The 72,089-nt window shown below is 42.3% G+C and overlaps 1 protein-coding gene across 1 annotated transcript; it reads right to left on the reverse strand.

The window, feature by feature from the left end:
* Nucleotides 1–12,113: 12,113 nt before the first annotated feature.
* On the reverse strand, nt 12,114–59,072 carry dab1a (DAB adaptor protein 1a; the record flags this gene model as incomplete). The annotated part of the gene is made up of 15 exons (XM_083888073.1): nt 12,114–12,158; nt 16,131–16,199; nt 17,553–17,701; nt 18,734–18,929; nt 19,493–19,899; nt 22,235–22,331; nt 22,466–22,528; nt 27,865–27,918; nt 29,249–29,311; nt 29,821–29,859; nt 30,228–30,347; nt 33,494–33,625; nt 40,570–40,668; nt 42,887–43,026; nt 59,003–59,072. The coding sequence occupies 15 exons, from the start codon at nt 59,070–59,072 to the stop codon at nt 12,114–12,116; spliced, it is 1,743 nt and encodes a 580-aa protein (XP_083744199.1).
* Between the last annotated feature and the right edge of the window lie 13,017 nt (nt 59,073–72,089).

Below are 72,089 nucleotides of genomic sequence, written 5' to 3' on the forward strand. Positions count from 1 at the left end.
TTTAAGTATTTTAACACTAGTCAGTATAGTACTTTGAAAACTGTTGCATCCATGGGAGATGTCGTCACGATTGAACAAACAAACTCACAGTTATTGCTGTTGTCTCTGGCCAGCCATTTTCCTTTGGGACAGTTGGTTGTTCGGATGATGCTGATGGCGTCGCCGCTGCTGACGGGAAGATCGTTCTTACGTCCTTTGGTCGTTACGGTGACTGTTGCCTGATACATGGCGTCTTCCTGCCCAGTGATCTGAACGAGCAGAGAAGAAAGGTTCACACATTCATATGGATAGTGTGTGTGTGTCCGTGTGTGTATGCTCTTGTCTTTCTATGTTTGTGTGGACCACTCTCTGGCAAAACACCTTTTTTGTGGGGACACTTTTCCTTGTGGGGACATTATGCCCAGTCCCGAATGTGGTCCTCACAATGTGGTAAAGACATGTATGTGTGTATGCCTGCATGTGTGTATGCTCTTGTCTTTCTATGCTTGTGTGGACCACCCCCTGGCAAAACACCTTTTTTGTGGGGACACTTTTCCTTGTGGGGACATTATGCCCGGTCCCAAATGTGGTCCCCACAATGTGGTAAAGACATATATGTGTGTATGTGTGTTTGTGTGCTCTTGTCTTTCTATGCTTGTTTGGACCACCCCCTGGCAAAACACCTTTTTTATGGGGACATTTTTTTCTTGTGGGGACATTATGTCCGGTCCCGAACAAGGTCCTCATAATGTGGTAAAGACATGCATGTGTGTGTGCCTGCATGTGTGTATGCTCTTGTCTTTCTATGCTTGTGTGGACCACTCCCTAGCTAAACATATTTTTTGTGGGGACATTTTTTCTTGTGGGGACATTATGCCCGGTCCCGAATGTGGTCCTAACAATGTGGTAAAGACATGTAGATGTGTGTGTGTGTGTGTGTGTGTTATTGTTCCGCTGCATTACAGGAGTTACGCTGTCACTCCCAGTCTCTGTGTTCAGCCACAGACTTACTGTAGGTGTTTTTTTTGTCCTTTATGAGCTCGAATAGAGAAATGTTCTTTTGTTAGAGTGAAGAACAACAAATATGTAGCACCATGTTTCCCAAAGTGTGGACACAGTGGACCTTTGAGGTATTACAGGGGAAAGAAATGACTACATTATTACAAACGAATACACATAGTTATTAAAATAATATGTCTCACTGTGACATTTGCACTTTAAAGGTATGCCAAAAGATTCTCAGTTATGGTTATCACAGTTATTTTGATTCATATTGAGATTATGTTTATATATATGACGAATATTTTTAGATCATAAAGAGACAATCTTTACATTTCAGTGTTATCTGTTTATGTCAAACGGGCCGTGGGAGTATTAAGGTCTGTGGAATAGTGCAGAGCTAAACGCACATTTGTCACAGATCTCTGGTGTTTACACAGATTCCCTTTGAGGCTGCACACGTCGCTCATTTCACCTCTTCCACAGGAGAGGAATGAATCCAGACAGGTTTGTACACCGAGACATAATTCCCCACCCTCCCCCACTGCTCGTTCACTTTCCATACCTCCCTTCTGTGTCAAAATAACAAGACTCACTTTGAATTTCTTCTTCATCTCGTTCTCCTTCTTCTCCCTCTCTTTCTGCTCTTTCTTTTCTCGCTCCTGTTTCTCTTTCAGCTCTTTCTTCTCCTTCTCCAAGCGCTGCTTCTCTCTCTTCTTCAGCTCTTTCTCATCCGGCCCCTCTGCGACGACTACCTTTTTCTCGCTCCTGCAGAAAACAGAACGGGAGATATCATCCTTTTTTTTTTTTTTGGAAAGGGGGGCTTATCGCCGCATGTTTAGGAGATTAGGAAGGGAAAACAGACGCAGATCAAAATGTGCCATTTTTAACAGCTTCTCTGTGATAACAGAGATGAAAAGAGAAGTGGGTCAACTACAACAACAACAAAAATAAGGTCTTACTTGCCGAACCTGCCCGTCTTGCTTTTCTCTTCATTCTGTAAACAACAACAAACAGAGAGATAAGGTTTTGACTCCTTCTACACACTGATATTGTCAGAATCTCAGACAGGAAAGCAACACTTGTCAAAATAAGTTCTTTATCAACAAAAAGTGTGACAGAGCTACTCACTGTTGGTGTCGCTGCCTCAGCGTACGGGTCTGTGGTGAACAAACATGCAGGTGAAGACGTCAGCAAAGCCATATGGTTACAGTGTTTGTGGACAAATTATGTATATTTTCATCTTTATATACTTTTTATTGTGATACATTTTTATTCTGCCAATGATTGAATTCTTTACCTCTGCACAGAGCATAATCGGGTATAATCAAGTATGGATTTTGATCACATTTGCTAGTGACATCGTTTATGGCTAGATTAAGAAATTATTAATGTTGGTAGTGGTCTGGACATGGATCAAGATTCAGGACAGCTGTGCACAGACACTGTGGGAAACTCTTGTTTATTATTATTTTCATTTGCAGCATTATAATCTTATTTGTTGCAGCTTGTTTCATAGTTCGTATTTTTCTATTCCTTATTTTTTGCCATTTAAATTACTTTGTGTGAGTTTAGGGTTAACTAAACTAAAGTCCTTTAAATGAGAGTTTCTCTCGTTCAAGTCTGGATGAGAGAGAGACAAGAGGAAGAGGAAGTTCTCAGAGATAAATAAGCACTGTGACACTGTGGGAAACTGAGTGCCTTCTCTCGTTTATTATTATTTCAAATTTGCAGCATTATAATTTTATTTTTCCTGCTCTAAAACATGATCAAGTCGTTTCATAGTAAGTATTCTTCTCTTCCTTATTTTTGCCATTTAAAGGACTGTGAGTGTCCTTTAGTTTTTAGAGTTTTTATTCTTTATAATTATTACTCCTCTACATGCAATATATGTATCTGTCCAAGATGTTTAAACTGAAATATTGCTGGATGTGTGTCTCACGCTACTTTTACATCAAGATTCCAGATTTATCTCTCAGTGAAATACAGTGAACATTAACATGCCACACTTTGATGACAGGTTCTATCTGATGCAGTACGACATGACTGACGTGTTATCAAAGTTGAAAAAGTCTTACTCTTCGGTGGCCCTTTACGTTTCTTGCCACTGTCAGCCTTTCCCTTCTTTTTGGTGGCAGAAACGTCCTCGTATGCGCTCTCTGCGCTCACAAAGACACCATTACTCGCTTCAGCGCCTTCAAGTCTGGACGAGAGAGAGAGAGACAAGAGGAAGTTGTCAGAGATAAATAAGCATTTTAAATGAGGTAGTCTAAAGGGTTAAATGCATGTGTCTTACCCTGCCAGTGGCTGCAGATTCATTTGGTAATCGTCTCCAGTCGTTCCGTTGCTGTAAAACTGGCCGTCGACAGAATCCGGACCAGTGTAATGCCCGTTAGCCCACTCTGATCCTGGCAGCTCTGTGGAGTGGGTTGTTGAACCCACATCGTCAAACTCTGTGGTGTCTGTCTCTGACAAGGCCACATGAACAGCAGGGATCTCTGCTAAGGAGAGAATAAAAAAACAACACAAACACAATGTCAGAGGTGGAAAATAACAACACTTACACTTCCTTATAGTACTGTAATTTAGTGGGTTTCTTTTTGTGTACTTGTACTGCAATTCTAAAACCTATAATCTCACTTTTACCTCAGTGACTGTTGATGATGATGATCGTTGGTGTAGAGAATAAAGATCAACAATCTATGTCGCCGAGATGTATTGTTTGAAAATGGAATGGCATGTCAAATGTTCCTTTTATATCAAAAACAACAACTAGTTGAAGGTTTATACTTCCTTTGCACAACACAGGAGAGACCCTCCCTCCCACTGTTGAGTCACAAGTTTACTCGATTTTACTTTTCGACCTGTCATTTCACTTGTACTTTAAGTCATTCCATTACCATTGTGTTCCACAGGAGGCGGGATGAAGTCACTTAGGTTGACAAATGGAGGTCTGTCAGGTTTCTCTGGAGCAGGACCCAGAGACTTGGGGTCTGGAAGGACCTTCTTGGGAGGCGGAGGGGGAACCACTAACATCTCAGGCACAAGGTCAGAGCCCTCCTCAGTGATGCTGTTCAACACAGGAGAGGCTTGCCCTGCAAAAACAAAAAATGACACCACGTTCCTCTGAATACATAACTCTACGTGTTACATGTACATGTCAGCTATTTGACAATGTATGAACATTTCTGGATGGAAACAAAAAATGTGAAACATGTTGTTTCTCGAACGCAAACAAGCAGAGTTTGATTTGTGAGGAAACCAAACCTGTCAAACCCACATTATTATGCATGAAAAATCAGGACAGTGTAAATAAAAGAAACATGGATGTGTACAATATATATACAGTATGTATAAATATGCGTGTGTGCAAATGTGCATTAAACGCTCCTGTAAACTAAACTGGTGTTTAAAGACCAGGCGACATTTTCCAATTTCCAGTTTAAACGTAAACAAGCACAAACACCTGCATGATGCACATTTTAATAAATCAAAAATAAACTGTGCATATATTAAAGACACCCTCACAACAACAAAAACAGACTCTTCCTAGTTCCTATTTGTCACGGTTACAGACATGAAGTGTTTTTTTTCCCTTTGCAGCTTTGTGTCGCAGTGACAGAGACGCACTCATGTCATCGCTCCTCCTCTGTCATTTCTGGCATATTTCTGCAGCTCTGCCCTGCCTACTGCAAAGTTGTTTATGGCACAAAAAGGAATGTCAGGACTGTCAGTGTGTGTGAGTGTGTGTGAGTGTGTATGCGAGTGTGTGTGTGTGCATCTTTCTTAGAAAACACCAGAGGCAAACCTGTGGTATATACCATACAAAACAAAGCAGATGCTCGGTAAAAGGCAAACCCCTGCACACAAACAAATAATGTTCCCCTGCATTATGACACGTGTTGTACCTGATGTCCCGGTGATGGGATTTTGCTCCTGCTAAGATCAACCTTAGGCCAAACAGTAAGAGAAAATAATCCCCAAAAAGACAAAGTGGGCAAAGCAGCGAGGAGGAGGAGAAGTGAGGAACTCTGCTGTGATGACTTCACACTTACTGTGGTCGATACCGTTCAGTTGACCAAGTTTCGGTGGGTGGGCATTCCCTTCATAATCAATGGGTGGGATAAATGGTTGAGAGAGGGTGGGGCTCTCAGAACGGGGGAACTCATCAGGTGGAGGGGTGATGGAGTACATGCTGGTGTGGTTTGGGCTGAGAAGAAATGAGAAAGTGTTAGAGATTAGCATTGACCTCAATAACCTCACAACGTCCTAAAATATGACTTTTGTGTTGTTCACCTGGTAGGTTTCTTGCGTGCCTTGTCCAAAGCGTCCATGATTCTCTGGTCAGCAGAAGGCCGTTTCCCTGGGTTCATGTCCTCTGCCCTCTCCAGGGCTGAGAGTAGAGAGGCTTTGGGAGCAGCTGTGCTTGGAGGAGGAGGCGCCTCTACGGCAGCGATGTTCACAGCTTCTGTAACAGTCTCAGCTAAAACCTCGGGCACAGGAGGAGATGGAGATGGAGATGGAGTGGTGGTCTTCACAGACACAGCTGGAGTGGTTTCAGTTTGACTGGCAGGTCTGGAAATGGACAGGGCAGGAGTTTCTATCTCCACTGGAGTTTCACTCTCTGGGGTTGGGTAATCAGGAATAAAAGCAGGAGGTGGGAAAAAATCAGGAGAGGCCGGGATGGTGAAGGGCGGAGGGATTTCCAGTGAAGCACTCAGGTCCTTGGGTGCAGAGGTCTCAGGATCTGGCAGGGTGTCGTCAAAGGCGGAAGGTACCGGGATGAGCGGAGCTGCTCCTGCAAAGTCGAAGCTAGGGGAGTCGAGAATGGGGTCAGGCGGAACCTCCGCTGGATTGGTTTTTGATGACCTCCTAAAACCAAGAATACTCTTCTTCTTTTGCGTTGTGGATTTCGGCGGCGCTGTCGCTGGCACGAGCTCCGCTGTGCTCTGTTTGTGCATGAGAGGGAGCAGTGGAAGCTTCTTCTGTTTCGGCTCAGATGAATCCTCCTCAAGTTTCTCCTTGCCTGCTTTTGTCTTGTCTTTACCTATCTTCAGCTTCCCGTCACTTTTGGGCTTTTTGGAGTTATTCTGGAACAGAGGCTTTTTGCTCTCCTTATCGTCCTTGAAGACGACTCTGGGGGCCAGTAGTGTTTTCGCCTCCAAGCTCTGGTTGATGGAGGTGAGCAGGGAGGGGCGGGCTCCTGCTGGGAGGTAGTGAGTGGGGCTCTGAGGAGGAGGGACCACCTTTGGTTTTTCTGGGAGAGCTGGTTTGAGCTTGGGTTGCTTTAGGAGAAGCTCTTCATCCTGGAACTTTGCTCTCAGAGCTTTAAAGTCCATCATGTCCTCCTTGTAAAAAAAGATTACACAATTCATTACAATGCAGGTTATTGTCACATTGTCAAAACTGCGTAACTCGTTTATTAAGAGGCTGACGTTTTTTTATCTAGAATCTAACAGCCCTCAGGGCCAGGAGGTAGTGGTTTGCTTTGTTTTTGTGCCACTGTCATCATCTATTAGTCTTTTAAATCAAAAAGTTGACTGACTTGATTTTAAGAGACATTTCTACACATGAAACATACAGATATTTTATAAATGTACTGAATAGTAACTAAGTCTCAGCTTTTGTCAAATTCACATAGAGTAGACAATAGAACAATGCCTTAATTGTCATTGCACAAGAAGACAGTAGCAGGTCTTATAAAGAGCTATCAGGAGACATCAGCTAGACACTAGTAAATATAAAGACTCATGAGATACAAGACACTCATATTGAACTAGTTAATTCAACAACAGATATCACAACAACTGTAAATATTAACGCAACTTCATCATCTTCATACTTTAGATTACAAGGCCACATACCTGATCCATTGTGTGCTAAAATATCCACCCAAGTGTCAATAGTCTGTTTTCGTCAAGTGAGTTAAGTCCAGACAGTTTCCCCTTCAGCCTCTCATTCTGTACGCAATTTAAACAAAAAATCACCACCAACGAGAACAATTATTATAATAATAATAATAATAATAATAATAAAAAAAGCCTGCAACGTGTTTCCTGTCTTCTCCGGTTGAAACAAGTGTGTGCCCCATGAGCACAGGAGACAGTTTTGGTGGAGGAATGAGGTTGAGTAAGAAAACACAGTCATCTTTTTGTCCGTCTCGTCAAACGAGTCTTTAACGCAACTCAGAGTCTCCTAGATCTTTTTTTTTTTTTTTCATCCTTCAAGAATGTTGCCTGGCTGGCACTGAGTGTGTGTGTGTGTGTGTGTGTGTGTGTGTGTGTGTGTGTGTGTGTGTGTGTGTGTGTGTGTGTGTGTGTGTGTGTGTGTGTGTGTGTGTGTGTGTGTGTGTGTGTGTGTGTGTGTGTGTGTGTGTGTGTGTGTGTGTGCGTGCGTGACTCACTGTCATGATACCTGGAAGCTACAGTTTGGTTTTCCTTAAAACTGCCACATTTCTTTGGCATGACAAGTTTTTTTTGAATCTTTGCAGTGAGAAGCCGTGGTCATGAATTAACACAAAACACATTCATGTACACCCCCCCCCTCCCTTTATTTCCTTACCTGTGAATCCTCTGTAAACAAAGTGGGAAATTGAAACAGAGGTGGCCAGTCAACATTCCAGGTTTGTTAGACAGAATATAAGAGTATTTAAGCCCGCATTGATAATATGACACAAATACATCAGGTATAGCCGTCATTATGAGACATTTTTGAAGGACATTCTGTCTCGTATGAACCTGCGTGGACAGATGTGTCAGTCACACACACAGTAATGGCTGCTCATCTGCTCATATGATTGCAGGCCTCTCTCTTTGCCAGATACATGGTCACAGTGGTATGCAGCAATGTGGCTCAGAGAACGCTGCAGCACAATTGGTCGATTATTTATCATGTAGGTCATGGATCAAGTCTGTGTTTGTGCACCGACACTGACAGATTAAAGATTGTGACTTAAGAAAATGCACTTTAAATGTAAATGTAAAATGGCAGGTGGAGGTTTAGCATGTCCAAGTTACACAAATACTCAATTTAAAATTAGGGCTGCAACTGTTTATTATTCATTTCTTTATTGAATATTTGCTCTGTTAAAATACTGGACCTGGTGAATCATTTTACACATAATAGAGAATGTTCTATAAAGGTTGTAGGAAGGTTATGACAAAGTAACATTCTGGGATCCGAATGTGCAACCAATGTCAACCACACGACAACCTACACTCTTAAAAATAAAAGTGCTAAGTAGAACCATATAAGGTTCTCCAGCTTGTCCTCATAGGAGAACCCTTTTTGGCTCCAGGTGGAGGCTTTTTATAAAGGTTCCACCTGGAACCCTTTTGAAAAAGATTCTACCTAAGAACAATCAAGAACCCTATAAAAATCCTTTATTCAGGAAAGGGGTTCTAAAGGGTTCTCTGGATCAAAATGGTTCTTACTGGAACCATTAGTGTTACCAAGAACCTTTTCTACGGGGAAGGGTTTTTCAGAAGCAAATGGGTCCAGGTAGAACCTCAGCCCTTGTAGAAGGACCTTTTTGGAACTCTTATTTCTAAGAGTGTAGAGAATCTCCAGGAAACGTTCCTGCAACTAAAAAGGTTAACTAGGAAACTACTATGCTGTACATGTACAGTAATGCATTATCATATTATCATATTTCATCATTATTGTTATAATTGTGTGAATTAGGTTGTCTTGTTGATCTCATACAACCTCCTGGAGAACGAATCATCTCCTCTGTGGCTCTTCCTGAGGTTCTTTTCATTTTTCTTCCCGTAAAAACTTTGTTTTGAGGGGCAGGGGGATCTAAGGACAGAGGGTAAACTGTGACTTGTAAAATCTGGGCAGTATACAGTCAATAAAACTTCAAAATGACAATATCCTCAAACGTCTTACTTTGTCCAGAAAGCAAAGGTAGTTTACTGTCATAGCAGCAGAGAAAATGTTCAATTAATTTGTATTATTATTATTTTAAAAACCTAATTAAGTAAAGTATTATAACATTTGAGACATCAGTTAAATGTATTTTGCCACCACACTTTACTTAGGGAGGAAGTGAATTTCATTTGTGCCAATCACAGTCTTAAATAAATAAAAATGTATAACCGCGGCCTGTTTTTACGAAGGTATTGCGCCTTGTTTTCTGAACAATCACACACAAATGTCATTGTTGACAGTTTTCAGAGAACATAGTCCCCTTGGAAAAGTGCTGACAGTGAGGTTTGTGTATTATTCAGTGACTGGTACACACACACACACACAAAAAAAACACATCAATGTCAGATATGATTCTTCTGTGCTTTTGCAACAGGGAAAGTTAATAATTTGCCACCACGACACACGGGAGATGGCAGCAATCTTCAAAACTAGTATCTCAAAAACGTATTAAATCAAACTACAGGGTACAGGATACGATTCTACGTAAAATGACCCTTTCTATTAGTGAATTTTTTGTTTGTCCTCTTGTTTTAATGCCTCGACTGTTCCACAGGCAGGAGTGGCGAAACTAAGGCTGACGTTCTTTCTTTTTTCCAAGTGGGTTTCTAATAAAGCTTATGACAGCTTGCATTAGAGGCTGCAAGTGTAGCACAATGTGACAGGCCATTAAAGTCATATTAAATTACAACAAAACACTGTGTGTACACTTACTAAAGACACACTGGGGGTCACCTCTGCCAGGCACACACCATTAGCTTTATTCTCCCTCTCATGTACACACACACACACACACACATTCTTGTACTTGCTGCATACTGAGGACCGGGTAAAAGTGCTGACAAAGTGAGGACCAGCATTTCAACTTTATAAATCAACACAATTACAAATATCTATTTCACGAATGACATCTATAAAGAACTACTGGGTGCAGTACCATAAGATGTCTGCAGGTGGAGCCCCAGAGCAAAACGTGTGCGAAACACCAGGGCTGTACCAAATTGAGGGCCTCTGTTAAAAACAGAGTATAGCATGTTTACAACCTAAGGAAGTGATTTCAATGAAAACAAAGTGAGGACCAAAAAAATTACAAAATGTCCTCACTTCGTAAAAATGACCTCACTTTGTTGGTCAAAAACCCTCACTGGTCCTGAGTATGCCACAAATACAAGAGCACACACACACACACACACACACACACACACACACACACACACACACACACACACAAACAGACTACAAGTCATTTGGGATGTGTTTATTTGTAACAGTAATACATGGTGGAATACGTAAATCAAGAGGGAACCAAAAAAAGAAATCATCTAAAAACCCACTGTAGAATGTCATATTCCTCAAGATAAAAATAATGTGTCAATTTACATTAAGAAACTTGTTAGCTGAGGTAAAGTTAAAATAGGTCTAGAAATGTTATGCACTCAAACAGCAATGTTTTCCCTTTTTATTTCAGCTTCTTCGCTCGTTTTCTAGTTCGTCACGTTTGTGTTAAGTTAATCAAAGTCGTAGTCCAAAAGGTTTCTCGAGTGACATGAGGGACTCTGGCCATAAAATAGGGAGTCATTGGCATCGCACTCGATGTAGCTGTAGCAGAGGACGCTGCAGTCCACACACAAATGGTTGGACAGCAGCGGTTTTGGCACCTGAACAACAGACAAACAGATGGGCAGAGCATCACGGTATATGACGATAGTGAGAGGATGGGATGGAGAGCAGGAGCTGTTTGGGCGACAGTGAAGGAGACAGAGTCAGAACGAAAAGGCTTGTGGTACAGGAAACACACAACGTGTTTGGGCAATATAAAATATTGGCACATAATAACATGGGATTGTGGGACGACTTACAGTAGGGAGTCAAACAAAGGCATGGTGCGAGGTTTAGAGCTAGATTAGTTGGCGAAGACACAAACCATATTACGTCCATGCACAAGAATAACAAACAAAGGTTTTTGAGGGAGAATCAAAATGAAGTGGAGGAGGACAGGAGAAAGAAATACATATGTTGGTATTGCTTGGGTTAATGTCAAGAGATTGCATAACTGAAGCCTTCCTATTTTATGGCGCAGAAGTCCAGCGGACAAAATGGTTGTTGTTGTTATTTACAAAATGAGTTTGGCAAACCAACGATCAGATGCCTTAAAGCCAAGGTGACTCTATAACTCCTATAGAGCTGACTCCAGCGGCTTGATTGACTTATAAAATAAAAATTACATTTTTTTCAATTTGTTCTTTTTTTTTCTTTTTAAATCGGTATTGTACAAAAGCTATAGAGAATGAACAGTTCGATCACAGGATCTGCTTGACTTGCAACGCTTTGCCTCTCTGGGTCCGTTTCTCTGGCTTCTGAAGGAGTCTGTCTGCGAGGTGAGGCAAATCACTGTGTGTGTGTGTGTGTGTGTGTGTGTCTCTGAGTGTGTGTGTGTGTAGTAGTAGTAGTGGGTGTGTGAGTAGCTCCCCGGGAGTCTGTCGTCTGCATAGTGATCCAGCAGACACTCACGAGAAGGGTGGAAAAAGTTGTCTGAACCCACAGCCAATCAGAAGCAGCGATCCCAGTGATGGGGCCATCCCCGAGAGGCCCGTTAAAGAGTCTGGCTCCTCCTCCTCCTGTGGGACGTCCTGGCTACAGATGGAGTTTCTGTCCGTTAAAAGGAAAAGATGAACACTCTAATCCCAATGGGCGTGCATGTGTGTAGGTGGGTGTCGGAGATAGAGAGGCACTGCTTGATTCAGTCCCTCCTTGGCAGCACAGACTCTGGCCGGACGCAGGAGGCAGAGGGAGATGTGTGAGAGAGGAGACAAGAAGACAGACAGGAGGAGGAAGGAGGGAGGATGGAAGGAGTGGTGGGAGAGACAGAGAGAGATAGAAAGGGAGGGTCAGGTTTTAGTCTATAAGGCTGGCTGTGAGTCACCACAGGGAGGAGAGAGGAGGAGGAGGAGGAGGAGGACAATGGCATTGGGAGGGAGAACAGGACTGATTGACGTCCCTCCTCCTGCCTGGAGTGACTGACTTAGACGCTCCTCTCCCCCTCAGGAGGAGAGGAGGAGGAGACAGAGGACAGGTGTGGAGGCTCCTCCCAGGGAGTTGTTAGCCAGAGGAGGAGAAGACGGACACACACACACACACGCACACACACACACATGGGGTTTTCCTCCTGTTCTCTCAGTGGGAGTCAGGTCTGTCTTCTTGTGTCTCTATTTCTTCCCTTTGTTGATCTGGGCGTAGAGAGGGTCTTTCCCCTTCTGTGCAGAGAGAGAGAGAGGTAAAAAAACAGCAGATTTATTTTCAATTCTTTATTTTTGGACATTTCTGCAGTTCATCTTTATGTTGCATAAGACCTCAGTTTCTGATTCATACTCTCAACTGAATTAACTGCAAGTATCGACGATCCGCAAGCCCCAACAAGTTTAATAAAGTTCCACATCGGCAGGTGTTTGCTTGTCCCTGTTACCTGCCGTGACCACAAGATGGCAGTAGCACACAGCTTTGGCGGAGACAGGTTGTGGAGTGAAAAATTCAGCCCTCACTCTCAAAAAAACCCTTTTTGTGTGAGTGCATGATTGAGTTATTGTTTCTGAATGTGTCATTGTGATTGCACATAGTCTCCCACGCGAGACTCCCTCCTGCTCCTGTGCACCAGTCAGATGGAGAAACTCGCACCCTGAAAAGACCAGTTATGAGTCATTATGTATGTGTGTCTCACCAAACTGGACCACGACGGAGAATGGGAGCGCCTGTGCCCGCAGAATGGAGCCCCGCCGCAGTCTCTCGCAGTTGGCACGTTATTATCAAACACATAATTACAGCCAGCCACTCAATCTGCCATGTCGACAACTTGATTGGGGACTTCTGACGGGGTTATTATATTCTGGAAGACTGGTGCAGAGAGGTGTGTGTGTAGAGCTGAAGGTCTACCAGTGCCTTCCACGTGAGGAGACAGTGCTTCATAGTCACCTAATCTGATGAAACCTGACCACAGAATATGACTGGGGAGACATTTCTGCTGAGGTGAGAGATGACTATTTAATCTCACAAGGTCATGTGACAGAACTGTTATCTATCTATCTATCTATCTATCTATCTATCTATCTATCTATCTATCTATCTATCTATCTATCTATCTATCTATCTATCTATCTATCTACTTCCATGTTTTTATTTGAGAATAAATGAAATACAACAAGGAACAACAACTGTCCTTTTAATCTCAAGAGAAAGTCCATAAAGTGTTCCACTCACCAGTCATTTTCAGGGCACACCTGGTTAAAGGTGCCATATGTAAGAATGTGGCCAAAAACTTACTACACTCAAATTCAAAATACCGAGGTCTTTTAGGTTTTGCTTTCTCCGCCACTGTAGCTCAGACGTAACTCGCCGAGACTGGAGAGTCTACTGACTGCAATGATTGGTAGACGGCGGTAGGTGGCGCCACATGCCAAAACATGATTTCAAAACGTAAACATGATTTGCAGTCTGCAAAAGATTTTTTTTAATGCGAATATTTTGTCTGTACTGTTTTTGTTGGTGAGTTCAGTTTGTTATATGAACATTATTCCTGAGTCTCTGTGACATATTAGGAGGATTTTATGGCCAGTTGCTTTAGATTTATTACATAATGCACCATTAAGGATAAATGAATGGAAACATCTACATTATTTTTCATTCATGCAGATGTTTCTATTAATATTGTATTTGTATTGAGTTCCCTACACTTATATACAACACCACTTATATTAATGGACATCTCTCAAGAGTGAAAGGACGAAGTTTCTGAATCAAAAACCTCCCCCGAAAAACCTGATCCATTACAAAAATCCGCCCCAGCTCTAATCGTAACTGAAAACAGGGGGTGGAGGTTGACGCCGGTGCTCGCTGAGGCTACAGAGCTGTAACTGTAAGCCTCGCCGAGGCCAAACAGTCAGCAGAAAGTAGCTGCCAGCAGCCATGAGAGAGGTGACAAAGAGGCTGAAACCAGCAGTGACAGCAAGCACACTGCTCAGGACCTGCCTGCACCACAGTTTCACCCTGCATCATCTAACCGCTGCTGCTGCCAACACTCAACTGAGAAAGAAGGAAAGAGGGGAGAGTATGGCTGCTGGTATGAGTGATGTTCTGGTGTAGCACCAGCCCAAAGGCCAAAATATCTGGCCTGGCTGGTCCATGTGTAGACATTTATTAATCTACTGTATGTGTGTGTGTGTGTGTGTGTGTGTGTGTGTGTGTGTGTGTGTGTGTGTGTGTGTGTGTGTGTGTGTGTGTGTGTGTGTGTGTGTGTGTGTGTGTGTGTGTGTGTGTGTGTGTGTGAGTGGACGGCCCTGGGTGGGGGGGAGGGGGGGAGCAGTGTGAGATTGCTCACTGAACTGTAGAAACAGGCCATTTCACGGCTGAGACTCGGGAGCATTGGCTGGACATGATGAGATCACCCAAGAAAAAAACACTTACTCTCCCTGTAGCCTGAACACATGTCTGTCGGGGCCACACAGTGGGAGGAGGAGGAGGAGGAGGAGGAGGAGGACAGGACAGGCAGTCGTGGCCAACTACAAACCCAGGCGTTTTGGCTCTGGTACGAGCACAGGTGGTGACAGGATCGATCACAGGTGTGCTGGTTTGGAGAATAACTGTGGCTGCTGCACAGGTGTGTGTGTGTGTGTGTGTGTGAGAGTTTGGTAAGATGTTGAAAGCTAATCAGATTGAGCAAGTAAACACCATATGGGAGCAGCGTCACTGGACCAGGACCAAAATAGTCCACCTATTCCAGAGAGAAAACTCTGCGCTTCTGGCCACAGCACAGTCAGTCTCCAGCCAGACTCAGTGCTTAGTGCTTCACTATCCATCCTCCCACTTAAGGCCTGCACCCACCTGCTGCCCTGCAGCTTTCAGACAGTCTGAATATGAGGACGCCGGCCAACGGGGGTGAAGTTGCTGCTCAGCCAGCCCTCCTCCTCCTCTCCTGGAGTGGTGGAGGACTCGAAGGCTTCTTTAGGCTTTAATTAATGCCAATTATGCCAGGGCACTCATTAATCTTGGCACCCTAGTATTAGCTGATGAAAACAAAACCATTACATTTTTCCTTGTGTGAGTGCCAGCAGCTATCATTAGGGAGCCTCAGTCGGGAATTGTGTGGGTGAGGACACTGGGTGAGGAGGCGAGGATCAAAATGGATCTCTTTCTTTTGTATGTGTGTGTGTGTGTGTGTGTGTGTGTGTGTGTGTGTGTGTGTGTGCGTGTCTCCTCAAGTAGGCAAACTGCATGTTAACTTGTCTCTAAAAGCGAATTCAAGTTGTATTAAGTTCCAGAGTGTAATATTTTGATTAAATTGTTTTCATTTGGCAGAAACTGAAGATACATTAATTATACTTGTTTATATATATATACATATAAATGTACAATCAATTGATTGAATTGTTTTTTCCCCCCAGAATGAGCCTTGTATAATTATATCAGGAGCTGGGTCGGCTCTGCAGAGGCTGCCATTTTGGACCACAATGGAGTTTTGATTCTAACCGAAGGCTACAAAGGTCCTTCAACACAAAGGTGTGGAATATTCAGCTGCAACACACAACTTCCCCAATAAATGCTCTGTAAAAACACACTTCATCGACTGTTGACCGAGGCTGCTTGCCTCTATCACTTCAATTCTCTACCATTACATTAATACATTAAATCACAGAACATATATACAGTAAAGCATGAAATGACAACATGCATCATGAGTGTACATCACAGTTCACTGAAGCACACAGATTCTGACTGGCTGTCATGGTAAGAAGTGCACAATGTAGGCAACTGGGTGTTCTTTAGGTAACAAAGACTGGGAAATAAAAGGTCACACATGCACGTACGACACTTCATAATAAAGGTGTACTTACACAACTCCAAGGAGCGCTATATGCCAAACACTAACATCACACAAAATGAAATACACACACACACACACACAATCATACTTGACTCCATTTAGACCCACTCAAACTTTACATGCCTTTGTTTTTGACAAGAAAAATGAAACAAAACTGTGACAAAAAAAAAGATCAGAGACACAACAGAAAACTTGCAGATGAAGGTAAAGATGGAAAAAATATGCAACATACAGAGACACAAAAGTCAATCAGAAGAACAGATACAGGCAGGAAGGTGAAGGGGGGGAGTGGTTAGTAAGAGGAGGAGGAGTCTTGATACCTACCCTGCCCTTCCTCTATCTAGCTCCCAGCCTCTGGACTGGCCTGGTCTGGGCTGGGATCTGCTGTTTCACTGGGGCAGGGCGACCCAGAACCACACGCCTAAAGAGGGTGAAGAAGAAGTGGAGGAAGGAGAAGGAAAAGGGTGGAAAGATTGATGGAGAACAAGAAGAGGAAATCAGAGAGAAGGATTTCTCGATCAGTTAAGACTACAAGAGTGAATAAACACAGAAAAGAGAAAAGCTGTCAATACTGTGAAGGAGAAATAAGGACGTCTGAAGTGAGAGACCTCATCCAACACAACCGGTCTCCTCTGAGGAACACACACACACACACACACACACACAGCACTCCTTTACACTGGTCTCTTATGAAAGTCTCTGTTGAGTTTATCTTATTGATCTGTTGTTTTTTTTCTGAAACACTTCTGCTTTTTACAGCTTGTCCCACAGAGAGTGAGAGGCTGTTTTTCTCCCCCCAGTCTCTCTCTCTCTCTCTCTCTCTTTCTTTCTTTGTAACCTTTCCATCTGACTCACTCACTCAGTGCCACCACCAGTGCACATTTCTCTGGGCTGCAAAGGCCTCTGTGTTACTCAGGCCTGCTGACATTTTCAGCAGTGTGAAAGTTCTTTGTTTTTTTTCGATAACAGCAGAATTGGGAGGCATAAAACTAATGTTTCATGCCTGGAAAGCGGAGGGCAAGAGTAGAAAGAGGCGACCGTGAAGGAAATAAAAAAAGGGAGGGAGGGAGAAAGGGACACAAAAAAAATGACAGGGAAAGTATGAGAGAAGTCTTGTTTTTTTTTTAAAGGACAAACAGTCTTCAAGGACTTTGGTCAAAGGCAACGGGAATTTCTCCCTCCACGCCTAAAAAATCTATCTTCATCTACTCATCTTTCTGTGGTGCTCAGACTGAGGTGCTGCTGCTAAGATAAATATTAATTGCCGCTGGAAGAATAATTGGGTTACCTCCTCTATCTTCCATCTCAGGGATGAGTCTGTCCATTCAGACACAGTGATGTATGAATGCAACATGGCTGGTATTAATAACAGCTTAATGATGCCTCTGACAATTCCTGCAGTTAATTTAACGCCGTGTTGACCAAGCATGCCACTGACCATGTTCACGCAGTAACACACACTGATATAAAAAACACACACACACACGCACGCACACACACACACACGAAGGGCCACAATGACGTTGGGCCTCTAATCAGCCAGAGTGATTACCTGGCTCGCCAACACGCCACAAAAGGCTATTTATCAGGGAATCTAAACCCCACCGAGTGAGTTATTAAACGCACACACACACACCTGACTAACTCCATTCACCTCCTCTGCTGTCCTCACACACACGTACACACACACACACACACACACACACACACACACACACACACACACACACACACACACACACACACACACACACACACACACACACACACTTACAGCATCTTCCTCTCCACTGCGACTAGGGCTGCCCTCTGCTTCCCCGAATGAGTCGTCTGTGGGGGGGTCTGTGGCGTCGGTGGGGGGGTCACTGACATGGGAGGCTGAGGACTTGGAGGGAGAGCTCTGCCTGGGAGCCGGAGTGGGTGCTGTACAGGATGAGTTGAGTCAGACACATACAGTAAATACCATGTAAACATTCACATCGTCTTCAAAATCCAGTTGTTTTTTTTTTCGCCTCAAGAGTTGCGATTTGACCCGCGGCGCCATGACACGTTTTTGCAGCCTCACCTGAAACGAGGCAACTACTGAACGATACCACCTGTCAATCACACTGGCGTCCGCTCATATGTAACATACATTATCTGTTTTCATCTAAATGGGGACATAATGAACACAGTTAACATCATGTTGTATGGAAGAAGACCTGAATCTGGTGATTGAGACCAAAAAAGTATCTTACCAGAAAATGACTTTGGTATAAGTTAAAGTCCCCTTTTATACTTGAGTAAAAGTCTGTACTTTACTGTACTTAAGTATCAAAAGTAATTTTCTGATATAGAATATACTCATTAGTAATAACTAATTAGAAGTAAAAGCAAAAGTATTGGTTAGCCGCTCAGCTGACAGCTGAGAGTTGAAACACCTGATAGCGGAAACCTGGCGTCCGGAATGTACAACAGAAACGTAGACACAGGAGACCAGGAACCTCTGTGTCGGACACAGAAAACAACGAGCCGCTGGTGTGTTTTAAGTCCACGTGGAGCCGAAATATGCGGCTAACAGCTGAGCGGCTAATGGCTAACAGCTGAGCGGCTAACAGCTGAGCGGCTAACAGCTGGTGATGCTACAACTACAACTAGCAACAACAAAGAGGAATTACGCCACCAACTGTAAAAGAGTAAAAGTACACATTTTATTTAGGAAATGTAGTGGAGTAAAAGTTGTCAGAAATATAAATAACGAAGTATTTGTACTTTGTTAGATTATAACACTGACTAAATATATCAGGTGAGACGTAGGCTCATTTTCCCATAGACTTCCAATCAAATGGTTAATTTTCCAGCAGCGTCGCTCTCTGGTGGCTGACTGACTGTTACTTTTGTGCCACTTCACAGGCTTCACTTTTCAAACCGTGTACAGTTTTCAGTCAGATGTAACAGAACAGACCGAGTGCTTACGTGAGTTGGTGGATGGTGTCGTGGACGTGACTGGTGTCAGATTCATTTGTGAAATGTCAAAGTCGTCACAGTCGTCCGTGTCCTGGGCGGTGCCCACACGGCTGAAGTAAGTGCTGAATGCCTCTGAGGTTCCTGCTAAGTTGGGCTGTTCACCCTTCTTTAACGGCATGGCTGGAGGCTTCGCCAGCTGAAAATCCTGAGAAAAAGAGGCAACAGTTACTCATGTCAACACTCATTAAACACAGTAACCCGTCCTGTATTATTTTTAACTGTAAATGATGAATGAAATGCAGTCGAGCATCTCTGTGTTTTGTGTTGTGTGTGCTGTTTTTGTCCAACCTGAATTTACTTTTCTGTCTCTGTCAACAGTCAACAGTAGAGTTCTATGTCTCAGGGTTACCGGGTGAGAATTTTGGTAGAAACAAATTCTAAATGTAGTTTGGTCTCAACATCCTCCTCCTCCTTTGAGATAAAGTGTAAGTGACAAGTCAGGGTGCTGAGCATGTCGCTGATTTTTGTTCCCCTCCTCTCTCCCTTCATACATCCATCTAAAAAATAAATACAATGACCCAAAAAAAAAAACAAATGACGAGGAACAGGTAAGTCCTAGTTTCTCTGATTGATGCTGAATAATTAGCATTTATGAAACTTCATTTGCACAAGAACAGTGCCTTAGAAAAAAGGACAAGTTGGAAACTTTGCAATAAACATCATAAATCTGTTCCCACCAGAATATCTTCATGAATAAACTCTCCCCACCTTGAACATCTCCTTGGTCATCTTCTTCCCTCTGTCCTCATGCTGCGGACTCGATGACGCCGAAGGGGAAGGTGCCGCAGCGCTCGCTCCAGCGGCTGAGTGGCACTCGCCAGCTGGACTCACAGTTGTGACGGGGGTGAGAGTCTGGAACATGGCGGCGGGCAGTGTGCCCACTGGCTGGGCAGGGAGGTAGGCTGTGGGGGAGAAGGCTCCGGCTGCCATGGCTGCCCACTGCTGCTGGGTGGCAGGGAAGATGTTCGCCTGGCCCCAGATGAGAGGCTGGCCGCCTGGCAGCACCTGAGCTACTGGGCCGAGTGGAGACTGGACTCCAAAGGCCAACGGCGTCTGTGCAGCAAATGCCTGCTGGGACCAGTGGCCGGGGGGAACTGCTCCCATTGTCACATAACCTGTTGATAATCGATTAATTGGCTTTTTTTCATTATTAAAACACAATTAGCTTCTTAAATGTGAATATTTTCTTTGTTTCTTTGCTCCACATAACAAAGAAATCATTAAAACTGAACCATTTTGGTTTCTGGACAAAATTAGATTAGATTAAGATTAGATTAAGATTAGATTAAGATTAAGATTAAGATTAAGAACCCTTTAAGTCCCGCAAGGGGAAATTCAATTCTGCAGTGAGTTAGTGAACACACACAGCACACAGTGAGGTGTAGAACATGTAACCCAGCGCAGTGAGCTGCCATGCCAGTGAGCGGCGCTCGGGGAGCAGTGAAACAAGACATTTGATCGTAATTTCCTGGTTTGACAAACACTGATCAACATTTTTCAACATTTTCTGACATTTTATCGACTAAGATTAATCGATTACGAAAATAGTCGTTAGTTGCAGCTCTAAAAGAGTGGTTAAAATACTCATCATGCATATGCTCAACACTGCTTTTCCCTCTACACATACACACACACACAAAGAAAATCATCTATGCAACACCACAGAGTGCTGCCCTACTTCTTGCCTGCAGCTACTCGGTGTCTCTTAATAGTCACGGCAAACTCTTATAATCACCTCCAGAATGAGGCAGACTCATTATGAAAAGGCAGAGCAGAGCAGAGCTTAACACACACTCATTAAAGTCACTCAAAATCATCAGGAGAAGCTCATTATATGGCCCCCATTCTGAACTGGCATTAACAACCACCCTGAGTGATCCAATCACACCAGGTCTGAACGCTGCCAATCCGTCCTGACGTTCAGATCTGATCACACACAGAAAAAAAAACACGTTCAGAGATGGTTTAGTGACCACATTTCTGAGCTGCAGGAGCACAATTCATCCTCAGGAATCATTAGAGGTCAGCTAACATTCTCTGACTAGCTGCAGTTTGACTGTATTTTTACTCTAATCAGAGCCCACACACTGTAGCCACCGTCATAAGGTTAACTCTGATCAGTGCGTAAGTTCTTTTTCTAATGGTTAGAAACGTATTTTTACCAGTGTGAGTAGTAAGGCGGAACAATGAATTGCTTTCAAACTGAATAGCAATTTAAATTTTTCAACCTAATTAGCAATTTAATTTAATCCTGTACGTTACTGTTCTATACCAATTAAAAAATGTTATTCTTCCATTAGAACAGAAGTATACAAAACAGGTATGTAAATATAATATGTGCCATATAAGATAAGCCTGTCGTGACTATTTACATTGTAGATTCTCAGTGAAGGCATCAAAACTATGAATACACACATGGAATGATGTAGTAAACAAAAAAGTGTGAAATAACTCGCACTAAATATGTTTCATTCCTCAAAGTAGCCATCCTTTGTTTTGATTACTGCTTTGCACACTTTTGGCATTCTCTCGATGACCTTCATGAGGTCGTTACCTGAAATTTTTTTCCAAGAGTTCCCAGAGATGCTGAGCCCTCTTTGGCTCTTTTGTCCAAACTTTTGACTGGTAGTGTACGTATAAGTGAATCAAAACTGAAAATTAAATGTGTGCCAGAAAAATCACAATCAGATATTTCAGCCCATTCTATCAGCCCGAGAGAGTAGTGCTTTGTTTTGTTCAGCGACTCTCGTCTGTTTGTTATTTTGTCTCTTCCCACATCACTCAGGCAGATATGCAGACACTGAGACGTTGACATCAGACACGTACGTACAATCAAACTTGTTAAAATCATCATTTTATTCTATTGAACATCAGTGCGTATTTGAACATAGGGCAAAGAATGTGAATACCAGGTTCTGAACGAGGCACACACAACACACTTTGAATTCTCCCGTTTCTGGTCGTCATTTGTTACCAACAACAGAAGACGCTGACGCGAGTGTTGCTGCTCTCTGTTCTCACTGACTAATGCAGGAAGATGAGACAAACAAGACACAAACAGGGCTGAGAGAATGAAGTAAACAAAGAAAACCACATAGATCTCATAGGCCCTGTGCATACAAAGGATCCTTCAAACAATTATCCCAGCACGTTTTTATTATATTCTTCTGACCACCATTACAGCCACAAGTCAGCAGCATCAGAGAAGGCAAACTAATGATGCATGCGTTCCATATTCAACACAAAACCATCACCACCTTTCCTGCTCCTTCACCTCACCCTCACCTACATTTCAATTCTATTCCAGCCCCCTCGGTTTATCTCGACACATCTCCTCCTTTGACTAAAGCTCTACATCTCTTTTCCTTGACTCACTCTCCTCCTGCTGCGTTCGTCTCTCTTTATTGTGCAGCAACATTGTATTTCAGCAGAAAATGAGCGAGGTCCTACCTGAGGGCACTGACGCAGGATTGAACGAAGCAAACAGTTCTGTGGGAGGCTGCAGGCCCAGCGTGGGGTCAAGGGTGTTGGCTGGAGAGGCGGGAGTCTGTGTGGGTTGTGAGTGGACATTGGGGTTATGGAAGGGGAAAAAACAAAACAATAATAGAGACAGCTCAGTGGAAACACTGTTAAGGTTTTCAAAGATGCAAATCACAAACTGCGAGTACGACATCTGCTCACCGACGGAGAAGTGATGTCAGGTGGTGTGGACATGTCTCCAAAAATCTCTAATTGGTTGATATTCTGAGAAAGGGAGAAAGCACACGCTAACAGTCAGACACATAACACAACACTGGTTTACTGTGTTACAAATCTGTTATCGAGAGCGGTTTCCATCCCAGTGAAACATGCATCACACACCGCATGCAGCACAACAACAGCTCAGTAAAGTTGGTGGTACCTACCTGAGCACTGTGGCAGCAACACAGGTGAGGTTACAGAGCAGTGAGGAGAGATGGAATAATGAGATGAAATGATTGACAATGATGACACATAACTACTGTACCTAACAAGAGTTATTGCAATCTTTATCATGTGCTTCAGACAAACATATGCGACACTACAAACCCTGCGTCAATACTCCACCACTGTCTCTTCTGGACAAAGTCATGAATGTTCTCCTCTTACACAGGATATGTAGTTGTGACTCAGAGGTGAAAGCTATGAAAGAGTGCAGCCCTTCAATTTGATCTGAATTTCACTGTTCTCTTGTATCATTCTTTGTCCTCTCCCAAGCTCCCTGTGATCCTGCTCTTTAGTATCTTTCCCCCTCTTGCACATTTATAATACCTTTAGGCCAGTGCTGGCAAGTAAAGGAAACTATTTTTAGTCCATAGAGGAATTTAAGCCTTAAATAAAGTTGAGCTTTGCATAAATCACAAATGCAGATACGTTCTTTAAAAGATAATGAATTATACATTAGAATACCGTCCCTGTTGTTAGCTTGTGCAGGTCATACACCGGCCACATAATTATTAATAGATATATATGCATATCAGAAAATTGATCTGTGTGTGTGGCGTTACTGTTACAAATCTGTTAGTATTGTGAAGAGAGAAGGGAACAGTCTATAATGTGGACTATTGAATCTGCTGTAGCAGATAAACATCAGCTCAACAAGGTGATAAGCTTGATGCCAAGATACACGAAATGGAGCATCAACAGGGACCGATAACAGGGGTATACACGGGATTAAAGCCATGAAGCACACTTTTCTTTCACTAAAATACCCATAGTTGTTACTGTGATAGTGAATAACGAGAGACTTTGCTCATTGTCTTCATACAGAAACCACCAGCCCATGACGATCATAGACTTTCTCACCACTTTATGTTAACATGACTCTTTGTTCTTATGATGATGGAATGGCAGCTTCAGTTTGCTGTGATGAACGCCGCGTTATGAATTTATCAACGTGACCAGGACGACTTGGCGAGCAGAACTGGATGTTAGGTCACCTCCGACAGCCACTCTGACCTTTAACGTCTACGGCGTCTTTAAAGGATGAACACTTTGAGCTCGTGGACCACTTTTCCCAAAGCAAATCCTTCGTCCTCCATCCTTTCACACACACACACACACACACACACACACACACACACACACACACACACACACACACACACACATGCAGGTGTGGACGTGCAGGTGCACTGATACCATACAGCACGGGACTAGACTCTCATCCTATCTAAACCTGGTTACTATAGCAACTGCAAGATTGCATGTTTTATTCACAAGTGACATGGGTCAGGAGTTGGGGTGACTTACAACTAGAGGAGAACAAAAAGTGGTGCGGTGGTACACATGAGGACAGGTGATCCTCACAGAGTAGCTGATAGGTAACGTTGCGTCAAGGCCAGGATATCTCGACTAAAAGCCCATGAAAGCATGACGACAACAAAAGCACTGTGCTTTATGTTTGCAAAGCTCCTTACCTGAGTCACCATTCCCAGATCTATCAGATCTGCCACTGCCTGCTGTTGCTGCTGTGGTTCAGTTTGTTGTTGTTGTTGTTTAAGGGGTTGATTATGATTATGAAGATGATGCTGCTGCTGCTGCTGCTGATGATGATGATGATGGAGGTGGTGGGGGGTGACTTGATGATGTCCGTTCTGCAAGTGCAACCCCAGTGTTAGATGTCAGGTGGGATGAGAAGGTGCACACTCATATAAGCTGTTTCCCATACATACAAGAGAGAGTTAAGTGAGGTGAAATGAGGCTAAATTAGAACAGGAAATGAGATGATCTGCAGGTGATCTGAGTCACGTCACGACACCCACACACCCACACACACACACAGGTGTTTCTTTTCAGAGTGAGAGACGGAGTAAAGATTTAGAGAGATTTCAAGATCATCCCTACCTAAACTACAGTACTGAGCTGGGGTTTAAACCGCCTTCATGTTTCTGTAAAGCCTGCTCCCCTTGTGTCAAGAACCACAGTGTGAGACAAACGCAGGAGCAGGCAGACACAGACACCTGAGCTGCTTTAACCACCTGCTCCATGTCAAAGCAACAGCACCACATATGTTTCTCCTTTGCTCCTTCCTCACTTGCAGGATCCTGATCCCTTTACCGTTTCATTATTAAACAACAAAAAACAAGCTTGTGAACTCACTACTAACACGGATCGTCTGCGGAGCTAAAACACAACATATCTTTGATCAAAAATACAGAATAAATTGTGGTTCATCTACATCATCGTCATTCTCACTAACAATATGAAAAAGAAAACACACCCTCCGGCATCTTTTCAGCTGTAAAAGAATAGAACTCTGCCAGATCTTTCTCCTTCACTGGCACTGAAACACGCTGTGCAGATTGCTCTGGCGAAGCAGCATTTGTGTTTGGCGCACGACAATATCGCTGAGTATATTTTTTTTCCTTTGGATGAAATCGTGAAGTATCGCCGTCATTAAGGGATAGTGAAGAACAATAACAGCTTCTCCACTACTAATCCATTCTGGAAACACTGTCCATTTTTCTGCAGCTACTAAAATTTTAAATCTACCTGACAGATTGAAACATGCAGTATCTATTCTATACGCTCTCCCTCACTAAAAGCCTCTGCTCGTTCCTCTTGTTTTCCATCTTCACTCACTTTCTGTCCATACCTTCTCTCTCTCTTGCCCTGCCAAGTATCCCTCTGTGCCCATTAAAAGCTCTCGCAATCTCTTTGCCCGGCCCTTTATCTTCATCAGTGCAGCCACCGCCCATCAATTAGCCGTCTCTAGGGAAACAGTAACTACCTGTGCACATGTGTTCTGCATACAATTAGCGCAGCCCCTTTAATTAAAGCCACCTTGCTGACCCCCTGTCGTGTGACGGATCACAAAAAAACACCACACATTCACACACATGAGCCTATATTTTAATACAAACATTTCAAGTTTACGGCTAATTTATCATCATACATCACATTATATCTAATGTGTTTGACTGCCTGCGACTTCATTGTTAACCTTTACGTGTGCGAAGGTACTGCAGGCACAAAACCCCACTCTCTTTAGTTCTTACAGGGTCAAGGGCTCGATAGAATGAAATGATGTGTGTGTTTTATTGATTTCCCATCATTTTACGAGGGTGACAGAATAAACAACAGCAGGGATGGCTGCAGACAGCTGGAGACAGGAGGTCACATTTTCTGCCACTGATATCTTTTCATCTGAGTGTGTGTGTGTGTGTGTGTCATCTCTTTACACGTCTGTCATTCCTCCTGCTAAATTAAATGAACCAGGCAAGCAATGATATTAACTGTGAAGTTTGTGCAGCAGATAACAACTAAGTCGTTGTGAAGATGTGTCTTCGTATGTCATTTATAACCTTTTATATGTAATCTGCTGAATTGGTTTTATTGATTGTATTTACAGTGAATTGCCAGCTTTGCAGTGTTATTACATTGTAGTTCCCTAAATCGAAGATATTGCAGTCATTAGAAATGGATGATTTCTCCTGGAGGCTGATGTGAACATCAGCAGTCTACTCACATTTACAATTCAATGTGAATCCAGCATTTTGACATTTGGAAAAGAGAAGCTGAGAGATCAGCACAGCAGCAGCAGGTTTTTCTACCTTCTATAAGTCTGGATTTATCTTGAAATTGAATTATCTTTCAATTACAGCACAGGCTGGCTACCACAAACATAGTGTTAACTTTCTATTATCCCTTTATATCTCTGTGATCCAGGGTTAACATACTCCCCCTGACTGCCTGGAAAGCTGAAATGACTTGAATTTGCTGTATTTAAACCCCCGAATGGATGCCCGGTCCAGTTGGTTGCACAACAAGAGAGCGAAATATTGGATTTGTTCACATCCAGACACAAGCCAACATAAAAGCAATCCAAAAAAGCAGCATGGGTTGTGAGCTGGGTGAGGAGAAAACAGAAATACTATGGCGACTATAAGCTTCTTACCAAAGATTGGGAATAATATGCGGCCAAAAAACCGTGAGACTGATTCCCAGTGTACCAACAATTTTTTGAAGTTGGATTCAGACTACCAGGAGTGACATGGGGGGGAGTCCAGTTTTAGCGGCTTAGAGATACAAGAATCACTGAAGGTGGAATACACACAGAGATGGTGGGCTTAGGTTAGACTGAGCGAAAAGAGGAAATGTGTCGACACAGAAATATGGGACCGCAACATAGTTACTGTGAGTGTGAGGATTTTAGCAGATTAAATCAGGCAGCAATATAACTAGCATCTTTATAGGCAGATAAAGAGTAGCTGAGTTATAGTGCAACCTGACAGTGGTCAAGGTCATCTTTCATTATAACCACTGGCAGTACGAGCCAATAAAAAGAGCTTACACACAGAGTCTGGTTTCCATGATTTCAGAGGACATTATATTGACTTACATTTATATCCTGGAGCCTTCCTCTAACCTGAACCATAACTACGACTGTCCTAAACCTAACTCTAACCTCATCCTAACCATTTCAACGTTATGGGGACTTGCTTTTTTTCCCCATAATGTGACATGAGCGGTACCTGGAACACACACATACACACACACACACACACACACACACACTGCAAAGACACATGAACAAGGTGATAACCTGTTTCCTGATTCCCTGTGGTATCGTTCAAAACATGAGGCCATGCACATTTTCAGTCCACTGTATGATTTATATCCGTTAAAATAAAGTGACAGCACAGTTTGGGATGATGTCATGCCGGTCTTCACTGGATTCAGCGCTTGCAAAACCACAGCATGGCATGCTTCATTAAGTAAACTGGACATATGACACACACACATATAACATCCCAGTTAACGATAAGGAGCAGGCACCACGGAGGATGAGGAGAGCCACCACAGCTAAAGCAGTAGTGCAACACACTACACACAACAGCACTGGGTCCCAGCAAACCTCTCAGGGAGAAAAAAAAAAAATCACAAACACACTGGATCACTGTGTGGGAGATGAGGGATCGCTGCGAAATGGGAGCTTCACAAGGCTCCAAAAAGCCAGAGCCAGAGGGGAAAATGATTTACAGTCAAATGTGACAGCTGAGAGGTTTGTCTGAGAGGGGGGAGGCAGGCTGAGGAGGGGCAAACACACGGTCACTCACTGGGTGTCGCTTTGGGACATCATAGACCCCTTCCTTCTGCTGACTGGTGGGCACCTGTACAATCCACCAATAAAATCAGAACAGCCCAGAGAGAGCCTGTTACCTCTGGAAGAGGAACATTGCGGCACTGCGACACACTGGTTACCAACGTACAAGTCTGGAATCTAGCTCCTGGGGAATCAAATCAATCACTAGTGTGTGTGTGTGTGTGTGTGTGTGTGTGTGTGTGTGTGTGTGTGTGTGTGTGTGTGCGTATGTTAATCAGAATTAAAATCTGTGACAAACTCGTCTACTTGGCAATCGGTCTACACTGATGGTCCCTCTTTTCTTGCTCTCTGTCTAATAAAGAATGGATAAGGCTGCTTATCACACTCCCAGACATGTAATAACTCAGATTGTCACACACATGGAGACATGTAATATCCATGTCACACGGGCAGATAGATGTGACAGTGTGTGCAATGACAAGAAACAATGAGAACTGATAGCAAACTGCTGATATGTATTTTTATATATATATAAATATAAACTGTATATGAATCATGGGATTTCTGTGGGGCTTTTTTTTTCTCTCCCTCCTGAAATGACACAACATTTGAGATAAAGCTGTATCCCTCCCCAGATGGATCGCCTTAATCAGACTGTGTGGTGAATGAAAAACACAGCACTGATGAAGTATGTGGATATTTGTGGTCTCATTCTTTCTCATCGTCTCGATGCCTTGTTTACTCCTTCCACGTGTTTATTTCCAGAAACCATCTTTATTCATATGTTGGTTCCTCAGTGGCAGGGGTTTGGTTAAGGCTCACATTTCTTATAGCTTGTGTGTATGTGTGTGAGTGCGTGTTTGTGTGTGTGTGTGTGTTTGTGCATGCACCAGCACTATTTTCTATTCTCAATCCATTTTATTTAAAGATCAAACGTGAGGCTGGTGATTAATCTTTCTTCCCCCCCGCTTTCTTTCATCTCCTTGGGAAAAAAAGTGGGAGGGGAGGCGAGAAAAAGAGGAAGGGTCCGCCTTCCAAACAGGCCAGGAATAACCTCCACATCCCCTCCACGTACACAGTACCCTCCCCCTCTTTATCCCTTGGAGGTCTACCCATGCCTCTGAGGAGTGCACCCAGAGAAAGGCTTGTCTTCCCCAGGTTAACTAGCTTTAGCTGCCAAGGCCCCTGAGAGTGTTGGCTGGTTGTTCACCTCTGTATTTTATTATCTTGTGTTTACATTTTAACATTTAAAAACATGGGAAATGGAATTCATGAGAAAATATATCTGTCCCAAGATCTTTCTGGTATCTTAACCTCGATTGCTATAGTACAACGCAGACTTCGAGATGATGGCAACGTAAGTCAGACACAAGCAGAAAAGACAAGCTTGTGGATACCTGATAAATGCTCTCTTCTGATTGGTCGCGGATGGGCTCGTGTCCCGCCTCAAACACAATGTACTACAACGTCAGCAGCGGAGGGATGAGAGGAAAAAACAAGAGCAAGAGAGAAATTGGAAAATGAAGAAACTAAGAGGAAAAAGTGATGAAATTGTAAAGGACATGAATCAAAACAGCATTGTCAAAGGGTTCCAATTAAAGTTAGCAGTAGAAGATAGATAGATCCTGGTGACACATGGAGGACAATATCAGTAGCAAAAATATTACCACAGTAGCTGCGGAAATAAACACGGTTTCTTTCAACTTTCGGGGGTTGATCATGCACACCACGTGGCAGACACACACACACACACACACACAGATGCACGGCAACAGTTTCATCTCTTACTGTAGATGACTCCTCATTCACATCCACAGACATCTGAACCTCCAGACGGCACATAATACTGTGCTGTTACCACATAGGGACAAAACAGGGGGCTGCTGTCTCCCCACAGTGCACACAGAGAGGAGCAAGCTGACTGATTAGAAATGAAGCAACTGACAGCAGCAATGCAATTGGAAGTTACCTGGTAGACCGGGTCCTCCAGATCCTCCTCCAATATTGTCTGCCCATTGGCAGCGGCCAAAGGAAGAAGGCGGGAGAGATCGCAGAGGAGAGAAGACAGAAGAGAGGGAAGAAGCAGGGAGTTATGCCGGTGAAGTAGAAAGTGTAGGTGGAAAGCACAGCAAGACATGAAAGCCTCGTAGCATTTAGATCATCATTTTAGCAATCATCAGAGGAAGAGAGAGAGAGAGAGAAAGAGAAATTAATCAGAGTACAGGGCAGAAAAAAGGTGATATAAGCACAAAAGGCAAATGATGTTGGCAACTTCTTCTCTTATTCACTTGCTTTGATGTGTTTTCTTGACACGCTTGTCGAGAGTCTTTTAAAAGGAGCTCATCACACTTGTGGGAGAATAGAACAGAAGTGTACCTGGTAGACGGCCTGCTCACACTGCTTGTCCTTCTGGGCCTTCTTCTCCATCTCCTCCCTCTGCTTTATCTCGTAGATGAGCTGGAACAAGTCCCGCAGGTCCAGAATCACAGGCTCCGCCTTCAAGGACACGGGCACATTTTCCATCAACAAACTATACACACACACACACACACTAATTGATCACAAGTCACGTGCTGCAACCATGTCTGATTATTCCCGGTATATGTGGTGATTAATGTTGTGAAAACCTTGCTGTAGGTCATGATACGTGATTGAGGCCACGGTGACACAGTAATTATGGCCTGATTCCTTCTCCTCACACATATCTGCACAATCACTGCTGCACACCGTTCCTCCTCTTGGCCTGGTTCAGACAGTGACAGGAGCAGTTGCTGTAGCACCTTTTTGTCGGGGGGAACAAAAGTACTGACAACACACCCATTAGATGAGTCGCAAAACTTGTAAGTGCTGTCACAGCACAACACCGACGAGTCTTCGAGTACAAAGGTGTTTCAGAACTAATCAATTATTGACTGGAGTGGCGTGCGGTGCACCCACAGTTCACAGACTGAACGCTGCCTTGCATAAAGTCCTTCTTTTTCTTTTTTAGCGTTGTTGCTCTGCAAAATGTTCTCAGCAGCATATTGGTGTTAAAGACACACGGCGTAGACTGCCGCTTAAAGGCACTGTCACTCTGTCAGACTTAGAACCTCTGTGCATTTGACAGGGAATGCTAATCTCCATCTTGTCCTGCCATCGCTCTGACACTCCTTTTTGCTTCTGCTCCATCAAAACGTGTAGGTAAGACGAGACAGGCGGAGCTGAGACATGCAGTGAATGTTAGAGCCGTAAAGAAGAGAGGGGACAAGTTGGGTCTGCTCATAGGACCTCAATGATCTTTATTTATTTTAGATGACTAATTTACAGCCGATGGCAACAGTGAAATGAGGGGTGATGCCACAGGATAAGCAGAGCAGACAATTGCCTGCAGGGGCCCTGTGTTGAGAGGGGTCCCCCAAGTTCAGCTGATTACATTAATCAACAGCAGCAACAATTCTGTCAGAAACCCCTTAAATCATATGTTTGGCTATGTGCAGGATACTGTGATAATACCATCAACTAGCTTTGATTTGGTTCAACATAGATAGGTACAGCACCCTCAGGTTCTTTTTGCCTGGAGCCTCCCAAAGTCTCTTGAGAAGCCTCTGCAAAAATGAATGATTCATCTAAACTCTGCTCTTCAAAACTACTAAGAGCAGTATTTCTTTACCCAAATTACATTCTGCTGTTGGTTATGGGTTGGGTTTCCTTCAGTATTTACTTGGTTTACTGAAGTATTTGTCACATCTAGATCAAATTCAGGTAGCGATATTTTAATTCCACAAATTACTGAACACATTGTAAAACTTAAGAAAGTGTACAAACATTTATATCGCAAATAAGGTTAAAAACCTGAACGATACACTATATGTGGCTTCTCTCACTTTAGTTAGAGTTATAAAACCCCAGCACCAAATAATGCATTCAAAACACGCACTTACTCCTAAAATGTGAGGGTTTGTTACGCCATAGATCAACCCCACTGATGATTTGGATGAATTAAAATGGTTTTTTTTCTGCTAAAGTAAACTGAACCATATCAAACTGAAAAAATTCAGTGATGTGACCTACATTTGGGGTAGTAGTAAGTGTAACTACACAACAATGTACAATGTGCGTTCCACATTCAAATGAGAGTCTTTGGAGTGCAAATATGCATATTTTTCTATTATTATTGAAATTTAACACTTGTTTCTGCACAGCAGTGAGTCCACATTATGTCCAAAAAGGCTAGACTGTACAGTGATGACTGAACCACTAAATCACGAGAAGTATATAGAGAAATATACACTTCTCTAGTATATACTGCAAGTGAAAGTGTTGCATACACGTTACTAAAAGTATAAAGTGCTATGAATGGTAGTTAGGGAGATAAAAGCCCAATCATTCTCTTCATTTGCTTGTTGTTGATGGTCTGAACTGCTCACAGTAATAATGTCCAAAGTGACCAAAATAAAAGATTAAATGAATATATCGTTCCTTAAAATAGCTTTCAACATGTGACAGTATCTTCTAGAGCTGAAACAATTCATCGATCAATCATCACTCAATTATTAATCGATGATGAAAATAATCGTTAGTTGCTCTAGTACCTACCGTAACTAACTACTAGATCTTTATGGAACGACTGTGATGAACTACCATGGGAATCCTTTCCTTTACATAGCGAGTGAACTTCCACAGCCCTAAAATATCCTGAATAAAACATGCTGTTCTTATGCTGAGACTTTGGGTTTAGTGTTATAAGCCAGTTCCTTTGAACAACATTCAGTCTCAGTCTTCGTGTCAACAGAGATGCTCTGTTAATTCGCATCAACTTTCCAATTACAACACGAGCTCCTGCCATAAGCTCTCTGCCTACAACCCCTGTCTTTGCCTGGTCCACCGCAAATAGTCTCTGCGCTCATGACGGCAGGTTTGAACACTGAAAGTGGAAGTACAATATAACGGTGACCTTTCCCCCGGCACACATCAGGTTAATGACATGTTGGTTGACTGATGAGAATGGCGTAGCATTTGGTGAGCAACATTTATTGTGTGAGCGTACCTGGTGTTTCTGTTGACTAAAGCCTGGTCTGTGTGTGTGTGTGTGTGTATGTGTGTATCCGTCTAAGTCAAAGAGCAATGGCTCATGGCCCTAGCAGGATGGATATGCCATTAGAGCTGGTGACACACACTCAAATCCTCATCGACTCACTATGGGAAATCAATACGGCTACAGAGCGAGCCAGCTGGATCCAGGCTAAACAGGCCAGGCACACAGACACAACAATAGCAACAGGAATCATAACAGGTGCAGAAAGTGTACTCAATATCACACAGAATAGGTCGCTGCAGGACTAAACATGAACCTGTCCACACACACACACACACACACACACACACACACACACACACACACACACACACACACACACACACACACACACGCACACACACACACACACACACACAAAACCTAAAGCTAGAGCTCTCCTGTGGATGAACAGCACAAAAGCACGAGCACATGTTCAAGGGTCCTTATCTAAATGTCAAGAGGTTCAGGCTATTGAGGAAAGCCTCTGATGGATCACACATTAAGCTACACACAGCGCACGGGGGCCTAACGTGCAAACACATGTAAAGCACTGGAATGCACACACTATTTCCATGCAGACACTGACCGACTGTGCCGTCTTGATAGCCATGAAGCGGTGGTTCCCTTCCTTCCCGCAGACATATCCAAAAGCTCGGTGGTCTGTGATGTCCTTGGCGATGTAGGAGATCTCATGGACTGCATGGTGGTGTAGGAGGACCTGGAAAGTTTGACACGGATGTAGTCAGGAAAGTACAAGTTAGTCATTTTAATCTAGAACTTGTGAGATATTGTATTGATTTTTACAGATATAATATGTTTTAAATTGAATATTTCTGAAGGTTGATGTCCTCAGTGCATCCTTGCAGCTAACTAAACTGTTTTCCTCATTACCTATACTTTAAGGACCTTAATGAAAATGATTTTGGCAAGTAGCACAAAAAAAAGAAATCAAATGACATTTAAAAAAACTGGCATCAATAGTGAGCAGCATGAAGCCATTCAGTCATAGACAAAGATACAAAAGACAACTGAAGAACTCCCCCCAAAATTCCTGTGCACTGCTCCAAAAACTTGTGGGAAACTCAGAGGGGAGGGAAAAAAATGACACAAATGCCCTCAAGTGTGCAAAGAGAAACAAACGCATCTCACACAGAGAGCTTGTATCCTTTATTAAACTGTTTCTAGCTCCCCTGCCCTCTCTTGTTTAGCCTGGATAGGGAGTGCCAAGCTGGCATTGCCCGTGGCAGATGGCAGTGTTTTTCCTGAGGACATAGGGGGGGATCAGTGACAATCACAGCTCGGCAAGCTGTCGACTTGATCACTTCATCTGTGCCCTCTCTCTCTCTCTCTCTCTCTCTCTCTCTCTCTCTCTCTCTCTCTCTCTCTCTCTCTCTCTCTCTCTCTCAACACACACACAAGTCACATCTAAATATGTGACGTCCCTCTGTTAAGTCACACTAAATGTCTGCTTTGCTGTTACAGTCTCTGCCAGCTGCATGCTGGGAGCAGAGTCACACACAGTCAGCATAATGACCCAGTAGCCCTTGAATGCATGGTAGGGGTTACAGAGCTATACATCAGAGGCTAAATACACACATCTGCTCGGTTTAAGGATATTCCAGAAGTGAGGCCAGTGTGTGTGTGTGTGTGTGTGTGTGTGTGTGTGTGTGTGTGTCTCTGTGTGGTGCATCTGCAGTGTCTCACTTTCCATTTAGCACACAGGCTAAACGATGACAGCATTCACAGTGGCCACAAGAGACACACTTTTTTAGCAATAGACCTCTCTCCTATTTTTACTGTGAGATCCACAGTTTCTCTGCAACTACCTGCACAATATTTTCAAAGTAAAAGCACTGCAGCCCTCTTGACATTCATTGATTTTTGACAAGGCGTTCACCGTGAAATATTTGCAGGAAGACACAGCTTCAGACCAAGTGCTGGCATTTACTCCATAGAGCTTATATTAAAAGATGTGACAAAGGCTGTAATTGTATTAAAAAGGAAAATCAGTACACTACGCTATTTCCCTGATGCAGCGCTGTGTCTCATGACTGATGTCATTATTAAACATCACTCTGCAGAGCGCTCGCCAAGGATTAATGACAAAATATTTATCATAGAGGGTAAAAAACACAGAGAGCTTATTCTTCTTCTTCCAATAAGTTCTGACAGGCTGTAAACTAACAGGTGTAATGCTGCTCTACACAGTTCAAAGTTCCCAATCACATTATTTTGTAGTCCATAATCACAGTTTGTAGTTATTTAACCAGACTTTTCTGACCCCCAGAAAACATTTTATTATAATATAAGAAAAAAGAAAAGACAAGTTTTTATATCACTCTGTGCAGAGGAATTGTATAATGTATTATTTATGAACATTTCTGCAGTGAGCACAGATAAACACAGCAGCAGGGCCATGTGTCAGAGACACAGCACGGCACAGTCATGCCAGTTAAACTGGGTGAACTGGTGCAGACACACACACACACACACACACACACACACACACACACACACACACACACACACACACACACACACACACACAAGCACATGCTGGAGCCCCGCAGCAGAAACAGATAATCATTGTATGACTCAAGTCCTCTACTGGTAATTTCGATAATTAGTGTAATGATTATTATTATCTCCACTGATTGATCTGTAAATGGCGGCGAAGGCAGTGCATGTATAGTACAGACACACACACGCACACACACACACATGCACGCAGAGCTCATTTACAGAGGTTATTGAATTATGTCTGGGTGAGTGGTGAGGTGACAAAGAGGCACTCTGATTCAATAAGAGCAGGGAATGAGATGATCCCGTGAATTTAATTGTTTTTGCAAGCAAAGCTCGGAGAGAAGAGACTCTCACATTTTCATATGTGCAGATTCTCAGGACGCTGTTTGTCAGGTCTGGTACGAAGCAGCCATTCCATGTACAGATTTAGCAAAGAGCAGAGGATATTCCACAGGGGTCTTGGTTTTCACAGGAACAGTCACATCACATATAAATATGTCGTATTGGTTGATATCTGGTAATAGCGCATGTCTTTATACACCAGTGTGGAATCTTGTAATAACACTGTTTGAAAATAATAAGACAGGTAAAGGGACGGACCTTGTCCTTCAAACAGTTATGGTCCTGATACAGAAATGCTTCATCGTAAGTTGTGTAATAAGCTGCGATTAACTACTAATAAGCTAATATTTAAATAATAATATAAGCTATTTTTAAGCAAATTTCTAATAAGACCCTATAGACCCTATAATCCTAAAAGCAACAATACAGCTCTTTATTATGCTTTTATTCACACTAGTATGGACTTATGTATGTTTATAAGAATTTTACAATGTCTTATTATTTTATATTATATGGCTTATCAGATAATTATTATTTCAGCTTATTACAAGGGCCTTGAAATAAAGTTTTTGCTTAAAATGATTAAAGAAGATCATACATGCTAAAATCTAATTTAGGAATCACTGTGCACCATTTGTGTGACCTTTTCATATTTGGGTTTTTCCAGATTTAAAGTTGCCATATGTAAGAATGTGGCCAAAAACAGTTACTACATTCAAATTCAAAATACAGAGGTCTTTTAGGTTTCGTTTTCTGACGTAACTGGCAACCCGTGGTTGCTCTGCAGCTGAGACTCTACTGACTGCAATGATTGGAAGATGGCGGCAGGTGGCGCCACATGCCAAAACATGATTTCAAAACATAAACATGATTTGCAGTCTGCAAAATATTTTTTAATGCAAATATTTTGTCTGTACTGTTGTTGTTGGTGAGTTCAGTTTGTTATATGAACATTATTCCTGAGTCTCTGTGACATATTAGGAGGATTTTATGGCCAGTTGCTTTAGATTTATTACATAATGCACCTTTAACTTTGATATTAAGAATTTGATTTAAAGCTGCATTAGGCAGATTGATGAAAAAAAATGATAGGTGATTGTTGAGTCAGCTTGAACTTCAGAATCCCCTCTTCTGGTAAACACCAGATTAACTGAACTGTTATTTATTGCACATTTAAAAACTGGAACTAAAATAATTATCTCTCCTGATCTTTGTCTCGTTTGACATTTCAGCTGTTTTTGTTGCGTCATTCTTGGACAAGTTTTTCATCAGAATGTTCGGATTAAATCTCAGGAGGGGGTCACTGCTGAGGTCCATGTGTCTGGCAGCATCAACTAGCAGTTGCTTAAATAGATGTACTCTCTGGTGAAGTGTTTGCATAAACAGGTGGGTGTATCAAAAAAGTCGATACTGACTGTGGACTCTCTTTTCTGCAGCACTGTTTATATGCACTACCGGTCCCTCTCTCTCTCTCTCTCTCTCTCTCACACACACACACACACACACACACACACACACACATACATAGTCACACAGTCTCTCTGAGGGACTGTGGGTACCATGCCCTTCAGCAGTTGGTGGTCACTGAACCGAGATATTCCCTGTTACGCTGGGAATAAGAAGGGAGGAGAAGAAGCAGCAGCAGCAGGATTGTGTCTTTTTTCTCCTCTCCAAAATCCTCACATCTCCTTCCTGGGGGCACAACATCTTCAGGACATGCAGAGGCTCTTCAGTCTCCAACCAGAGGACCAGGACTGAGCTTCGCAGTTAGCTTTGAAGCACAATAATTTTCTCCCTAAAGGGCAGACTTCTCATTCACAAAGGTGCAGTAATTAGGATGTTCTGCATCTACACGTACAATCCATTTGATAAGACCCAGATTATGTCATGGAGACCCCTATGTGTTGCACTGCCTTCCTTGTGTTACTCGCCTTTATAGTTGCATCTCTGTGCAGCCTCTTTGAATTCTGTTTTTGTCTCTTTCCTCCACCTTTTGATATTCAATTAAGTCTTTGGTTGTCAGCTGAACTGGCCCTAATTTAATCTTTCAGATTTCATTCTCCGAGAGAGCAGCGGGTCGTCGAGCTCAGTCTTGCAAGTTCTTGACCCGATGTGTTGGATCGGCCCTGACACCATTGACAAAAAGGGTTGAAGAAGGCGGTGTCTATCTGTGCCTATGTGTATTTATGTGTGTGTGTGTGTGTGTGTGTGTGTGTGTGTGTGTGTGTGTGTGTGTGTGTGTGTGTGTGTGTGTGTGTGTGTGTGTGTGTGTGTGTGTGTGTGTGTGAGTTGAGAAAGGGGATGACAGAAGAAAAGAGAGAGTGAGGGGGGAAAACGTGCTATAGCTTGCCCTCTGCTAGATTAATGTCACCTGTCTTCTCTTCCTCCGTCACAAGCACCACCTCCCTCTACTCTGCACGACCTTCCCTCCTCCAAGAGAGAGGCTATCCATCCATTTGTTCACCAATACATCCATCCACCCATCTGGCTGACTGATGCACAGGAGGGGAATGAGACTGTCAAGATCCCTGAACCTCAGCAGAGTCATTCTCTCTCTTTCTCTGTGTGTCTCCTTCTCCACCTCCCTGGCCATGAGCAGTGGTTGGTAAGGGCAGCATATCTCTATGTAGTTAATATTTATGTACAAAGACAGAGGACAAGGATTCCCTGCTGAGAGCTTTACTTTGACATAAGCCCACTGACTTTATCGCCATTTCAGTTTGTCTCTATCCCTTCCCTTTCATCCTCCCTCTCTCTTTTGTCCTTTTCTTGATGTTTTTTTCCTCTTCTACATTGCCTCCATGCCTCCTCTGTTCTATTTCATGTATTTAGTTGAGAGTTGAGTTGTGATAAGTTTAGTTTACTTCAGTTGACAGAGTCAATGTACAGCTTTGTGGCAGCTGCACGTTGGAGTAAATTTTCATCTGTTGTCGGAGAAGCAGAGAACAGCCTCGCTGCAAGTCAACAGCCTAATAAAAACACATTTACTATAGGAGAACGACGAATGCAGCGCAACATATCACAGCGGTAAAAATGTAACACAGACTCGAGAAAAATGGAAAACTTCACCAACAGCATCAACCACATTCAAACATAACAGCAGCCTCACAACATTAGTGTTGGAACGCTTTGATTTGACCCTTCTCTGTCTTTGGATGCAGAGATGTAAAATGAGAGCGATAAAAACAGGGACGGACTAAAGGACTAGACTCATGAAAGATGAGTTTGGCTGCATGCAGCACGGCTGCCGCATGGGAGGCCACTGTCCTGTCTGACACCGCACACCTCTGAGTTACTGCTGGAAGGCTGGTGGCTACACACTTACACACATACACACACAGTGTCCCAGACACCCAGCTCATGCTGAAGTGTAAATCTCGGGCTTCCTATGTCGGCTTCTAAAGCCAAGAGTTGACCAGTAAATTTCACTTTAAACCTAAAGCAGATTACATTCACAGTCCGACAAAGCAGAGTGAAACATACAGATTTACATGACACACACAAACAGCAGATGTTAATTCTGCATTATATATCTTTTTTTTAGCCCTATAACGCCAAACGTATCATATGTGATACATGAGTTTTTGAGCCCTCCACATGAGCAGTGTGACAATTTTTTCCCTGAAAAACCCGATGTATAAAATTATGGGAAACCCGACAGAGATGCAAACACTGCGTAGGCCACGTTGCCCATGTGTACTGTGAAAAATGCAGAGTGCATCTTTGTCTGAACAACTGTTTTCAAGCCTACCATCACTCAAAATATAAAGGTTGTGAACCACGAAATTAGTCAAAATATCTGAAATGTTATGTCTTCCAGACTTCCACCCTGCCAGTTCCATTGCTGCATTGTATTTGTTGTATTTGTTTGTGTATTTTTTGTTCAAGAAAAAAAAGGTTCTTTGAGCACTGTGACCCGCTGTATCAAATATGATACAAATTAAAACTCCTATATGGAAATTGATGTTTGAAATGTTTTTGTTTGTTTGTTCAGAAGGACCAATAAAGGCTCCAGTATTTTTCGGTCAATTATTTAATGGTTTGGCCTTTGCTGGGTCACTCCAGCTGACAATATAAATAAGAGCAAACTAACACACATAGGTAAATTTGCCTTTTCAAATTGATTTCTTTGGTTTCCTGGGGTTAATGGGGTAACACTTGTACATTATTAACAGCAAAAGAGGGCGAAATGGCCTGTTTAGTCTATCCAGAACACCAAGTATCCTGGGGAATGTAGGCAGTATATTCTTTCTCAAGGATACGGCGACAGATATGGTCAATTTGGGGGAGTGAACCTCGATAACGCCTGTCAAAGAAGCCTTGAGTGAGAAATTTAAAAAGAAATAACAATTTATTCACTTTTCCTTGACGTATAAGCACAGTCAGTCTGCAACAGGGTTTCACCACTAAATTCAGAGGGTGTCAACACATGACTGATGCTGTAGCAATTTTAAAATCTCATTGAAGAGGGAGGGAAAACAACTGGAGTCATTGATCTAGTTGGTCAGAGAGAAAAGCAGCCATGTAAGATGGAAAATGCATAATCCTGGAGCGTAATATAACACCTGTGCTGCCTCTGTTTGCAAAGAGGTAGACAATGGGATAGCCATGTTCTCTCATCTACTGAGGTCTTGTTTTCAGGGTTTCAATTAGGGCCTCCTGATTTCCCTGGGGGCCCCTCCCTCTCATAGAGATGCCTCATTACCAGAGGAAACCCACACAAACATGCACAGGCCCAAATGCTGCATTCAGGTCCACACTTCAGTACACACACACACATTTTGTTTATGAGCTTACCCCTGACTTCTCATCAAAGATCTTGATCCCACCAAAGGAAACAGTCAGAAACACCTTCTGTTTGTGTTCTCCTTTGGACCGCGCTGCTGCAGCAAAACCCTGAAGAGCAAACACAGACACACACACACACAAAGACAGTTATGTACTGTGTAATGGAAAGATGTCTTCATGAGGACCATTGGGCAAACTTGTAATCTAAAAGATTATTTTCCTGCTGGATCCAATGTGTAAGAACTTGTGATATTTAATGTTGAGATTGTCACAAACAGAGGAACCCTTCTGCTCAATCCTCACTACGGTGGCCTTTGCATAGCAGAAAGAGTGCCAATATTCTTCTTTGTTTGCATAGTCAGCTTCTGCGTCGAAGCACAAAGTGCAGATTCTCGGTGGTTTGTCCCTTCGGTCTGTTGTAGAAACCTCCACGAAGCAAGTCCCCAAGTACATATAAAAGGCTTATTCTAAGGCTACAAAAAGTTTTATTTTAAAGTGATTATGCACTGATATAAACACATTTATGGGTACTAATTTCTGCCAATAAACCTTCTTAAATGTTACACACAGAACCTCAAGGAGTATTTTTGTGAATAACGGTAGCAAATTCACATTTATTTAACATTTAGGTGAAAATTGAAAATCCAATGTCCAATATTAAACTATATTTGCTCTGTTTAGCCAAATGCAAAAAAGGGGGAATATTTTAAGGCCACATTATACTTCTCCAACTGCGTAACCACAGAGACCACTCGAGCCGTCATACTTCTTCCGTCGTGGTGACGGATACGCACTGCAAGTTCCCGCCTGATCAGTAGGGGTCGCCACGCAAGGTTGTTGTGCTTCTGGCTACAGTGAGCAATGGCGTCCGAGAGAGAAAGACTGTTGTTGTTGTTGTTGCAGCTGAATAACATTGAAACGGTGGCTGTTTCTCACTTTTCTGTGTTTTAAGATAATTTGAGGTGAGAAATTAGCCATTTCGAGTCTAAACATGTGCTGTGTGTATTAAGATATAACATATTTATAGTTTGGCAGCGACGTTGTCGGCGGTGATCAGCTCCGCCTCTGTGGACGCTCGGTGCGCACTGTGAGCCGGCACAGAGCAGCTTAGCTCGGCCTGTCCTGACGACCAATCGCAGCACTTGCCGTCTCCGTTGTCCCTTGACGGAGTGACGGACACTAAAAAAAAATATTTCATCTAAGACACAAACTTTCCCTCATTTTTTCCCCCTCCTGTGTTTACGTAGGTGAGGACGACAAAAGAAGAGCAAGATCAGAGGAACTGAGGGAGTCAAATAAGAAGAGGGAGGAGCAGTGTGAAAGAAGAGGTGGAGATATCAGAGGAAAAGACTTGATGGATTTCCTGTCTGAATAAATGAGGAGGAGGGAAGCTGTTTGATCAATGAGCTGTCTATCCTCTCCTCACCCTCCGAGGCCTCCGCTGGATAGAGTTTTCACTACACACAAAACAAGACGTAAATGTAATTTCCTCAATTTAAATTTATTTCAGCTGAAATCGTATTTCGGGGCCGCACGTGTTACATGGCGTTGCATTAATAATGAATAGGGCGTTTCATGAACTGCATGCTTTTATAGATTAAAAAAACGAAGAAAAGAAGCAAAAGTGAGTGTATTTCTTTTGACGACTGGGGGACATTTTTGTGAGTCAATGTTTTCAGGAAATGTCTTTGCCATAAAACAGAATGAGTAACGGGACTTTTATTGATAAATAGATTTTTAAGAATGTGCTTTTTGTCCTCATCTTTATTCTCCCACCTATCATCCCACTTATTCCCTGCCTACGTGCCTTCTCTCATTTGCTAACTGCCCCCATCTGCCTGCCTCTACCTCTAATCTTTCCTGTCTGTGCAAATGAGACATTTACCACGATCCCTCTCTCCTCCATATGGCTAACCTCCTTACACCTACTGCACTCGTCGTCTTCATCTCTATTAATTCCATCAGCCCTGCTTTTCATATCCATCTTCTTCTGCTCCTCTCATTAAGCAATTTGCATAGAAAAGCCGCAACAAACCAGTACACACGACACAAGCAGACTTAGTGATGTATAACACATGAATATTTAAGATTTAAAATATGCATAAAGTTAAAGAACTATTTATGGACCAACACTTACAGCAGATTGGCTATTAATGTGCAGTAGTTTTTATAGGTCATGGAATTTAATGTTAGTGTAGGCAACTACATTATTCCTAGGTGTTGAAGCTCTAAAGAGTAACAGATGTTTGAGTGTTAAGCAGGAAATTCTAAGAGTCAGTGACTTCTTAATTGACGAGGAGAAGAACGCAGAAGAGACTTTCTTTACCTTGAGCTTCATCATCGAGTCCTGGCAGAGTTTGTCTCCCCGGGCTGCAGTGACCTCGTCCAGGCCGATGAGCTTGGCCTTGTAGCGTACGCCATCGCCTTTAAAGCGTCTGATGAGAGCCGCCTCGCTGCGATCCTGCCCTGCAGACACACACACACACACAGTACATCTTCCAGTCAAGGACCTCCGTCTACCAGAGACTTGGGCTATTACCTCAGGATCATCAATCACGCAGACCGCAGAACAGTAATCTCATGAAAATACAACCGTGGCATAGGTCAACTGATCCAGAGCCACACATTATTATGCAACCAATTCAAATCAGAGAATTAAACTGTGGTGTCGCATGAATGAAGCGGGTCAATATGTCCAGACACGTTGATCGATGAAGTTTGGCAGGACAACAACAGAAACCGTGACGGCCCTCGTTTTCTACCCATCTCCGCTGCAAAATAATAGCGTGACATTTTGCCCTCATCTACCCCGTGTCCAACAATCCTCTCTCTCTTCTCACCTCTATTGTGTGGGAGGTTGTTGGTATTGCACTCATGTATCGGTGAGTGCAGGCAACAGTGCGTGCATGTTGACCTTGCTCTTGTTCGGGAAGTCTCTATGTTATCTCCTGAAGTGACGACAACGCTCCTCTTCATATGCAATACACAGCCGAGACGAGCGAGAGAGCGAGCGAGAGAGCATGGCCACTCGTGAGGTTAAACTCACTTTCTTTTTGTTGTTCTCTCTCTCGCTCCATCTTTTACCTCATTGAGTTTCTCTATCTCTGACCTGCGGCGTGCAAACATTTCATCATCAAATACTGTACAGCGGGAACATGCCTGCATCTGTGTGGGTTTCCCGGTGTGTATGTGTGTGTGTGTGTGTGTGTGTGTGAAAGACTGCAGGAGCAATAGCGAGAGTGAGAGACGCATAATGATAATGCAGCATATTCAGATAATATATTGAGGCATTAGTTCTGTACTCTATAACAGCGTGACTCTTGGAAGGTCATAGCCTGAGTGATGGAATGGTCCCTCTCCTCCTCTCCTCGTTCTTTCGCACACCGTCCATTCACACAGAGTCCCTACAGCTTTGCAGGGTAGAAGAAATGAGCTCTTTAACCACGGGCGAGAGCATCTTTGTCTATGAGGCTATTGAATCATCTCTGTCCAACACTAATCTCCCACCTCCCTCTGCTTTGTCTGCAGGCGAACACAAACATGCCCATTTAGAAAAAAAAAAAAAAAAAAAAAATTCCTTTGCATCACCTGAATAAAAGTCCTTTTTTTACTCTAGAATCTATCACGGAAAATGTTTAAGGTTAACAAAGTCCTTGTTATCAGAGAATGCACAACAACACACTCACAAATATGGTGTTTACGCGTGTGTTAGTCACAGTCGTAAATTGACGACTGCCTGCATCAAAGTCTTTAGAGACAAACGAGCTGAGGAACATCTGTCCCTATTTTGGAGAGAGGAAGGGGGGAACCGCGGTGCGGCACTCTCTATTGTGTCACATCTCAGTTGGGCTGAGATGAGAGCGAGTGATTAAACCACCAGAGTGCAGTTCTGTTCAATGCAGAGTTGTTTGAAGACATTTAAATACTGCCTTCATTAAACATGAAACAGTCCTGCGAATTGCGCACACAGGCGAGTGCACAAGTAAACAAGCACACGCTGTGCAACAGTCAACAGCTATGATGACCCCCTTCCCCCTCCCTTCCTCCACCTGCTGTGTGTGGAAAAGACAAAAAAACAAAAAACACAGTCATATTTCATTTGAGTGCAAACAACAGCTGCCTGTCAAGAAAATCAACCGCTTTAAATCTCTCACATTGCTTGTGTGCGTCATTTTAATGTGATACTAGCGTTTGCCCTCGTGTTTGGTGCCAGCGTCCAAGTAAAACGAAACTTAAGGGACAGGAAATGACATCAGCCACATAGACTACTGGGAGCTAATTGAAAAAGTTAGCAATTGGAAAAGTGATCATTTGCAGGCTCTAGCAGGCACATTGCCGTCATATATAACATGTATCCACTGGACAGATAAATCCTCTGAGGCTGGAAGTGTGTGTAGGACTCTGTGTTGCACTGTGGAGCCGGAGACAACAATTCCAGGAATTTAGCGTCTTATGACGTCCCAGTGAGCGCGGAAGTCAACATCTTGTGTTTCATCTTCTGTACTTGGACTGAGGAGGACCACAAAAACATGAGTGAGTCATCTTTTTTCACATTTTGGCGATTGATAGGCCCTCCAGAGTCTCAAATATAAGGATTTAAATGATTAAAAAGTTGATTTTGCATAATATGGGACCTTTAGATCAAATGGCTTAGTAATCACTGCAGATGATTACGTTTAGCCTGTTCATCCTGTGCATCTTAATTTGCAGCTTTTGGTGCTCACTTGTGCAAGTAATGAGTGATAATCATTAGTGGCACATTAATATAATGATCGTGTAAACATTTAGCGGCAGTACACAATAATGTAGCGCTCTGAGATAAATATATCGTTGCAATGTTTTCAATTTAAATCCATATTACTGTAACAATAAAAATAAACCTTTATTTATTTGCAAAGAAATATGCTCCTTAATTTATTTATTGACTTTCTTGAGGTTAATTGTATTCCAGGTTTTTGTTTAGCTGCAAACACGACACTACAATCATCAGACGTTTTTTCAAAGTGTGACTCCAGCCTAATGGGAACAGCGTAGCGCGTGAGGCGCTTCACGCGATTAGTGTGAGTCACAATGATTCATATTAAGACTCAGATTTGTTTCCCACTTTTCCGACGAGAAACCCGATCACTCGCCGAGCCCTTGTCTGAGGATCAATGGCTGCTATTATTACACAGTCTGCTGTGCAGGACTTCACCTTTTGTGTGCATGTGTAAATGTGTGAGTGTTAAATAACACTGAAAGTATCCAGCTGCTTTAGTCTCAGTGGCGCAGTGGTTTTCATTTGAGTTTGACATTTAAGACCTTACTCCCTCCATCTGCATCCATCACTATTACTGCTGCTATACTTAGCACACTGAGCAAGAGAACACAGAGAGAGGGACGAGTCCAGAAAGGCCAAGAGGAGAAGAAAGGTGCAAAAAAAGGTGGCGGGATTCGGAATCCAGGGTTACTTCCCCTTTTGAGAGGTTTATTTTATTTTATTACCTTTTGGGAACATGGTCGGTGAAAGACCTCCCTGAAAGAGACAGAGGGAGAGTGTGTGTGTGTGTGTGTGTGTGTGTGTGTGTGTGTGTGTGTGTGTGTCAGCCAGGGAAGCATTCAGTCTGCTGTAATTAAATGCCTTCTATTGCTGTGACCCTGCTGAGCTTCAAACACAACTAATGAAAAAATCTTCTATTTCATCTGACATGGCCGCTCTACACACACACACACACACCCCCACACACACAGGCTTCATATTTTCCTCGCTCACAGAAACATGACCACGTCCACACACCTACCATGATGAAACACTAAAAAAAAAAGAGACTTCTGGTGGCCACTTGCTTCAGGGGTGAACACAACACAAAAGCCCCCTTTTCAACCTTTCTCATCTCTGAACATTCTAATGTGTGAAGCCACAATATAAAAACGTATACATATATATGTGTGTGTGTGTGTTTATGAGCGAGAGATTTGTTTGTTTGTCTGAAGCATCAAGCATCGATGCAGAGAAGAACACAAAGCCAGAGCAGAGGATGTAAAGGAGCAATAGAATGTAATGGATGGATGAATGGGCGAGGTCTTCATTGGATAAATGTCACTCAGGATTAGAAGATTACAGGCAGACACACACACACACACACACACACACACACACACACACACACACACACACACACACATATACCACACTTCCACAGGTGAAAGATGACAGGTGATGTCAGGTTCAGTATGGCTAGTCCTTAAGGGAAGCCTCTGGCATCACCCCTGGCAATGATGCAACATTCCACCTCCCATGTGACCCTACATCACTCTCTCTACAAGCTCTTTTCCCTGTATCTTAAATAGGATCAAGAATCCAGAATCTATGTATGATCCTTTTTCCTTTAGGTAAGGATAACTTATACTCCCTTTTCAATGATATTAGCAGGTATATGTGGGTTTGGATCGATTATTTTCCCATTACAACCAGACATGTTTGACTTGATTCATTCAGTCATTTGATATAAAAAGTGAATGCCAATTGTATTCTTTGTCATTATACACAAAAGGCAGATGCTCTCAGTGGGTGTTTTGTCCAATAGAAAAGAGACTATACATGTGGATATTGGATTATTTATTGTGCTTACTTTCTTCACCTTTTTTTTTGCTAAATGTTTAGATTGCCATTGTCGTTAATGACAATGTATCGATAATAATGCGGTTTAAACAAACAAACATGTTTCCAAGCGTATCCAGGCGATCAATCATCAAGTAGCAGGACACTCTGAGCTTCTCTATGTTCCCACAGTGTTTTCCCCGGTGACAATATTGTCGTTTTGGGCTCAGTCTAATTCCCTAGTGATTGTGTCTGTGTCAAGATCCAAAGGGATGTCAGACGAAGGGGTTTTGACTTAACCTTTATTTCAAAGGTCCACGATATCACATTCTACTTAGATGTGCTAAAGGCCAACAGTTAACTGTTGACACATTACACTGTGACATGTAATCCTGCGTTAATCATTTAAACTTAATCTAAATTAAATTAACGCAATACTGGCTCTTACATGTCCTGGCCCCTAATTGGGAATACTAAGTCACCGAGTTACTGAAATAAAGTTTAAATTATTTTAGTTTGAAGTCACAGAAAACATAAATCCAGAACTATTTTGGACCTGGATGAATCTCTGCATGTTTTGTCATAAACATTTTCCTAAAAAGGCTATAAACTGATGGTTGAACAGAAGCATCTACATCTGATTTTAACAGAAAATGACCATTTATCACAACGGTATTTCTGTAGATCTGTCTGTGGCAGCAATGAACTCACTGAGATATGAAGGACATGGCAAAATTACACAAATAGCACAGATTTTTTCCTCTTAATCATATTCATTCATGTTATAATGCTCAGCTGCTCTGTGTGGTTATAGTATCTTAGTAACTGATATAATACTATACTATGTTTGTTTGTTAAACTATTTGGCCTATTCAGAGACTTTTCCTGCCATGTCCATATTGGTTCAAGATGACCCACCAAAGCATCCAGACAATTCACTTTTATTTGTATAGCGCCAAATCATAGCATACTTTATCTCAAGGCTCTGTACATAGACAACATCATGCAGAGCAGAGAAACCCAACAATTCACACAATGAGCAATTACTAGTCATCAGTGGAGAGAGAAAACTCCCTTTTAACAGAAGAAGAAATCTCTGACAGAACCAGACTCAAAGATGTGCAGCACCTGCCTCGACTGGTTGAGGTGAAAGGAAAAATGAGGGACAGATCGGAGAGGTGGGGGAGAGAAAAGACAAGAGGGAGATGAGGTAGAAACAGAAGACAATCTTATATTGTGCAGTTTGTGTTCCTGCTCATGTGTATCTAGGCTGTCAAAAGTACAAGCCCAAAGTGTAAATCCAGTGTCACATAACAGCTCATTCATTTTCATTAGACATTAGAGATTTAAGCCATTGGTTTGAAGGCACTGAGTACAACAGCTCTCTGTAGAAAACATTTGGTTTACTTCTGAGTTGTGACGGGAAGTACATCTGATATAATATACCGTATATATATGTCTCATACATCATGTTGGTGACATAATGCTCTCTGTTCACTCTGCTGTTTACTTTCAGGATACCTGTACTGTGTGTGCAGTGGCTGGCAAAGCGTTGGACTTTGTTTTACTGTGCTCTCGCTGAAGCAGCACCCAGAGGCTCTTAACTACAGTTAGGATGGTTCCCAACAAACACTCAACAGCACATGAGGGAACCCGGCATTTAGTCTTCAATTAATCTTACTACCAAACCCCAGTGCAGCATGTGTGTTTGTGAATCTGTGTGTGCAGGGTAGTTTTTGTTTCCCTTTACCTATCACAGACATGTTCAGATGAGGCACTCACTCACACTCTCTCTCTCTCTCAGACACTCTTAAACCCACAAACAGCATGTGCCAAGGAAACAACACTTTTTTTTCCCCCTTCAGCTCCATGCTTAATCCTGGCAGACTGATTTGGCTCACAGAAGTTTACACTTGACTGCAGATATGCACATGCACATTTTCTGAAAACACAGCTGCTGAGGTGAAACACCAGGTGTCAACTGCGGTGATAAAGTACTGTTGCCACTCACTCATCAAAAAAAAAAAGAGCGCTGGGCCTGATTTGCAACATGACTACACTTTCTACGCATTTATTAAATGAAAATGCTTCTGTTGAGCTCTTATGTCTACCCTAAAGAAAGCTAAGTTTGCTATGAATAATTTGTGTTCTAACTGTACAGCAGGTTTTAACATCATTTTAGTCTAATTAACTAATTTGGCATTGATGTACGAAGGAAGAAAGCTGTGCGACTCAACATCGTGAGACTAGGCTTTAGAGATGAATGAAGTAAATTAAAAAAAAAAATTTCAGACTCTGTCTCTGTTTCATTCTCGTTTTTCCATATCTTCACCTCCCTGGATGACAGACACAGCCTGAGACATGAGCCATCTCTGTGTGACTACGTCTGAGGACAAATATCGATTTGAATCTATCTTTGTGAGGACATTTCGTCTGATCCTCACACTTTTTAAAGGGGATTTTTTTTAAAGGTTGGTTTTAGAATTGGGGTAGGGGGTAGACTTAAGCATTTATCTGGTTTATTTATCCCTACCTCTGCGGAATTACATTTGTCCCTGGTTTGGACAAAGTGTATTCCCTTTTCCCCGAATAGACCATGGAAAAAACATAAAATAAAATGATGCAACGTGAAAGTCTGTAACATAAAGAACTAAATCTGAAAATGGACTTTCACTGCCAGCGCTCGCACTCCTGTAACAATAATTTTAACAATAGAGATGGCGCTGCATCTAGTTTACTGATATTTAGATCATTTATAACGTCATTTTAATTCTGCCTATTATGTCATTATCTGCATCTAGCATAGTCTCTGCTCCTTATTTGCTGTATTTATCAGAGCAGGTTAGTCTCACATCTACATTTAAAACAAACCCTCTTAAAAGAAAATATATCAACATACAGAATGATGTTATCCATTACAACAGTCTTCCTTTTTGTTTTAGGGAAAAAAAAAAGTGTTTTAGTACTGAGGTCATATTGGGTGTTGGTGTCAGCATCTACCCTTTTCATGGCATGCCATTTGTTTCTATGTTCCCCATTTGATAAGGAGCCAACAATGGGTCTTCTATCATGAGGCTGTTCTCCATCAAGTTGACTCTCTTCATTCTCATACTCTCTATTGTCCTGGGCCTTGTCTCCACGACCCAGCATAACCTCTGTCTTTCTGGTCTCTTTGTGGACTTTTTTCTTGCACTGGTTTAATTACAAGGCAACTGACCTCACTAACCAAGGATTACATGTGTGCATGTGACTCTTTTGTGTGTGTGTGTGCGCAGCTGTGTGCTCTGAACTCTGACAGTGCATCAAAGAAGCTGTCCCCTCGTGGACTACACTATCACTTTTGTTCTCTCTCTCTTACACAGGTCAGCTCAAGGATAGATTCACTTCCAAAAGCCTACTGTTAAACTACTGTAACACAACATTTTATTTCAGTACACTGTCAAATTTGAAAAGCTAAACCATCATATTTTGTTATAAAAGACAATGAACTATGTTTCAACAGACTGATTCCTTCCACTAAAGGCATTCAGACAATATAGGAGAGAACAACATGTGCGAATGAGTCCTTGTAATCCCTGCTCCAATCAGTGGGGGCACTGCTGAGTACGGTCTTCAACAATCACACACATGCAGGTCCCTTCTTGGCAAAAAAATCACCATAGGATTGTCATGATTTAAAGGATTAGCAAAAGGGAACCTGAAAAATGTCCCTGTTAGCATGGAGGTCCCCTGTTGCTGAGTGTGTAACGACACTAAAGTCCACTGTTGGATAGGTTGATGAGCACACACAAAGTTTGGTCAATTATATCTTATGCTTATGCCACATTAGTACGGTAAAGGCATCTGTGGGTTGGGCAGCAGAGTTGAGTAAGTGGGTTGCGCCCATGAAAAACTTGCCAAATCTTTCTGCTATTGACTCTTGTTTGTTGTCGTTTATTGGATTGGATGATAGAAGTTTGATGAAAGAAGACTATTCATTTATCAAACAGGGGGCTCAGTAGCATGTGGAAGAACCATACACAGCCAATGTGGTTGTGTTGGTCACTCTGGCACGAACAGCACGCCCTAAGCTGATCCCACAATTCCCCCATTCCATCCTCTCCACTTGCAAATTCTGGAAGTAGTCTTTGATAAACCCACTCTGTTCAAGTTCAGTCCCAGACTGTGGAGATATATGGGATTGCCACTGGTTGCAGAATCTCATCTTGATATCTCTCTGCATTGAGAGCGCCTCCAATGATGACAAGCCTTGTTTCTTCCAGGGAGGGAGATGCCGCACAAGACTCAATAGCAGAATAAGCTGCCTGACATTGGCAGAGAAGATTTGGCAGCTTTTTCATGGGCGCAGCCCACACACTCAACTCTGCATGATGCATTTACCTTACAAATGTGGCACCATTTAAAAGGGAAATAAACCGGCTTTCCGTAAGTCCATAAGATTTATTGCCAAGCAGCATTGCTACGACAAAGAAATAATCAACCAAGCACAAACTTCCTTACTTTTTGTGCCGAGTTTATGTAATATATTATAATACGTTATATTAGGTGTCAAAGGTGTGCATTTTTGAAATCCCACAGTCTGTGCAACATGTGCTTTTGTGTGTGTGTGTCCACACACAAAAGTATGACTGGCAAACAAACATTAGAGGCCCATCTTTCAAAGCTTTAGGAAACACAGGTAACTCCTCAAAACACAGCAGGACTTCCTTTCATGCCAAGAAGAGTTTGCCAGAACAAAGCTTTCTCTCAAGGCAGTCATCTCTCCGAAAATATGAAAATATGGAGCCATTTGAAGTTGTTGTCCCCCCCCCCCACCCCATTCTATCTTTCTCTGTCTCATCTTGTGTAATGAGCCCACTTCCTTGATTCATTCAGCCACTGTCCGAGAAAAAGAGGGATAGAGGACTATCAAGCAGCATGAAACTGAAAAGAAAAAAATCCCTGCTAAAATCTCTACGTCTCTAATGTTCTCTTCTCTTGTTATCACTTCAACATCCACAGTTTAAGTGAAAGAAACTTATTTAAGGGCAACACATTTTCGACCATTAGTTTTCTTCATAGTTCGTTATAATCCAGATATTACATGTGGCAGATGAGAAAAAGGAGAACAGTATAGGGCTAAATGTAATAGCCAACAACAGGGATGGATTTAAAACAAGATGGAGAGACTGTTCTAATCATTATGAATTCCTCTTTTGTATTGCATACAGTTTGTGCTGTTCCAGGTTTTCTGAAGATCTGCACAAAAAACAGCAGCCTGTCAACAACAAACACGCATAAGTCGTGCCGCTTCAATTTACAGTGCTTCAAACCAGCGCCGCAGGGCGAGACTATTAGAGTCTGCAGGTGACATTGGGACATTTTTTTGCTTTTTGCGCAAATTACGAGCGAGGAGCAAACAGTTGCTATGGAGACTGTGGTTAGTGATGCAGCGGGCAAAGCCACAACAACAAGTGAGGAGGACAGGACTAAGCTGAACTTACCGAGAGGATCATACAGTATACTCACTACTGCCACAGTCACACACAGATACACACACAAACACACACACACACACACCTTTCAGGAGTCGGCAAAGCAAATCTTCCTCTCCTTGAGCCAGGTGCTTTGAATTCTAAAATTGTGTGGCCACAGATGCTAGGATGAACGGTGGTAGCAGAGAAGTGTGTCTTAATGAAAGAAAGGGATTGACTGCACCTCACCACTCTTAGGTTATAGTACTGGAAAAAGTGGATGGATAAATCGGTGACTAAGAAGACACCGGGAAACTGGTGGAAAGGAAGACAGCAGCACGGATGGATCACTCATTTTCCAGGAATAAATGGATGGGAGAGAAAGACAACAGGTATCATTGGACAGAGAGGAGGCAGCATTCTCTAAATTTAGTTTAAGTGCCCTGTTTCGAAGGTGTGTGTGTGTGTCACTATCTGCTACTGAGTGTCGTTTTTGTCTTATACCCCCTCCCTCAGTATCCACTATTGGCCTCCACTGACAGCCACAACAACAGACAGCCAATTCAATTCAATCTCTGTCTGATTGGAGGGAACAGATCTGATTACCTCTCTTAGAAAGCACACACACACACACAGGTTTGCGCAGATATTCTTCTTTGGACACTGCGTTGACTCCAATACATTTGGACAGTGTAAACAAAGCCTTGGGTCCTAACGAGGCAACAAATACAAGTAAACGCACACACACACACGCACACAAAATACTGTTGTTTGTGCTCTAAAATTCCCCAGGGAAAGATATCAGAGTAAATGGCTGCAGTGATTGTGCCAGATAGACTGGATGTGTGCATAATATACACACAAAGAAGATAATGTGTTTGCTAATCGCACACCAGAGACGAGCAAACACACACCCACACGTATCCACACATATCAAAACACACACACACACACACACACACACATATATACACGCACGCTAAGGCTAACAGCTGCACAGCCATAACCCTTAACCACTCTTTTCATGCCACTGGCTGCCAGCTACACTGTGGAAACACCCTCCCACGCATCCGGAGCCAAATCCCACTGTGGCAGAGTCGTGATTTCTCCGAGCTGTGATGACAGTTGACTGAGTGTGTTGACAGCAGCAGAAGTTATTAGCACTCGTGATAATGTTCGGTGTCACTGCATGAACAACAGACCGGCATTAGGGAACGTTCGATTTGAACATTTAATGATGTTATGAATACAGTATAAATCTGCAAACGGAGAAAGACAAAAAAACACCGCATCTGTTTTTGTTGGATCAAACATCCGACTCGACAAACACTAAAGCTGTTGCTGAGTGGGGGTTTTAAAAATGAGGAACGATCGCTGCTTTAAGTGTCGTTTATTTTTGGGTACACTAATGCAGCCGTTATTTACCAACACTTCTGTCGCCTCAAATGCTCATTCACAGCCCCGATGAAGTCGATACCTACTGCGAGCAACAATAGTTCCACAGTTTGTTTGTTTGGAATTTCACTTTCATGAACTGTGTTTTAGTCTAAATGAACTGCACGCAGCATCAACTGTGAATAAATTCTGCAACACCATCTGTTTTTTTCTGTTATACGACAGAGCTGAATTAGAGAGAGTGTAAAAATAAAGCTCATCTTAAGTCAGCAGACCCAACTTTGCCCCCTGTTTTCAATAGTAGACTACATGTTCTCTGGAGGGTAAAGCAATAGCAGGGAATAGGCTCTATAAGCATGCTGTAATTACATTGAATGAAACTAAATGCAGTGTTTTACAAATATTATGTTGTCAAAGTGATTTGTGAGATGTGATTTTACAGAGCTCCAGACATGACATGGTGGGGAAAAAAACTCTATATAGTGGCCACGAAATACTAATTTGTGTGCTTGAAATACTAATAAATAATATTAATATCACTCCCGTGAATTACCTTGAGAAGTTAAGAGTTGAACATCTTGTTTTCTATTCGCTTTCGGCGAAAGTGCCACCAGCCATCGTGTTTGGGGTTAGGGTTGTGCGGACAAGCAAAACGGGGAGCAAGAGGGACTGAAGCTGCACTACGGTGTGATTGAGATTTATTCTACACTCTTAGAAATAAGGGTTCCAAAAGTGTTCTTCTACAAGGGCTGAGGTTCTACCTGGAACCATTTTGATCCAGAGAACCCTTTAAAACCACTTTCCCGTGAACCCTCATAAAAGGTTCCACCTGTAACCAAAAAGGGTTCTCCTATGAGGACAAGCCAAAGAACTTCCATGTCGTCTACATCGCTATGATTCAAAGTATGTCTGGCATGTGTTTCAACAATGTTTCACTTCAATCAGAGGTGTCAAACGTACGGCCAGAACTGGCCCACCAGAGGGTCCAATCCAGCCCACAGGATGAATTTGTTAAAATGTCAATGTCAAATTCAATATTTTTCACTTTTAGAGAACAGTGACTAAATGTTTGTGCCTTTATAGATCCAGTGTGATGTGTAAATGGTACATTTATTTGTACTGGCAGACTGTTAGCTCCATGTTTTATTACTTAATTGGGATTCCTTTAAAAAAAGAAACTGGACTCTGCTTATCCAAATCTATAACTTCATAAAGTGATAAAACAGTATTTTAATGTTTGTGTTAAGTGTTTCGCTCATGAAGAGCTTTAAAAACACAATTACATTTCTTTAACTTTCAATAAGGAGCAATGCTCAGTCTTTAATGACCTGACATTTAATATAATTACTGATATTGACTTACTGAAAACATTTAATCATGATGTATTTGACCATATCCCCCAGCCATTACTACAGAGTTACAAGCAAACAATGTTAGGAAGAATGAAATGGTGTGCAGTGTCATCCTACATGATTTTAACTGCAACATCGTGATGGATTATCAAGATATCATTTTAATTTCTAACAACTAAAGGAGGAGAGAGCAACTCAGAGAGGGATGAAGAGATATGGATATATTGAGGATTCATAATATTATTCTGCAAGAATTGAGCTGGACAAAAAAGAGAGATTTAACTCTCAGAGGACACAGAAATCCACAGCTCAGGTCACGCAAAAAGGCTAAAGGTCATAGGTTATCTCGACTTCATCACGGTAATTCAATAAAAAACTGCCTGCTAAAGAAAAGAAAGTGCTCTTAGAAGAATGACCTGTCTGCTCACACGCTGAATATGCAGTAGTTGTGTGTGTACGAGGGGGAAAAAGCCTGCGCTCACAGACACACATGATGCTACAGAATGATTCACAGACTCAAAAACACTACATCTGTGATTAATATGTGACGCACAGTACTCTCAGCCTTTTTATTACGCTCTGTACAAAAGTGTGAAACAAAGGCCTGAGACTAAACAGCTCTCATTCACACCGACTCATTACTCTCTCACTCTGTCTTCGTGATCACTCTCTCCTCTGCGCCTCATTCATCTGGGGCAAGGTCATAGGAGTCAAAGCAGTGGGAGATTGAAGAGGACGAGGAAGGATATTAGAAGAGTATTAGAATGCGCTGCAAGGATTCTGTCAATGACGATTAGCTGTTAGGTGGATGTGTGTCACCCAGATGCAGTCACCCGGCTTCAAAACAACACAATGTAGTGGGAGGGCTGGAAAGCAGCGGAAACGTGTGTGTGTGTATGTATGTATGTGTGTGTGTGTGTGTGTGTGTGTACATGGGTCATACACATGAAGCACAAAAACAACAACGTCATCAAGCATACTATTCCCATTGTACGCTTGTTGCTTGTATTTTGTCTATGATTGCATTAGATTTTCATCACACTACTGAGAAGCAGAGTGTGTGTGTGTGTGTGTGTGTGTGTGTGGGGGGGGGGTGTGTGTGTGTGTGTGTGTGTGTGTGTGTGTGTGTGTGTGTGTGCTTGTATTTGTCTTTGGGACCTTTTCTGGTTATGGCCTAGGTTGGAGATAATGCTTTGTTTAGGCTGACCAAATGAATGGAGGTCAATACCTAAGAAGAAGTGCGTTTGTGTGTGTGTGTGTGTGTGTGTGTGTGTGTGTGTGTGTGTGTGTGTGTGTGTGTGTGTGTGTGTGTGTGTGTGTGTGTGTGTGTGTGTGTGTGTGTGTGTGTGTGTGTGTGTGTGTGTGTGTGAGTCGCACAAACTGACCTAGATCAAAAAATAGATGAGATTGAGCCTGTTTTTTAATTTTCTTAAAAAGGAGAGGCACAGTGTGTGTGTGTGTGTGTGAGAGTGAGTGAGGCACTGACCTTGTCAGAACCAATAGTCCTCATGGAGACCAAAACCTGCTTCTAATGAGGGTATAATCTCATTTTTGAGGAACTGGTTAACTTTAAGGCTCAGATTTGAATTGTATTTAGGTTAAGGTTATTTTTAAAGCTTAGTTTAGGCTGTCCAAATGAATGGAAGTCAACACAGTTTTCTAAGAAGATGAGCTGTACGTGTGCGTGTCTGTGTGTGTGCGTGTGTGTGTGTAGTGAGGGGCAGGGGTGGGGGACAGAGAAGAGAAGGTATAAACCATGATGTCTGAATGCTGAAGGCAAACCATTCATCTTTCCTCTCATATGCTCTTCTGGGCTTCAAGCCCAGTCTGTGTGTGTGTGTGTGTGTGTGTGTGTGTGTGTGTGTGTGTGTGTGTGTGTGTGTGTGTGTGTGTGTGTGTGTGTGTGTGTGTGTGTGTGTGTGTGTGTGTGTGTGTGTGTGTGTGTGTGTAATATGTAGAGCAGTCTAAGTGACCAACATGAGCTCCATTCCAGCAGAACAATACTATTTCTAAATGGGACATGGGAGGCACTGAAGGCGTCCCTCAGACAGCGTGTATGTGGTAACAAATGCTCCTTTGCGGGGTCACGGAACACTGTGAGCAATGAGGCATCTGCAGCAGCTGATAGTGAGAGAGTGTGTGTGTGTGTGTGTGTGTGTGTGTGTACCTGTGTGTGCCCATTAAATGACATTCCCGACGGTGTTCCAAGTTTTTGCTATCAATCAGGTTCTTAATCAGAGAATGTTGGGCTCTCGCTCTCGTTGTTGGGCAGGTGGCACCGAGCAGCTGGGCGATGGCTGCCAGTCTGGCCCGTGGTATCACCTCTGCTCTGACAGCAACCAGAACCTGGCCTCCTACACCTGCAAGCTACCTGCCTCTGGAGCTCTTGACACCTGGAGCCTGGTTTAATTCTCACCAACTGCAACATTCCTGCACCTGTTTGGTAGCAGCTCTCTTTAATTGTTTCTCTGAAGCCCGACAAGGCTACACGAGTGACCTTGTTGTTATTAGGCCATTATAACTTTACATACTATGTACTTGTTATATATATATATATATATTGGTTAAAGAAAAAGCTGTTTTTCAGTCAAGGCTCGATGCAATATATTGAGATATTATTTTTGGGGGGAAGTTATAAAAAAAAATGTAAAAAAACTTTTTAAGTACCTTGTGTTTTTGAGCAGGTGTGCAGACATATCACAAGGGGAAAAAAAGGGTTGTACTTGACAGAGCGCCGCTTGTAATCTATAAAGAACTCAGTGAATTTTGGAAATCTTCTGAATTTGAATACCAATTACAGGTAAGGATTTGGCGCTAATAGAGACACTTGACAAGAACATAGTTAACACCTGTGCTTTTTTTCCCTACGATAATAAGTCAAAGAGTCAGGTGTGAAAATCTCGAGGGATTCAAAGTAATGAGCAACAAGATACCCTTTCTCAGTGAGTAATATGTCTCTTTAATTAATCACAGTGTATAAAGTGACACTGTAAAGTGAACAGTCCATTACTAACCCTTTACTATAACACTGAGATTACAGAGTGATGCAGTACTCGACCAGAAATGGTGACATACATTTAAATGATTTGAAAAAAATCATGCAAATCATCTGGTTCTGGTGGTTATGACATTGAAACCAGTGACATAAGTGGTTTTGGAAATGGGCTAATTTTAGAATATTATGCTTTTATGAGTATGAAGGACAATTACAAGAATGTTAGCATACGTTTAGTCAAGTCTGTTTCAATGCTTCAATCATAGTCTCATTTATACTTATATATACTTTATATCATTTTAGCTTGTCTCATGCTGACTGTCACTTCCCAGGCTGTCATTGCGTGTCACACTGCAGTGTGCCTAACCCTTTACTGTCTTTTTTAATACGTTGCTTCTTTCTGTCTTGGTTTTCTCGCTCTGCTGTCATGTCTCCCTATAGCCGTGAAGTATTATTATTATCAGGTCACCACCTCTTGTCACCACTGATGCCTGGACTTCAGGGTGTTTTCTAGACATTGCTCAGAGCTTGGACATCTGTCTTGCACACCCGAGTGTCCAAGCACCACAGACTCTTCATAAACTTTCAACAATTTGCACTAAATTTCATGAACTGGTCTCCTCTGATTGAAATGCAGCCAACAAAGGTACTGTAGGTGTCAACATACCTTTCCTCTTGGAGTCCCGTCTAATGCTGCTGGGCCTGACCGCTGGCTGTAGCTCTGTCTCTGTTGACATCCTCAGGCTCCAACTGGGCTAGACTCCGCTCCACTTGGCTCCGCTGGGCTCCGAGGGTCCAGTTCACAGCGTCAGTGCCGGCTGTGCGTGCGTGGGCGCCGGGTGTGTGCGTGGAGGCGCCAGGTGTGTGTGTGGGCACACAGGCTCATGGGAGAGGGACGACGTGCTTCAGCCCTGACACGACATCCCACACACACCCACAGAGAGCTGAGGAGACAGAGGAAGGAAAGGTTTGCTTCGGTTAGCGGTTGCGTTCACTCGGGGCAAGAGTTCTCAGCAGGAATGAAAATAAGCTTGTTTCTGATCAGGAGACCTTGAGTAGATGTTGCCCATGGTAACAAACTGCACTACACTTCCTTCTTCCTGTCAATAGTACCAAGGACACTGCCGGAGGAGCAAACCGATCCCTCCAAACAACACTCTTCTTCAAACATGCAACATTTATTTATATAAGACTTTCTAAGAACATGAATTAATTGCTGTCTTAACTCTGCATGTATCATTTTGGTAAATTAAAAAGCAACAGAGCAAAGCATGACATTGAGAACAGCACACACATATTCTGTTACATATTTGTATGTACATGTTTGTTGTGATTTGACAATGGAAAGACCACATTTGCAGTCACAGCAAAGTATGGCCCTCATATAGCAAACGTGCAACATGTTTATCAGTCAAACAGAGTATAGAAGACAAAGCAGAAACACTCTCTCACACAGCTGTCTGAACATATCTCCTGTAATGTATAATGCAGGAGGAGTCCAAGTAGCCAAAGACTGACCGAGACCAAGACACTGGCTAATGCAATGGCTAATGTGCCTTTTCCCCACAATCACTCCAATTCCAGGAATAGGCAATATTTACCTGGTGGCTGCCATTATCATCACCAGTAGAATAAAAATGGACAAAACAAACAGAACCCTATAGGGTTGATGCATGTGTGATATGAAAATATGTTGTTTATTGTGAGACAATTATGGTCTTTTAAAAATAGTCGAAGCAATTGTTTTCAAATTATTATAATTCAAAATACCGAGGTCTTTTAGGTTTTGTTTTCTCCGCCATTGTAGCTCAGACGTAACTCGCAGAGACTGGAGACTCTACTGACTGCAATGATTGGTAGACTGCGGTAGGTGGCGCTACATGCCAAAACGCCACATGACCTCAAAACAAAAATGTGTGGTCTGCAAAAGATTTTTTTTTTAATTCGAATATTTTGGCTGTACTGTTGTTGTTGGTGAGTTCAGGATGTGAGTGTCTGTGAGATATTAGGGGGATATTATGGCTAGTTGCTTTTGATTTATTACATAATGCACCTTTAAAGGTAACTAACAATTTATAAATGCGAGTGCATCTTTTAACTGACATTTGGGTAACACTTTAGATTAGAGAACACATATTCACCATTAATTAGGTGCTAAATAAGTGTTACCGACATTTGTAACACCACCACACACATATGATTTGGAGAGTTTGGTCATATTGCTCAGCCCTAAAAACAACCAGGTTGTACTAACACTAGGTGTGTTCTTTTTTTTCTTTAATAACACCCTTGTTGCCCCTCCTGTGTCTCTGTCCACTGCCCGACGGCCCCCTCTGGTCACAGTCTATCCTTTTCTTTGCCCATCTGCTGCTACTTTATTCTGAAGTGTTGCTTGGCAGTTCCTAACATATCCTAGCAGCCAAATGCACTCAGTTGTGCACTCACTCTGTCGCGTAAATGCAGGAAAACACACACACACACACACACCCCCACACACACACACACACACACACACACACACCCCCCCACACACACACACACACAAGAGCAGACAAGCTTTCTTTCTGACTCAGAGATGCTGAGGTACAAAGACAACACGAGACAGCTGCAAGTTAACATGCTGCATAATAAATCCCACTACAGCTTTCTGAGCTGCTCTTCACCTCTCCTAAACTATCAATCTTGACCTCTCTTTCCCTCCCCATCTCCGTCTAACAGTGGGTGAGCGCAGGCTTGAACAAAAACGAAGGACCGGTGATTCTTGGGGTGGAGGGAAATCTCTCTTTTCCCCCTTCCTCCCCCCTCTGTGCCGTTTTTCTGTGTGAATAGGAGGCCCCTGTAAGCCTCAGGCGAGAACAGATGAATTGAGAGGCTTTTAATTTGCTGCAGACAGAACAGAACAGAGTCCATTTAATTCAGCCAGCAGAGGCCATGTCGGCAAAATGCTGACAATATTCTTTATCTGGTCCAAACACACTGGAAAAGTGTGAGTCGCTCCAATTACAGGCATTATCAGCAACACTGTTCCACCAAATGGATGGAGAGAGAGAGTGAGTATGGAGAGAGGGGTTAGGAGGAAGAAAAATCAACCGCTAGGAGAGAAGTGAGTGAGTAAAACAATGAGAAGGGGTAAAAGGGGTAAAAGGATTGAGTTTGAGCAGCTTCAGTTGTAACCCTGAACATGTCCCCTTCTGTCCTTTTCTTCTTTTTCCTTCCCTTCTGGTGGCAGAGTCTTTCAGGCAGCATCTGGAGCTTATGTTTAAAAAAGGCAGTCCGTTAATCCTCAACTTGGACCAAAAAAGAGGCGGACTAGAAGCCCCCTAACCGCATTAAGCCAGAAAATAACTGCTTTTAAAAAAACAGATTCAAAGATTCCCTCCTCGTTTGTGAGTGTATAAATTAAGAAGACTATAACAGGGAAAAACATTTAAAGTTATCCCAGAAACTGACCCTGAAAGAGCACTACTCACTTATTTGAAGAAAACTAATGCAGGAAGCCTTTGCAAAGAAATAAAGAAATAAAAAGAGCCAGAAGTCCACTGTTGAAAAGAAGCAGGACTGAGACTGAAAATGAAAAATCTGCTGCAGCACCACTCTCCAGACGTCTCCACGGCTCCAGACATATGGTTGTTACTCGGGAGACTCTGGGACAAGTTCCACATCTGAGCCACAGTCCCTGGGGCGTGAACAAGCTAATTTCTCACTAAAAAAAGCAGTCCATGTCTGGCTGTACAAATTCTCCTGTCTCGTACACATGCACGGATAACGTGAAGGGAAAGAGCAGCTCCGTGAGAAGCCATCGTGAACACCGTAGCGGCAGTTTGACCTGGAATCAGAACGAAAGCTAAAAGTAGCAGCACGAGGAGGATGTGAACACGGCTTAGAGTGTCTGGATTTAGACATAAATCTGAAGCCATGGCAGAAAAGAGACAGCCTGGAAGGAAGGAGGAAAAGGGCACCAACGGTAAATTGGGTGTCCCCAAATGGGGCGCTGCCAAAAAGGCGCGAGTGGGTGATGTGAGGATGAATGTTAGTGTGTGTGTGTGTGTGTGTGCCTCCACTGTGTGTGTGTGTGTTATTCGATAAACAGGACACTGGCAACAGGAGCTTAATGCCCAGAAATCATCTGCAGTTACAGTAGAGTCTGCCAGGCAAATGGAAAGCAAACAGAAAGAAAGAGATAAAAGGAGGGAGGAGGGCGGGTGTGGGCTCTCGATCCTCTCTTGTCTCTTAGCCCACCTCCTGCGCTCTCAGGGTAATTGTGTTCTGTCCATCAGGCTCAGAGTTAGATTAGCGGCTGCACTCACCGCGCTCTCCTGCCATCTCAATAATGAACAATCATATACAGTAGGCCACCTCTGCACTGACTTTCTCTCTCCCTGTGCTCTGTCCATCTTCAGCCTCCATAAACCTCAGCGCCACCTTTGTATCCTAACACCTTATCACTGTCCTTATCAGGGACACAGCTCTCCTCTGGGTTGTATTTGTTGATGAATGACCAGGACTGTATGTATAGAAGTTCAGCCCATGTTACATTGTTCAGAATGTTGTAATTAGGCTGTAACAATTAAATAAATACCCGATTAGTAATGCTGACTACTAAATCTATTGCTTTTGTCTGGCTCTCTGATTTGACCAATCATGCTGTTGACTGAGGTTAGGACCTCCTACCTCATTAACATATGGACACATAAATAAATACATGTAGGTGAACAGAAATGTAGAAATAAATGTAAATAATGTATTTATTTATTCCTGTATTTATAGATTTATTTATTTATTCATGCATTTATTTATTTATTATTATGTCAGGTTTGGTCCTCCATACTATTGTGCAGACAGTTACTAGTTACTAATAACACAATTAGCAATGTGTACCAAATGCTGTCATGTGTTAATGCAACCAAAAGAATGTTCTACAAAGGTTCCCTAAAGGTTGTGACAAACGTGACAATGGGAGAACATTCTAGAAACCGAATATGTAACCGAAAGCTAACGTTAGGAAAACTTCCCGTGACTTTCTTAGCTGGGAACAGGTTCTCAGAGTTTTGTTCTTCTATGACTGTAAAACAAATGTCTTTGGTTGGTTATAACAAATGCTCTGTTACGTAAAAATAATAGAGAGACAATGACAAGAAGAAGAACAACATTTGTGTGACGAATATTCATGATTAGACTCACATGCAGTTTCATGCGAAGATCTTTGTGAACAAATGAAAGATTTACTGATAAACCACTGTGACAAGCAAGAGAGAGACATGAATGTAAATCAAAAGGTGTTCTGTTTGAAAGTTTTGCCTCAACAGCAAATATAGCAAAAATAGAAATATGAAGTACCGAGACCTACCGTTTAATGAAGTGCAGTAGGTAAAACACGAGGTAGGTCAAAATGACTTGAGAAGAGACAAAGAGAAGAATGAAAACTGCACGAAAAAGTAAAAGATCAACTAACAGAGGTGAGAGGGCGGAATGTGCCAATGAGTGAATGAGTTAGCACAGACTGTGTGTCTGTGTGTATCTTTGGGATAAAGTCCAGTATCACACCTAACTGCTGTATATCGTAAAACTCAGCCAACAATACATAAAGTGCAGCGTCATCTCGGCAAACCTCAGACAACCTTTTCATGACAGACATTTGGACACAGGAAGAGAGGTATGTGGTGTAAGGTGTGAATAATTCAAAGTGTTGTTCATAACTTTTAGATATAACGTCAATTACATTCAACTCAATGTCAAATCATGCTGTTTAAAAGCCTGTTAGCTCCACATGACTCTCTCTGTGGTGCACTGTATATTCATGTTTAGATATCCATGTCCAAGTCCACGAAAAAGCTTCAGAAGTGAATTCTACTGCTAAAAAAACATGATAAAAGCGTATCCTCAGTCAAGTCTCATGGGTTTGCTCGACAGAGCAAAATAAATAAATAAAATAATGACAAAAATCACCAAAGGTTCTATTCAGTTTCTCAGAGCATGTTTAGATTCTGGCTCACTGTCATAGTGTCACATTATCACCCTGTCCTGACTTGTTGTTCTCAGTAACATAAGTGCTTTTTCTGCTAAAATATGGGGGAGAAAATGTCTAATATAGGAATTATGCCAGTGATAACATTTAAATATGGTGGAACTAAAAAAAGACCATCCAGAGTTATGTGCCACTAGTACACTTAATGCAGACATGTCCAAAGTGCGACCTGGGGCCAAAGGCCATGGAGACCTTGATATGGATCTCCACACATTAAAGGTGCCATATGTAAGAATGTGGCCAAAAATGGTTACTACATCAAATTCAAAATACCAAGGTCTTTTAGATTTTGTTTTCTGACTGGCAACCCGCGGTTGCTCGGCAGCTGAGACTCTACTGACTGTAGACGGCGGTAGGTGGCGCCACATGCCAAAACATGATTTCAAAACATAAACATGATTTGCAGTCTGCAAAATATTTTATTTTGTGCAAATATTTTGGCTGTACTGTTGTTGTTGGTGAGTTCAGTTTGTTATATGAACATTATTCCTGAGTCTCTGTGACATATTAGGAGGATTTTATGGCCAGTTGCTTTAGATTTATTACATAATGCACCTTTAAGTGCTGTGTTTTTGACGATATTATGCAATAAATTATTATTGATGGAGAACATACAGCCCTGAATATTATTTCTTCTAAGGACATCCAATGGGACAACAATGACTAATTTGACAGTCTAGAGCAGGGGTCACCAACCTTTTTGAGACAGAGAGCTACCTGAAGGCTAAAGAATAATATGGAGGGCTACCACATTAACATTATTTTTTTGTTTACCATTTAAATGATTAATATTATGCATTCAACTGCATACACATTAATTCCAGTGCTTACTCCTAACGATTACCAGTTTTTATAAACAATATCAAATATATTTTACTGAGAGATCATATGGATACATGCACGTGAGGTGAAGTGAAGTGAGCCCGCGGGCACCGTATTGGCTGCCTGCGGGCTACCAGGTGCCCGCGGGCACCACGTTGGTGACCCCTGGTCTAGAGTGTCAGTTCTTTGAACTGAGCATTGAATAAAATACTGTATGTATTTCACCCGAACCACCTCAAAGTTATATTCAAACAAGTCACAACACAATCCACATAAACTTTCAATCATAAATTAAACAAATTCAGAAATTATTTGAATCATTAATCAGACTGAGTAAAATAATCCTCACTCAAAGCCACAATTTCTGCTGCTACCCTGATCTGCGCAGCATTTTTTTTCTATGAAATGAACTTAAAAACATGACTGTGTGCTTACACTGGTCATACTGCTGTAAACCTGAGGCAGAATTGTAAACCAGAATTACCTCTTTTGCATTTGTCTCTCTAGGATCCAGCAATCTTGCTGCTCAGTCAGCTAATTATTGTCTTGGCCAGACAACAAGGTATAATGGTTGGTAAATATTATTTTACCAACAGTAGTAATTATCCATGCAGAATTCACCATAGAGAGTCAAGATAAAGCAGCAATGACAAGCACTGTCAATATATCTGTTTGTAGGAAATTTGACAAGCTACTGCAACATTTTTATCATAATTATCTTCACTGCACTTTGTCACTGCGGAGACCAAAGGACAGCTTGATTAATCTATGAATGAGCAAGAGCATTATATGATAATAAGAGGTGAAATTAATGACACATTAAGCAGAGGTCTCAGAAAACACTAGTGGCTGTTACATGTCACTGGGAACAAGAATGAAGACACGGAACAAACTAAAACAAATATAAAGAAGCTCTTAAATTACTTTTTTATGCTAAACTAACAACTACAGGATTCAATGCCAAACTCCTTTTAGACTTTTCAAATGAAACCATGTCACACACGCTGCATTGCAAACAAGGACAGCTTTTTGGGTCATTGCTGTTTTCACCCGCTGAGAGGCTGTTGCTGGTCTTTGAAACAGAGGAAGCTCATTTCAGGCCCAGTTATAAGTCTTACATAAATGATGCAAACAAACAACCAGAACAAGCAAACGCGATAATTATGTAAAAATGAAATGCTATAATAGTGTTTTTATTTACAATATATGTAAATGGTCTATATCGCCGAGTGAACACAACAACCAGCTGTTTGTCTACAGACTTCACTTGTAAAATCCACACAGGACTGAGGCAGAAAAAGGCTACGCTGTCATGTACTGTATGTTTCTGCAAAGCTGTTGATTAAAAACTGGGTCCACCTTTCGGAAAGTTCCTCCAATCATCACGCAGAAGCCCAGCGTCCACGCCCACCCACTCCCGCACGTTGACTCCGAGAGAAGCTGGGCGTCACTGAAAGTGACGATTTTTGCCACATTTATCCATTAAGCTATCCCATAGAGATGTTTCAAGCGGTTTTAGACATTAGAAGATCCGTAATCCGCGATAAACAGGTTTTATAAAGCGTTTTTTTATGGCCCGCTACGGGGTGGGAGTCATGTGTCATCCCCCATTACCGCAGCTGGTAAGGAGCTTTGAAACCAGCATGACAAGTCAAAACCCAGTGGTGACTTAGTTTTAGTTACATCTTTTTTAAAATGTTAATTGTGACAATGAAAATAAAATTATTATAAAATAGTGCATTTGTATGTAACTTTTACTGATAAAAAAAAGGTCATAAGGGACCATTGGCCCCTGGAAATCTTCACATTATGAAATCTGGCCGTCGTTAAAAGAGTTTGGACACCCCTGCACGAAGGTATTATTTGAAACTGATTTAAATAGTAATTACCACCACCATACCACTGCGGTGCAAAACGTTAGGCTATTCTTATACAGGCTAAAGCAAAAAGAAACTGTTGCTGCAGCTGTCTCTTGAACACAGCAGCTACTGCACCAGACCTGGAGGCCTATGAGGACAACAGTGCAGCTAATTCAGCAGGCAGTTAGCCAGGCCACCAGCCCGCTCAACAGCACGCTGCAGGGAGAAGAAACATGGAGACACGGCGCGCTGATCTGCTTTACGTACACGACACGCGGTGACAGCTCCGTGTCTACTTAAATACTCCCAAAAAAACTTTCAGCAGAGGGAAAGTTATTATACACATGTTCCCACCCACAGTCTCCTGCCAGACACAGAATACGATGATAGATTCACACGCAAATGCAGATCAGGGCTGAACGATTTGCGTTGAAGAATTGAGATTATTCTGCCATATAATGCAACGATGATATAATTGTTGGAAGGAGGATTACCACATGACAACATCACAACTACTACACAAATACTACAAGGGTGGGCATTGTTTCAAACGCAGAGGAGTAAAAAAGCAAAACATATTCACATTCAAGATGTTTTCAGTTTATCTATCTATTAATCTATCTATCTATCTGTATATATATATATATATATATAAAACACTCAAACTGATGAGAATTATCCAATTAGTTGCCAATTAATGTATTATTAATAAATAGTTGCAGCAGTAAATAATAGTTGCAGTTGTTATGTATTTATAAATATGTATTTATAAAACTGATTAAAAGAAATAGAACTAAATTGCAGCCTTTGTATGTTGCAAATTTAGTAATTTTTTTTTTGAAATTTTGATTTAAAAAACCCACAACATCATTGCCACAGATTGTTTTCACTTATATTAAAGCACTGCTTTCTCTTTGGGGGATTCCTGCTTTATCATGTTTTAAAGGGAAATAAAAGAAAACACATGTCATTTCCTTCAGTGTGTGTGTATGTGTGTGTGTGTTCTGCCTTGTTTTGTGCTAAAATGTAAATTGCTCCTTCTTAACAACGCGTGTAAGACTCTTTTTCATGCAGAGTGGAAGCTGCTGCTTTACTGACAACACTGTGGATATGCCTTTATTAACAAAGCAGCACTGATTCCACCATCTCTCTGTCTGTGAGTCTGATCCACCGCTGTCTCCTTCAACAACATGATATTATTTATTATTAACATCGCATCACTTTGGAACACATGTAAGAGCTCCAGCAGTTAGGGTGTGACTGATCGCGCAGCAATCTGCTGCACATTTCCTCCTATTCATCTTTGAAGATGTATAACGTCGCGTTGTCGCAGATCCAGACCTGCTGTCTCCCAGCCCTCAGGAACATGTGGAGGTGGGACTGGCTCCATCCTCTCCAGAAATGATTCAGTGATTTGCTCGTGGTGCAGAGACGCAGGCTAATGTCAGCAATATGGTAAAGGATTTCCATGATCAACAGAGTATGGCACCAACATACAGCAGACCTTCTGGCCATCATTTCTCCTGACTCAGTCCGATACAAAACACCAATTTCATTTATTTCCATGGCATCTGTAGTTCTATGCATCACCGACTGGTGAGTGAGTGCATGAATTGAGTGAAGGAGCGACAAAACAAAGAGGTTTTGAGGAAGAAAAGGAAACTATAAATGCAAAAACGCTCATTAGTGTCAATTTTTTGGGTGTATTTTTACTTTCACTATCACACCACCACTCGTACTTTAATCTAAATTGATTTTCATGTATTTTTCTTATGTGTGTGATTAACAAAGGCGTCAAGAAATAAGCCAAAATCTAATTAAGTCACTGCTTCAAAAATGACCAGTGTCCACGGCAGCTCTAAAGCCGCAGGTTGCTCTTCGCACTGGGAACCCCATCATCACTTTGCCTGTTAAAAATGTCCACTCAAGATGATTTACACCCTTCACAGCCCCTCTGTGGACCCCCATCAGCAGAGCCTAATGCCAGTGATAGATTTGCTACATGCATGGAGTGGAACAGAGGAGAGGAGGATTCTGGTGAAAGAAAATAGAGCCAGAGCCTGTTGGAGCAGAAGACTGAGACTTAATGAGGGATGCAATCATCAATTATTCAAAACACTTAATCATGGTGTTGAAAAAAAAATCCTGTTGCACAAACACACGTGTGCACACAGATAAACACACACACACAAACAGATTCTCTCACTGTGTCTCTGAAGGCAGACCCACTGAGACACAGATAAAATGATGAAATGGGGGAAATAAAGATTCACAAAGGTACGACTGTCGCTTCACTGTGGCTGCATCAATTCATCCTGACACAATAAATATTACATCATAATCTACACGTATACACATTTCAGCAAACACACGCATGGGCACTGACATTTTCTCATGCATCATTTATACCTGTTAAACCCGCGCAGTGTCACATCAGGCAGCTGGCGCCTGCTCACACTGGGGGAAACCACTGGGTCAACCTTGCAAAGAACAGTCTGTCACAGCAAGGATGACATTATTCAGACATGCACGCTGACAAGTAGTCCCCTAACCTGCATGTCTTTGGACTTGGATTCATCAATCTAGCTGCTAAGTCTCTGCATATTTTACAATAGGAGAGGTATGACAAAGATTCAGAGGAGAGGAAGAACTGGGTAACAATGACTAAAAGAAGCTGAGGAAGCTTGAGGCTAATCGTTAAACAATAACAAACCTAAACTTCTTCACTTGCCGCTGGCAACATGAGCAGCTCACTGCCGGCAACTTGTACCATGACAGACATTTAGAGAAGCCAATGAGTGAGTTTTGTCAGTGGTGATCCCACTGTGTCAATGTGTCCATATATGCTGCAGGGACAGGGACAGATCTTCCTCTTGTGTCTTCAGAGCCAGTTTACATGACATAAGAATTATTATTATAATTTTTTTTTTATTACTATAGTAGCCCAACGAAAACCGGACTTTTAAGATACAGGACATGTCAAGACTGCACCAAATCAAATTTCTCAAAGTCAGAAGCAAGTTGCACATATAAAATAAATAAATCAAATCCCATTCTCTACTCAGTTGTACTGTTTACATCAGGGGTTTCAAATTTGTATGACCTGAGGACCACTTAGAGTCTAGTTTGGTCAGTAGAGGCTCAGACAATTCAAACAAACCAAAAAAAAGTCAAACTTTTTGAGAAAAAGATAGAGAAATAACAATATTTATGATGATATTTCATGTAGTTTCACAATAATTTCGTTTTGAAGTGGAAAGTTGAAGTAAATAGTTCACAATAAAAATGTATATATGATGCAAAATAAATCTATTAATAAAAGAAACATACAGAAATAACTTTTTTTTTTTTTTTTTAACCAGGTAAGTCAATTAAGAACCAAATCACATTTACAACGGTGACCTGGCCTGGTCCCCATGAAATTGGGATCATGAGTTTGACACCTCTGGTTTACATACTGCAATAAAACAACACACTTTCACTTTCACAGTTGAGTAAACGATGCAGTTTCACTGTTTTATAGTATTTCTATGTATCTAATGTTCTTAACTAAATATGAGTTTAAAAATCATTCTAATAATTTAATTATACTTTGGTAAGCTTCTTTTTTGTATCCTCCTGTCGCCATTTTACCTTTACGTCTCGCCACGATACACAGGACTCACACTGAAATCAATTTTCTGTTGGCAGACAGATGGAGAGTGCCTGACATCAGGAGGAGGATTTTAAATTCTTCATTAGTGGACTAATGAGTAAATTTTCCTGTTATTGTTTTTGCACTGAATTGATATAAAAAAAAAAACAAGGAACAAAGTGTGTCCCATATCCACACGTCTTTTATCTTTCAAATGTGGAACAAACCCTTGTTTTGTGGAAACCCTATCGCGACTTGGTAAAATGGAAACCACCAAACACTAACAAGCTGACAGAGGGGTTTACCGTGACCAAGCGTAGTGGAGGCGGGCACACGTCATACACTGATCGATTCCTCGCTCGCTCTTGTACGCTGGTACAAGGACAGTAGTCCAATTAAATGGTGATGGCACAACTGTCGGTTGACTTAATCGTGCATGAAAATCTAGGTTTGATCGACCTCCCGTTCACCCCTTCAGGGGAAAAACAAAAAAAATGCCCAAACGGGAAGTGTCGACTTCTATCCTGCCCTCTCCATGTAGCCTCCTGCCACTAGTGGCCATCAGTCAGTCACACTTCCTGCCTTCCCGTGTGTCTAAGCACCCAAACCCACTGTCACAGTCGCCTGCCCTTTCAGTTAAAACGCAGACAGCCAAACACGATCAATCTTTACAGGGTGTCCGTGTTTAATAAGGCCCTGTTGTTTCTTATAGACTCTGACACAGACATACACACAATCTCACATCACTGTTGGACTGGTTGGAAGTCACCTTTCTCTCTCTGTCTCATACACACACACACACAAACACACCTAAATAAAGATTGCACCCTCTGATGTCATCAACAGACTTGGGAGTGAATCACCGTGGAATTGTCAAGACTCAGGAAATGATCTGCATAATTTTCCATTTGTGAATTCCAAACTCTTTGAACTCTTGTCTGCGCAAACATTTCCCATCAAAATCACACACACACACACACACACACACACACACACACACACACCCCCACACACACACACACACACACACACACACACACACACAAACACACACACACACACACACACACACACACACACACACACACACACACACACACACACACACACACACACCCAGGCAATGTGTAAAAATCTCATGCTGTATATGGAGTCTGTGTGAAAAGTCCCCCGTGGGGGAAACTTTCTTCCAGTGCTGTAAATAGACCCTTTTAGCACCCTATAGTCTGTTGGACTGTTGGTCGGACTCTGAACTCTCACAGAGAGCAGACGGACTATTGGCATTCAGCTCCCTTAAGAACTCAAGAAGTCAATACAAACCTTTTAAAACACAAAAACCCATGTGTGCTTGAAGGTAGAGATAGACCCATGTGGGATTTTTTGGGCCGATGCCGATTATTAGTAGTCAAGGAGG

The sequence above is a fragment of the Microchirus variegatus genome, assembly GCF_963457635.1.
Source record: "Microchirus variegatus genome assembly, chromosome: 4".
NCBI classification, from domain to species: Eukaryota; Metazoa; Chordata; class Actinopteri; order Pleuronectiformes; family Soleidae; genus Microchirus; species Microchirus variegatus.